At 46.7% G+C, this 72,089-nt stretch overlaps 2 protein-coding genes and 1 long non-coding RNA gene across 3 annotated transcripts in view; 1 reads left to right on the top strand and 2 right to left on the bottom strand.

The window, feature by feature from the left end:
- EGFLAM (EGF like, fibronectin type III and laminin G domains) overlaps nt 1-848 on the top strand; it is an 85,762-nt gene extending 84,914 nt beyond the window's left edge. The window contains exon 24 of the mRNA XM_075267579.1: nt 1-848. This exon is cut by the window's left edge and continues 43 nt beyond it. Coding sequence (XP_075123680.1) covers nt 1-112 — 112 coding nt within the window. The 3' untranslated portion in view covers nt 113-848.
- Nucleotides 849-1,934: 1,086 nt separating this feature from the next.
- LOC142197349 (uncharacterized) lies at nt 1,935-3,048 on the bottom strand. The gene is made up of 4 exons (XR_012715314.1): nt 2,933-3,048; nt 2,667-2,697; nt 2,559-2,588; nt 1,935-2,198 (listed from the first exon to the last, which is right to left on the bottom strand). It is a non-coding gene; the product is annotated as an uncharacterized LOC142197349 (long non-coding RNA).
- Nucleotides 3,049-12,335: 9,287 nt separating this feature from the next.
- LIFR (LIF receptor subunit alpha) lies at nt 12,336-54,979 on the bottom strand. Its single transcript, XM_075267591.1, has 20 exons — nt 54,850-54,979; nt 29,351-29,490; nt 26,935-27,052; nt 26,185-26,333; nt 25,704-25,864; nt 24,254-24,428; nt 23,837-24,103; nt 23,318-23,450; nt 22,062-22,228; nt 21,795-21,940; nt 20,752-20,917; nt 20,551-20,627; nt 19,561-19,789; nt 18,543-18,719; nt 17,967-18,068; nt 16,911-17,078; nt 16,514-16,678; nt 16,260-16,353; nt 15,065-15,143; nt 12,336-13,728 (listed from the first exon to the last, which is right to left on the bottom strand). Exons 2-20 carry the CDS (start codon nt 29,427-29,429, stop codon nt 13,111-13,113), a joined length of 3,270 nt encoding a protein of 1,089 aa, XP_075123692.1. The 5' UTR covers nt 29,430-29,490; nt 54,850-54,979; the 3' UTR covers nt 12,336-13,110.
- Nucleotides 54,980-72,089: the final 17,110 nt, after the last annotated feature.

The following is a 72,089-nucleotide window of genomic DNA, read 5'->3' as shown; positions in this document are numbered from 1 at the left end:
CGGAGGCCTTATAGGTTGCATCTCGCACTTCACCCTCTCTACGGACTATCACGTGTCACTGGTGGAAGATGCCTCGGATGGAAAAAACATCAATACTTGTGGGACAAAGTAGGGGACGGAGAGTTTCTGATGGAAGAAAAGCGAGACTTTGCACTCTGGAGACAATCGGCGATCCTTGTCATTCCAAGTATGCTTCAAGAAAGCCAGAACCAAAAAGAATCTTCTAACAGATGTTTCCTTTTAGGAGACAAAAAAAAAATGCAAAAGTTTCCGGAACTTTCCATGGCTGTGGAGTGCAGACTCGTGTGTGACCAGTGTCAGGTATGCGTGCCTTTACCGCACAGCCGTCCCAAAAATGATCAATGAGAAAGGGACTGTCTTGTTGATCTTTTTGTCCTCCCCGTGCCCAGTCATTCACAGCTATTTATTTCCGGAGGACTCGGGGGTGAGGCCTACCCCCATAACGACAGCATGGTGTACCCAAGTTTTTGCTCTTTTTTCAGATCCTTTCTAGTGTATTCCGCAGGGTCCATGAGCTTGGAGCAATTACAAAGAGCGTCTTTCATCCTGGAGGACCCAGCATGTCCTTATATTAATGAGAAGCCTGTAATTCTTCATTTCCCCTGTGGGGGTGCTGCAGGGAAATTGAACACCCTCTACCAAGTTCCTTACAGATTGCAGCTGATCGACGGAGGTCCCAGTATCCAGACAACCTATGTTCAGGAGACAAGGGTAATAAAAAATGGACAACAACCCCTTTAATGTCTTTTGAGGTCCTTTCTAGTGTATTCCCAGTCTGGAGGCTACCATATAGTACCTGCTGTACAATGGACTTCCTCTCTCTTCTACACAGGCTTGTTTTAGGCTCCTCCTACTCAAAAATTGAGCAAAAAAAGTCAAAGAAACCGGTGAAGGGTACGAAGACAAAAAGTTTGTTGTAGTCTTGTATATTATGCATCAATCGGATTGAGCCAAGATCAATTACAAAGAGAGTCTCTCATCCTGGAGGACCCAGCACATCCTTGGGTTACATGGACAGTCTGTAATGCTTCGTTTCGCCTGTGGGAGTGCTGTAGGGAAATTGAATACCTGCTACAAAGTTCCTTACAGATTACAGCTGATCTCTGGAGGTCTCAATAGCCAGACAACTTCTGATTAGGGGACCATTGTAAAAAGTGGACAACCCCTTTAATTTGTATAAACATGATCACCCCTGTCATGGCATATCATGGCGCTCCACCACATGCCGTGATCACAGATGTCACATGTGGCACTATAGATTTGTACGTGGATCGTGGCCGTTTTCATCTGTTCATTTTGGAATTTGTTTTTCGGTTACATTCTGGTGCTATAAGAAGCGGAAATCCAACATTTCAGCCGTCCAAATCTAAATCTTCAGTATTCATGGTTACACGATGGTTTCTACATTGTAGCAATTACAGACTCCATGGCCCAAGAGTGGAATTTGGACAATTTGCTCCTTCGGTTTTTTTTATACACATTTGTGCAAGTCACATTTCAGATTATATTGACACGAAAATTCCATAAAAACGCAAATAAAAATATTAAAAAACTGCAATATGTTCCTGGCCATATACCGGAGTCAGGGGCAGGCAGGACAATACCCTAAATAGAGGGGGAGCCCAAGCTGACATCAATATACCAAATATTTCATCCCAGAACCAGGAGACATTTTACAGTTCACCGCCCCAGACCACTAGTAGGTCGATCATTGATCCCTTTACTATCCCAGATCACTAGGATGTCTATCATTGATCTTTTGACTAGCTAAGTCCACCAGGATGTCTACTTTTAATCTCATTACTATCCCAGATCACCAGGATATCTACCATGGATCTCTTCACTACACGAGGCCACCAGGATGTCTACCATTGATCTCTTTACTACCCAAGACCACCTAGATGTCTACTATTGATCTATTTACTATCTCAGATCACCAGGATATCTACCATGGAACTGTTCACTACACGAGGCCACCAGGATGTCCGTCATTGACCTCTTCGCTACCCAGGACCATCTGGATGTCTACCATTGATCTCTTTACTACCCAAGACCACCTAGATGTCTACTATTGATCTATTTACTATCTCAGATCACCAGGATATCTACCATGGAACTGTTCACTACACGAGGCCACCAGGATGTCTACCATTGATCTCTTTACTACCCAAGACCACCTAGATGTCTACTATTGATCTATTTACTATCCCAGATCACCAGGATATCTACCATGGATCTCTTCACTACACGAGGCCACCAGGATGTCTACCATTGATCTCTTTACTACCCAAGACCACCTAGATGTCTACTATTGATCTATTTACTATCTCAGATCACCAGGATATCTGCCATGGAACTGTTTACTACCCAAGACCACCAGGATGTCCGCCATTGACCTCTTCGCTACCCAGGACCATCTGGATGTCAACCATTGACCTCTTTACTACTCCAGACAACCAAGATGTCTGCAATTGATCTCTTCATTACCTCACCTCACCAGGATGTCGACCATTAATCTTTGAACTACCCCAGTCCACTAGGATATCTACCATTGATCTTGTCAATAGCTAAGACCACCAGAATGTCTACCATAGATCTCGTTACTACCCCAGACCACCAGGATGTATACCATTGATCTCTAATACCCCATACCACCAGGATGTCTACACTAACTCACTCCTCTCCCACAGACCACCAGGATGAATACCATTGATCTCGAATACTCCATACTACCAGGATGTCTACCATAGATCTCGTTACTACCCCAGACCACCAGGATGTATACCACTGATCTCTAATACTCCATACCACCAAGATGTCTACCATAGATCTCGTTACTACCCCAGACCACCAGGATATATACCATTGATCTCTAATACTCCATACCACCAGGGTGTCTACACTAACTCACTCCTCTCCCACAGGCCACCATGGATGTCTTTTTACTCTATCACTTCCCAAGACCACCAAGGATGTCTCTATTATCTTATCACCTACCCTAGGCCACCAGGGATGTCTTCATTACTCTCTCCTTGATAACTTCCTTATTCTAGATAATCTAGGAATTTGCCAAACAAATCTGTAAGAAATATATAAAAGAAATAGATCTTCTGTGAGTGTCCTGAGAGATCAGCCATGTTCCTTCATCCGCCTTACAAAGCTCGCTCTGGCTGTAAGGCACCCGGCTGCAGCAGGAGCTTCCCCCCCCATGGTTCTCTACATAACAACAATCCCCATGTACAGGCCTATCAGATGCTCCTGAAATTCCAAGGAGTTTTTATTAGACTTTCTACCTCGTCTTAGCGTCTATGTGCTCTCTTATACCAAAGCCCCAATTCGTGCAACCTTTTTGTTTTCCAAAAGATTCTTCACTTCTATGTATTTTCCAAAAAATCTGACTAACAGTGCAGGATGATATGGAGAGTAAAGACGGGTGAACCTAACGAGATTCGTTTTGAGGAACATTTGTGAGGTTTGGCCCTCTGGCTTGTTTCGAGTTGAACTGATAGCTCCAGAAGTGCTATGGGGTCACCTAATGTTATGGGCCCCAGGGTCATGAGAATGCACAGGATAGGAGAGGCAAGGGTGACCTAACCCAAAGAGTTTCATCTTTGGTTGCATCCAGTTCTAAAATAATTGGTTCACCCATCCCTAAGAACAGGTTAAGCATTGGGGCCTAGGAGTTTGGACTCTCGGAAATATCACTACCAGTACAGAATCAACCACGCTGAATTTATAAGAGACTGTTGCTAGGAATAGACTGTTATATATAGGATACATGCTATAGTTTGCCAATCTGGCGCAGGTTAGTTCAACCTTAAAGGGTTTTTTTTTCACTAGAACCCAGCCTACCAACCAACTCTGCAGATAGATAGGTTAGGGTCACCTGAATCAAACACTGTTTTCCCCTTGTAAATCGGAGCTTCCGTTGCCAAGATATTGCTATATTTGACATAAGCAAATAAACCCCTGGGAGCCGCCATTGCCCCGAAGAACTCATTTGCATATGATAAAAACGGCGATAACTCAGCAACGGAGGGTCCGATTCACAAAGGGAAAACACAGTTAGATAGATTAGGGTCTCCTGAATCAACCTGCGGGGCTGGGTCGATAGGATGGGTTCTGGTCACACTCCCTTTAAGACACTTTTTATATTATTCTGCCATAGTAATCAGATTTTTTGTAATCGTTCATAGTGGTGCAGTGGACTCTCTACATCCGGATTTGCTTTTTGATCGGACCGACCTATTTTGTATTGTGCTTGGACTCCATTTTGTAGCTCTGACATAGGCATTTTGTACCTGTATATTTTTATAGAACATATATATATATATGTGTATAGTTCTGAGCTCCTCACCCAGTGTAACATAGAACTTCAGGCGTCGTACTCTTTGCACAGTTCCCATATGTTTGTAATATAAACTTGTCTCATGTCTTGCCCTTTGTCCTTCTGAAATTTTTGTAAAATTCATGTCTGTTTTGCATCTTAATAAAATATTAAAGTCTTTTAGACATGATCCCGGACCGATCATACGTACAGATATGTGTGCGACCCTACAGGAACGATTCTATACACATTACAGGGTTTACACAATATTTGCTACCTTAGGTTCCGCCCATGAAGAAGGCTACATTTAAAGGGATTCTACCATTAAACTACCTTATTTTCTAATGAACACGTCGGAATAGCCTTAAGAAAGGCTATTCGTCTCCTAATTTAAGACGTGGTCTCCGCCGCGCCGTTCCATAGAAATACCGGTTTTAACCGGTATGCAAATGAGCTCTCCACAGCAATGAGGGCGGGCCCCAGTGCTGAAAGGCCGATGAGTGCATCCCCATTGCTGCCCGAGAGCTCTTTCCTGCGCCGTAGTTGTAGTTCTATCCAGGAGCATAGAGAGGCCACCCCAAAATGGCCACCGGCCGGCTCCTGTATTGAACTGCAAGAGCGGCTACCCAAAAATGGCTGGCGGCCATTTTGGGGGTAGCCGCTCTTGCAGTTCAATACAGGAGCCGGCCGGTGGCCATTTTGGGGCAGACGCTCTTGCAGTTCAATACAGGAGCTGGCCGGCGGCCATTTTGGGGTGGCCTCTCTATGCTCCTGTATAGAACGACAAGAGCAAGAGAAGCCAGAAGAGGCGGAGTTGCTGCAGAAGAAGGAGGCAGCGCAGGAAAGAGCTCTGGGCAGCAATGGGGACGCGCTCATCGGTGTTTCAGCGCTGGGGCCCGCCCTCATTGCTGTGGAGATCTCATTTGCATACCGGTTAAAACCGGTATTTCTACGGAACGGCGCGGCGGAGACCACGTCTAAAGGTAGGAGACGAATAGCCTTTCTTAAGGCTATTCCGACGTGTTCATTAGAAAAAAAGGTAGTTTAATGGTAGAATCCCTTTAAAGGGAATGTCCATTATTTGTTTTTGGTGGATCAGAACTGCTAGATTTTTTTGTACTAAAATAAAAAAAAACAACTCACAGCTACGACCGTTATTAAAGTAATGTATCGACACGTTATGTTGGACCTAAAAGTGAGAGCCGTTCCTCAAGGGCGTACCACTTTGACTAATTGTGGGTGGTCCTGAGCAGAAGACACTCCCCCATCTTTAAAGATTATAAACTGGCTCTATAAGAGGTGTAGTCAGTAGAATTATCCCTAACTTTATTCTCTCCCTCTGTCCCGCCCTGACTTGTGCCACTTAAGGACTAGACGGGTGTTCAATGTAGTTTACCGTATTTGTACCCAGCCAACGCTTTATTTTTGTGATGTTCTTGGGTTCCGCAGCAGGTCGGATGAATGAAAACAAAGACATGAAGTTGCATCTCAGAGATTTTATTCATTTTTTTCTTAAAAAACCCCAAAAGCTCAAATTATGATTTGGCTCAATAAAAGGAAAAAAAAAAAAAAGCAGCATCAAAAATTTACTTTATACAAAGGAAATCCAAAAATACTGTTGTAGCTTATGTGACCGGAGTGATGATTAGGATAACAGGCATTGCTTGCACAGTACAGCGCTTACAGCATGACACGTACGGAGCAATTACAATGAATCTACTGGCAGTGTCGATCGGGAGGGTTTAGGAACTCAACATTCTACAGAATCCAACACTAAAAAGTTACAAAAATAAAAATATTGAGCGCTCCCCTATACAGCTATGGACAGAACCTGAGGATTCTGCGTATGAAATGCCCACAAGGAACTTTAGGATTCTATAGGAAATACTATATACAGGCAAAACCCTACACAGGGGCATAGCCATAGGGGGTGCAGGGGTAACAGTCACTCCCAGGCCCTGGTGCCCAAAGGACACACTACCACATCAGAAGATGCCAGTATTATAAATGGTACATGCTCTAGATGTAGTATTGGGTCTGGGGGCTTCTATTTACACCCCCGCCCCTACAGTAGGCGCTTCCAGTGTCAGTCTTCAGACCAGGTTACTATTACTCAATTGTATGAATGACAACCCCCCTATATCATCAGAATTGCTCCTCCTTTACTAGCACGACCGCTCCCAAGAAAAAAAGGGCCGCAAGTTTCACATCCCTGAGAATGAATCTACAGAGTACTGGCTGCCATTTACAACAGTCTGCCTATGCTGCAGGAAGTACAGGCTGCCATAAAATTGCCGACTAATAGGGAACCTAAAAGGAATGGGATTTTAATGACGGATCAGAAGCAGAACAATCACCTTGCCTGTAGGGTTCCTATTAGGACACTGTTTTATGGCAGCCTGTGCTTCCTGCAGCATAGGCAGACTACAGTCTGTCGTAAACCACATTTTTTAATAGGAACAGGACAGAAGCAGAACAAATAGGGCCGTACATTACACATCGGTGAATATCACTATACAGGGCGCACGTAGGTGTACAACAAGCTGTAGTTTGCCTATGCTGCAGGAAGGACAGGTCGGCACAAAAGAGCCTGGAAACCTACAGGACGTGACTGCTCTGTCCCCGTCTTGAATATTCCTAATAGTAAAGGCTTCAGGCATTATATAAGGGTAGCAACCACCCAATATAGACCCATATGTTCCACCCCATTCAAAGGAATGTCTGCAATACCACAAACGGCCTATGAGCAAGGGTGGCGCCGTTTCCTGCTTTTTCTTCAATCAGACAACTCCTTTAAGGCCTTGTTGAAGTCGCCCCTCACCTTGTTCATGGATAATGTATAAGGACAGAGCCTATAGGGGTTAGTGTCACATGCAAAAGTCAGAATCCGAGAAAAATTTTTACATTTTTTTTGTATGTAGTCTATTATAAATACACAATATAGAGTATGATATGACGATATTATAAATCTGGAACCCTTCAGCTCTAGTCAGACGCCTCCTCGGAGGGCCAACATAGTCCAAGCCAGTGCAATGCCCACCAGGAATAGTCTCATCTTCTATGGTCTAGACCAGCGGTCTCCATCTTGTGGCCCCTCCCAACGCGCCCGGGCGGCGGTTGAGGTTGTCGCCCTGTAGCAGCTGGAGAGACTTAAGTCGGAGACCGCAGGTCTAGAAAGTGCATTTACTTCAGACATAAGTCAGGATATAAGAATGTCGTAGACTCTAAAACATTCGGCCATATTTACATAAGGGATTAGAGCAACGGTCTTGGACCTACACAGTGGGCCGACCTGAGCGACCGCAGCTCCGTATCATATATACAAGTAAATCGAAGCACGAAAACATCGCTAAATGTTGCCAATGCACAAAATTGCCAAAAATTTTCATCTTTACGAGGGAAAATTACGTAAATGTGGCGACCGCAAACGCAAAAATTACAATAGTCATCGGCGACCAAACGGGAAATAAAAGCCCCCACCCTATAAATACCCCACTACAACCTTATACTGGAAGCACTAGATTATACTTTAGTCCAGGCACTGATTTTCGTCTTTGGTGGGGGGGAGGGGGGACAGGTCCGACCTCACCGGATAAGTCTACAGCAAGTGCAAAGTCGTAGCTAAACAAAGGTTGTGATAGTGTAATATTGTAGTGCAACGCCATAGTGTTGTATTATAGCATGACTAGGTATGGCCGGTAACCTAAGACCGCCCCCTATGGACGTTATACATGCATATATTGCATATACACTAGTGTAATAGTTATTCCTGATATGTAACATGTGACTAGTAATCCACTGTGGACTAGGCCAAAGCAAAAATCGGCAAGTATTATACAGCGACCCGGTCTGAGAGAATGTAGACAAGCGACTACTGCACAAACAGCGCCGAAACAGTCTATCAAAGAAAACTCACTGCCAATGTTGGGTCTCTTTAGCTGCCATGAACACACCAGCTCTCTCTTCCCCTCTCCCAGCAGAAATCACAGCACGGACTCAAACAACTGAAATGTATCCTCAGCTAAAGACACCTCCTAAGTGCTCATCACCCCCGACACGTGGAAGGGAAGCGGTCATATCGACTGACAAAAAACTGAGTGAAAAGGGGTTTTGTGATTATTAGAAGACTAAAGTTTAAGTCACCGTCTTTCTACAATTTCCTAACCTAACCTCATTATTTCCAAGATCTCTGCTTGCTCTGTCAGTGACTGAGAAGACTCTTGTGTCCATTCAGAGGCAGTAACCCTGTATATAGCTATTCCTGGTCTCAGCTGTTACATTGTATCCAGTCTAGACAATGCTCTGTGAGCTATGACACAAGCCTAAGCAATGCTATCAGTCTGTTAGTTTGCTACAATGTATCAGTCTGGAGTCCAGGCTGTAGAGCTCACAGAGCATTGTCTAGACTGGATATATCAGCAGCAGCTGCATAAATCTCTTTGCTAGTTTGTTACAATGTATCAGTGTGGAGTCTGGGCTGTTGAGCTCACAGAGCATTGTCTAGACTAGATACAATGTATCAGTGTGGAGTTCACAGAGCATTGTCTAGATTGGATATATCAGCAGCAGCTGCATAAATCTCTTTGCTAGTTTGTTACAATGTATCAGTGTGGAGTCTGGGCTGTTAAGCTCACAGAGCATTTTGTAGACTGGATACAATGTATCAGCTGAGAGCAGGACTCACTTTGTACAGGGTCACTGCCTCTGAATGGACACAAGAGTCTTCTCTAACAGCAAGATCTGAAAAATCTAAAATAAAATAAAAAATTAGTAGCAAAAAAAAAATAAAAAAATCACAAAATATTCAATAAAACATCAAAATAGTGAAATATAAATTCTCCATAAACTCTATATCGCTGTGTTGTGATACCTATATATAAATTATCTACAGTGCAAGGCCACAAAAAAGTGAAAATCATATCAGTAGATAAAAAACTATCACGACACGCTAAAGTCTGCCGATATAAAAATAATACTTCTATCAAAAAAAAACAAAAAAAACTATTTTATACCTCAAATTTAACAAAACAGAGGAAATAGCAGGACGGACAGGAGAAGGGAAAACATAAGGGAAGGATGTGCAGAAGCTTCCATGGAAAGTTCTGGGGTTAAAGGGATTGTATAAGAGAGTCTATTTCTCCAGAGACAGCGCCTCTCTGGTCTAGGTCTGGCATTGCAGCAATAAAGTGAAGAGAGCTAGGCTGCAATACCAGACATGTCCTGCAGGCAAGAGTGGCGCTGCTTCTCAAAAAAATGGAGTGCTATGATCCCAATAATTTACATGGGAGAGCAATAAGATTTGTTTGGAGATATCGATATCTTTAAGATTCTTTAAAGTGCACCCGCCGCTACATCCCAGCACATGGGACATCAGATGATATCTTATGGCCATGCGCACCACGATGCAAAGCATTGAACGTAAAAAAAAATAAAAAAAATTCAACAATGTTGCAAACAGTTGATCAAAAATCTCCATAGCAGACCAATGTCTTTCCATGGGAACAGACTACAACTAAACCCTGTGTAGTCTGATCCTGAAGCCTTACCGCCCCATCCACTTGTCTCCTACTCCTTGCCGACTCACTCAATGGCAAAAAGTATGGGACGGGTGAAAAGGCGTAGGACTGCCGAGTCAGACTACATCGGATCTGTTTGTAGTCTGTTAACATGGCGATACTGAGGTCTGCCTAGGAACTGTAGACACAAAACGGTAGGAGATTTTTAAGCAAGACCTTTTGCAAAGTTGTTGACCGCCTTAGAGTATCGCATTGGGCGCGCACGCGGATTTTTCCGTTACGAATTCACATATTCCGGAATTTAACAACAAAAATAAAACAAAAATAGTAATGAGGTTACGGGGCTTGGTTGTATGGACAATGCCGATCCGGCCACCCTTCAGATCACTGGGGTACATGATCTACTGCATGAGGACAGGCCCAATTTCGGGCCACCAATCCCACCTACGTCCAGCCCATATCCAAGCAAAGGAAGGCTACAAGAATAGAGAAATCCATTACAGCAATGGGCGTCCAGTCATTGGTAGATGTTCAACCACAATCCACCGATTGGTCCTCAACAGCACTAACCCCACCCCCCGCACCCACAGAGATCGACTTATGGACGGAGGTCCCCGAATCTGTAACGCCCACACATCCCGTATCATCCATTAAACACAATCTACAAAGTGCAAACCATAAAAGTCACAAAAACTTTTTGCCATTTTTTGAAGACCATATAGCCACGGGCCAGACAAGCAAATCTAATGGCACACACTATTATAATACTGCACACTATGGACATCAATGTGGACCTGGACATGAAGGAACTTTCCAATGGGACCACCTTAGTTTAAAGGGTTCATGGTGAGGAGTCAACTCCTTCATCCCGAGAGGAGTCAACTCATCCCCATCATTAGCTGGTGGCCAGGCTGAGATCAGTCGAGATCCCATGGGCAACTACAGGGTCCATATACATAGCCATTCAAGGGTCACATCCAGAGCAAAAGCCATCCCGAGGAGATCCCCAGTTGGACATGACTCTCTAAGATGTCAAAAATTTCCTAATAGGACAAAGACGGGGCCCTCTTAAAATTCCACTCAAGGTGAACAATCCTAGACAACAACCAATAAACCCGTAAAATTTTTGGTGTATAATTATCCAATAAACATGAGGCTATGCTCTCACGTAGCAAAAACCACTGCAACATTTCTTTGAAGGAATGGGACTGTCGTAGAAATTCTGCAGCAAACCAGCCACGTGAGAACATAACCATTGAAGATGGAACTCAAGAAATGTAAGACGTGGCCCCATCTTGTTCCCGAGGGTCAGGGATGCCAAAAAATCCTTCTAAATTCTACAAGCGAGAAACTAAATATATTCACGACGGCCAAGTCTACAAAAAGATTCACGATAACTGAAGAACGATGACCGAATCTATAAAAAGATTCACAACTGAAGAATGATGACCAAATCGACAAGAAGATTCACAACTGAAGAATGATGACCAAATCGACAAAAAGATTCACGACAACTGAAGAATGATGACCAAATCGACAAAAACATTCACGACAATTGAAGAATGATGACCAAATCTACAAAACGATTCACGACAACTGAAAAAGGATGACCAAATCGACAAAAAGATTCACGACAACTGAAGAATGATGACCAAATCGACAAAAACATTCACGACAATTGAAGAATGATGACCAAATCTACAAAACGATTCACGACAACTGAAAAAGGATGACCAAATCGACAAAAAGATTCACGACAACTGAAGAATGATGACCAAATCTACAAAACGATTCATGATAACTGAAGAATGATGACTGAATCTACAAAAAGATTCACGACAACTGAAGAATGATGACCAAATCTTCAAAAAAATTCACGACAACTGAAGAATGATGACCAAATCTACAAAAAGATTCAGGACAACTGAAGAATGATGACCAAGTCGACAAAAAGATTCACAACTGAAGAATGATGACCAAATCGACAAAAACATTCATGGCGACTCTACAAAGCAAAAGCATTCACAAGTCTTGATTCACATTTGCAGCCAAGCCTCGGATCACACAAGGTTTACCCGACCCTTGAAAATCCTGATGGATTCCACCCAGGACTCTCAAGTTTCTGTTGGGGGTGGGAGGGGGGTCCAAAATTTTTGACAGCAGACTGTAGTTTTTAGGCCATACTGCATAACACAAGTGTGAACACGAGACGACTGTAGTTTAATGGGAAACAAATCTACAAAAATAAACTTCTTCAAAAAAACAAAAAAATTCCATAAAACAAAGTAGTGTTCTCACAAAAAGTAAAAAAAAAAATCCCAAAAATGATACATATAATACATTCATAAACCTCCTGACAAAAAGCAGGAAGAGCAGATACGTTTTCATAGAAAAAAAGTGAAGAAAAAATTAAAAAAAAAAAAAAAGTGACTGAGAAAATTAAAAAAACATGTGAAATTTTCTTCCACATAAAAAATAAAACCCAGAATTTTTTTGAGACTGCTACATAATAAAGTCACATTATGAAGCCACGTTCTTAGAAGACCTGAATGTTGTAAGTTTTAACCCTTTTCGTTGGTCGGGGTTAGTTAGTGGTGTTGACCTTTGCACAAAATTGGGACCACCTGAAACGTGGATGGGGAGAAATTTTTTTTAAAAAAACACTTATTTCCGAAATCCCACTAGCTATCAAAAATTTTATCCTAATGGGAACATGCTGAACCGCCATCATGCTTGACCCCTTGGAGGATCTTCAGCTACACAAACAGCTCCAATTCCCGATAGACCATCTCCACCACAACTCCATCACTGCCCCATAGGTGGTGGAGACTGGACCATGGAGGACTCCGTACAGGACTCCAATTACAAGCTTGACGTGACTCTACACGTACTCAACCATCATCCCCAAGAATGATTGGCCAGCACATGCCACCAGTTATGGTGGCCATTTTTGAGAACCACACCCTGTGGTGTGGCATGGACCTCCATTACTATAGTTGGGTGGCTTTACTTCTAGAGGGATCTACGTGATCAGGTAAAATTTTTGCACAATTTTCCATGACCGGTAATTCTCTTAAAATCAGTCTTTTGCCCCTTTAAGAGAAGGAACCCAGGATTGCATTGATGCGACTAATGCCGTAAGACACGAAGACCAAGTCAATGGATGTCCGCTATGGAAACCTCCTTCATGGACGAGCAGCTGGAGGGCATGCTAGGTGGCGTAGTAAGAGGTTGCGTGGCCCATGCTCATTCCTCTTGCTTGGACTGGAAGAGTGAAGATATGGACCATCCAACGTGGGTCGGTTTGAGGGAGTCTTTATTGTCCACAGGAGGGATCAGGAAATGTCTGGAGTTCACGGAGCAAGGGCTCCCAAAAGAAGCATTTTCGCTTCCCATGGACGTAGGAGAACCTGGGGAATCGGCGGCCCAGGTATTGGGGTGTCCCTGAGGTCTATAACCTGACGATACCACCAGGTCATCTTCTGTTGACGCTTGGTGGTCCATGTTCACAGCACTAATAGGCAACTGCATCTGAGGTTTATATCCAGCGCCATCTGGAAATTCGATATCTGATTCTTCTTCTGAATTGGCCTGTGGTTGGTACATGGACTGGACATCGATGTACACCACAGAGGGCGATGCAGACCCATCCAATACGGGATTGGACGTATCGTCATGAGTAGCAGGTTGGGTATAGATTATACCGACGTGACTGTCCTCCTCGGAGCCGTCCTCCGGGATCTGACCGCTGTCTGACATTGGAGAATTCAGTTCGGTGTCCAGGATTTTCGGAAAGGGTTCGACCACTTCAACACTGCTTGGGGTGCACCGGTTCATCTCCAGGGTTTTCACGGTTTTGCCCCCCTAAAGATAAAGATAGATTAGACGGATGACAGGAGTCCGGGGACAAGATGGGCTTCCCAAGAATATCCCCCATGACGGCCCACCCGGACCAGAGGTAAACCAGGATGCCCAAGATTAGGGAAAATGGCTTCTTCCAAAAACAGCGTCACACCTGTCCTCAGGTCGTGAGTAGAGAGGAGCAAGTACTATTCAAAACTCCCGTTTGGAATAGCACGCACCCATAGGAATGAATGGACGCAGCCGGCATGCAGGGGGTTAAGCGGCCGGCGGCAAAGTCTACGTGCCGGCCGCTTCTATTCATTCCAATGGCCATTTCGAATAGTACTCGCTCATCTCTAGTCATGAGCAATAGCGCAGCTAAGCTCTATTGAAGTCAATAGGACTGAGCTGCAATACCACCTATAACCTGTAGACAGCTGTGGCGCTGTTTTTGGCCATTTTTTCCATCCTGCTTACAGCATACACTCAGCCTCAGTTTTTTTTGGGACATTGTAACGCTGCAATTTTTGGAAAATACACCAAGGCCAAATGAATATTAAAACTTTGCATTTATGCCTTTTGCATAAACCATAGATCATAGGCGAAATTCCTTCCATATTTTTCATAACGTGGGTATCCGCAAAAATCTTTCCAATTTTCCATGGAAGTCACGGTACGAATATTTCCTAGAATGACTTCATAAACAGAAACAGGCGCTACACGTGGTATCTGCAGTTGGACCCAGAATTTTTGTAGCAGATCTTGCAGGGCTCCCGCCTGGTAAATCTTACAAAAAAACAAGGCAACCAACATTCACTGACGGTCCATGTCTGCAGGCCCCATCACTGACAGTCCATGTCTGCAGGCCCCATCACTGACAGTCCATGTCTGCAGGCCCCATCACTGACAGTCCATGTCTGCAGGCCCCATCACTGACTGTCCATGTCTGCAGGCCCCATCCCTGACAGTCCATGTCTGCAGGCCCCATCACTGACAGCCCATGTCTGCAGGCCCCATCACTGACAGCCCATGTCTGCAGGCCCCATCACTGACAGTCCATGTCTGCAGGCCCCACCACTGACAGTCCATGTCTGCAGACCCCATCACTGACAGTCCATGTCTGCAGACCCCATCACTGACAGTCCATGTCTGCAGGCCCCATCACTGACTGGATCTGACCCTGGCCACTTGTTGGGGTCACCATGAGGGTGAGGGAAACTATGAACTTTTTGGATTTGGAAATTTTTTGCAAATGGGTAGCCTGCAGGTTTTACGTGGACGAATGGATGGGTTTGGCCGGTTACAAGGTATCCACTAGTCAGGACAGGTCATGGGGCGGCCATGATGATGACATTACCTCGGCGACGTTCTTCGGGAACTGCAGCGCTTTACTGTTCTCTGGATTTGGGATGTCAGGGTAGAAGGTTTCTTTGATCCTATAGGCACAGATAGAAAATGCAAATGTATGGGTTAGAAAAACAAAATATTCAAAAATAGGAAGAACAGCTCTGACTCTGACGGGGCAGTCCATATATCATATGACATGTCATGCAACATCTCCCCTGCAGTGACTAGGGGGCAGCAGGGTTCTGACAGAGAGGTCCGAGCCCTAACAGGAGATATGGACAAGGGTCGTGCAGACTAGAAGGCTCCTGATTATACCAAGTGTATAGCGCAAGGATTGCTGACGTGACATCTCTTCCTGTAACCTTTGTCTTTACTTTCCATATTTAGATCTTCAGTAACAATTGCAGGAAGAAATCACATTTTGCTTGCTGTCAGTGACTGAGAAGACTCTTGTGTCCATTCAGAGGCAGTAACCCTGTACATAGCTAGTCCTGCTCTCAGCTGATACATTGTATCCAGTCTAGACAATGCTCTGTGAGCTCAACAGCCTGGACCCCACACTGATACATAGTATTCAGTCTAGACAATGCTCTGTGAACTCAACAGCCCAGACTCCACACTGATACATTGTATCCAGTCTAGGCAATGCTCTGTGAGCTCAACAGCCTGGACTCCACACTGATACATTGTATCCAGTCTAGACAATGCTCTGTGAGCTCAACAGCCTGGACTACACACTGATACATTGTATCCAGTCTAGACAATGCTCTGTGAACTCAACAGCCCAGACTCCACACTGATACATTGTATCCAGTCTAGGCAATGCTCTGTGAGCTCAACAGCCCGGACTCCACACATACATTGTATCCGGTCTAGACAATGCTCTGTGAGCTCAGCAGCCTGGACTCCACACTGATACATTGTATCCAGTCTAGACAATGCTCTGTGAGCTCAACAGCCTGGAGCCCACACTGATACATAGTATTCAGTCTAGACAATGCTCTGTGAACTCAACAGCCCAGACTCCACACTGATACATTGTAACAAACTAGTACATAGCTGGTCTTAGGCCTGGATCACATCTGTGTTTGGTATTCCATTCGGGGGGTCTGCTTGAGGACCCCCTAACGGAATACTGAACACATAGACAAGCGGTGAGCAATGAAAGCACATGGACGCCATTTTTCCAGGCAGTGGCCACTTACCATTCTCTTTTCTGGTAACATACGGCGCTGGTCACTATGCCGAGGACAACAGCGACCACGATCGGGATCAGGATGGCGAGTATCAGACCCACAGCTTAGGAAAAATGCGAAAAAAAATTCCATAGTTATAGGAAGGAAATGTGTCTATTATTCCGCACACTAGTCACACCCACAATACATGGCACCTGAGGGCCCCCGTTTGCATCGAGGCCCGTAGTGTCACATATTGCCTATAGGGGGCAGATAATACTTACCATTGTCATTGGTCAGTACAGAGAAGGACTTGATGGGGCCCATGCCTCCTTTGGTATAAGCTTGCAGCCCCAAGGTGTAACTTGTTCCGCTCTGAAGGTCTTCAATCTTTAAGACTCGAACGGCCGGGTCAGTGATGTTCTTAATTTTTGTCTCCGTGTTCCGCACTAGAATTAAAAATGGGACATCAATTCTAAAGACTGAATTGTAGATGGGGAGTAGTGGGCGGCACAAAGAGTTACCCACTGCCCCATTCTCAGGATTGGTACCAGCCCAGCCATTATTCCCCCCACGATCAGTAAATAATGGAATATCCCAGCACAATCTCAGATGAAGCCATACCATAGCTGACCATAAATAGGGGACAACAAGGGGGAAAAAAAACACCCTCTGAATTACCGAGATCCTGGAACTTCACGGAGGACGAGTCATTCTGCTGCTTCACCACATAGACCAGGTAACCCTGCAGGAACCCACGAAGATATTCTTCTGATATGGCTTCCCATTTCACCAGTATAGACCTGGACGTGGTCTCCTGTATCGTGAAATTTGGTGCCACTAAAGGAGCTGCAAAAATAAAAACTCTTTAATTTTTGATATTTTTTTTTTTTTGTATTTAAAAAAAAAAAAAAAAAATATCAAAGTTTTTTTTCTAGCTATAGGTCAGGCCAACAATTAAGAATTTGAGTGTATATTTGATTAAAAAAAATAAAAAATGATTTAAAAATTTAATGTGTAATAAAAAATAATTGAAAAAAGATATATTTTTTTGATATAGATAAAGATGCCACTTTTTATTTTTTTTTTAAAGAATTTTGTGTAAAAAAAAATTAGTTAATTTTTAAACTGTAGTTCTGGAGGTGAGGTTATAAAAATGTGTGACTTCATTTTCTTTAGAAAAAAAAAAAAAAAAAAAAAAAAAAAAATAATAAAATAATAATAAATATAATAAAAAATATAAAAAAATAAAAATATAATAAAATAAAAAATATAATAAAAAAATACTATAAAAATTAAAGAAATTATATAATTATATATATATATATATATATATATATATACACATACACACACACATACATATATTAAAATATATAATAAATAAAAAAAAATATAGTAAAAAATAAAATTTTAAATAAATAACTAAATAAATCACTCAGAGCGGCCATTTATATTGTTTGTAAAACTTGGCAGTCCCCCAAGGTTAGCCCCGGAGGAAGTCACTCGTCCACCCTCATATATGGGCAGGAGTTGGAGAAAGAGGACAGCTTGGTTCCATCTATTTTTGGCTGCTGTGATGATGAGGCCGGTGTTAGTTTTTGGAAATTCAGAATTTTTGGCAGCGATCTGCTGCCTGAGTAATATGGAAACCTTCCTCTATACGTTGCGTAATATCCCGGCTGTACCAAAGACTGCAGAACGGGAAGCTATAAATATCCTGGCGATGTTACTCACCTAGTTCCTCCGAGTAGACGATCATCTCCTTCAGTAGCTGGTGGTTGTCATTCTTACAGCCGTACAGCGATACATTGTATCTCAGCCCAGCCTGGAAGTGTTCTGAGGAAGGACAAGTCACATGATGATATAACTATGTTATATAGGCTGCCTTTATTCCCTATCTGGTGGATACGAGAGATGAGTGTCAGATCACTGGGGGGCGGACCACTAGGACCCCAAGAATCAGGAGAATGGGGACACCCTATGAATGAAGCGCCAGTGTGGCCAGTGGTGGCCACAATTCACTTCTATGGGACAACATGGACTGTAATGACACTTCATTCATAGGGAGGCTTCAGGGGGACTTTTGGGTCCCCGGACTCCTGATCACTTGGGGGGGGGGGGTCACAAATGTTGGACCCCAAATGATCGAACACCTATTTGGTGGATAGGAGTAAGTGTGTAATGGCTAAACCCATTCAGATGAGGTTGCGGCTAAGTTGCAGTACCAGAAACAACCTATGGAGAAGAGTGGCGCTGTTTTTCTACAGATAACAAGTCTCTAATACACTGAATGAATCGCGCTCTTCTTACTTGAGCTGATGAAGCCGCTCGCAGCATTGGACGAGAACCTCTTCCACATCAGTGATGAATCTGAAGGGGGCGAGGAGGGGATCCATTTCACTAAATACCCGCAGGAGACGCTCGGGTCTGGACTCCAGGTGATGTTGATGCCGGTGCCGTCTCCGTCTATATGTTCTACACTGACATCTAATAGGGAAAAATTACTCAAACATTAGTAATGTGAACATTCTGTAACAAACACCCCTCCATGCATAATGTACATCAACTCCGTCTTGTTGCATTCTGGTGCTCGAGACAGATTGCAAATAAAACTGTCCAATTTTTATGTAATTTTTTTTTCTTAGATAAATTGAATAGAAGTTGTAGAGGTCGGATAGAATTATCAAAACATAGCTACTTTTTTTTCCAAAACAGCGCCACACCCCTCCACAGGTGGTGTGTGGTATTACAGATCAACTTATTTTATTAAAATGGAGCTGAGCTGCAATACTTGGAACCACCTGTGGAGGGGTGTGGCGCTATTCATGTTGCCCTCTTTTAGTAATATAGGCGACTATCCATGCTTTACAGTGCAGCTCGGCTTGTCCTGACAGGCTACTGAGTAGAAATTCTATCTATTGATTTGATATACTGCGTATACGATAGTGAGGCGTTAAGGGGTCACGGCCACGACCTTTGTACATTACTAGGATTTTACTAGCGTTCTATGCCGGTATATCCCTCAAATGTTAAGGGAGTACCCCACGGGTCTGCAGGGAACGCCTTTATGACTTCCATATTCTGTCCATGGGTCAGTGATTCAGCCGACAGTGATGCTTATATCTCAGGAAATCCTCCACCACTGAGTCACGACAGCGACTCCCATCTAGATGTATTATGTTCCTCATGTCTGAGTCAGCTTAACCCCTTACTGCCCGGTCCGTATCAGTTCTTTCATCTAATTGCAATACCGCTCATGGCCTATGCTTAAAGGGGGCGCTATTTAAGAAAAAAATTCTAACCCTGGGCATGATCGGAGGACACTTACCACTTCGCATTTGCACGGTAGTTATCCTAGAAGGCAGGGAAGACCCAACAGAATTGATGGCCGTCACGTAGATTTCGTATTCGCCGTCATGGCTGCCGTTCAGGTATATAGTGGTCCTGTTGAGGTCTGCAGGCAGGTGCACCTCCTGGGATGTGTTGGGGCTGTGAAGGGGTCTCCACGTCACCTTATAGGAGGTCACGACCCCATTAGCTTCTCGGACCGTTAAGGGCTGGACGAAATGATGATATTGTCAACAATGTTACAAGCTTTGTACAGCGCTATGGACTAGGTTAGTGCTATATCAGGAAGGGAGGGGGTGATGGGAGTAATACAATACAGTGATTACATATCAGCAGGACATCAATGATCACGAGTATGGGGGTCCCGATGTGCCCCATGTGAATAGAGTAGGGGTACACATGCTCTATTTACTTCTATTCGACTATGGAACGGCGACCTTTGGCAGTCTCGTAGTGACCTCCATTCCCACAGGGCATATAGCGACCCCCATTCTCGTGCCGTCAGACCCCCCCCCCCACTGATCAGACCCTTATCTATCCTATGAATGGGTACAAGTGCCCTGATCACTGCTAGATAACAAAACCCATTCATATCAAGTGAGATTTGTTACAAATGTTTCAAAAATTTCAGCCAAATCTTTTTGGGTTTGCCACCCATGAACTATTGTTATCTTCAGAACAAGTGCGGAACCCTAAAACACTGACACCCCTATTCCCTTGCCACCCTTGAGCTTCTTGCAGTCCTCTTTGGTCATCATAGGCCCCGGGGGCCACTTAACCCCAATGACAGGCAGTGCAGTAAAAAGTGTCCCACATGAGCACTGAAGTCCAATCACGGGGCTCAGCGGCCGCCTGAGGTACATGAGGTCACCATGAAGGAAGGTCAGGTGCCACAAAGGGGTCCAGGAGAGATGAGGGAAGGGGTTTACGCCTGAAGAGACCCCAAATTTTTCGAGGATCTATAGCTTACCTTCCAATAAACTTTTATTTCTCCCCCTTCTGGGCTCCAGAGAATTTCCCTCCAAACATCCAGCTTTCTTGAAGGGGCTAAAAACAAAAAGTAAATAAAGTAACCTTCCGAAGTTCTACAATATTGATGCCGACATGGGGCCCCCAAGGGTCCTATCATGGCCACCTAGTCGTGTAATAAGACCAGTACCGAGTACACTACCTGCGGTCAGGGTGCTGTGTCTCCTTGTGCTGCTCCAATTGCTCCACTTCCAAAAATGATCATGTGATGCGCATCGCACCCGAAAGTCGTAGACATGAAACGGGTGAAGGCCGTCTATATCACAGTGGTACTGGCCGTCTTTTAACCCTTGAAAGGTTATATTGCGCTGTAAAACAGACGGAAAAATAATATTAATTACTGCCAGACTTGACATTTGAAGTCTAGTACATATTAGACAGCAGAAAGGGGAGAGGAGGGAGATGCAACTGCAGCTTCTCTCTGAATGGTTATGTAAAACTGTATGCTGAGAGAGGGGAGAAGGAGCAGAAAAGGAGAGACATCTGGGACCAGTTCAGACCACCGTTCACTGTTCAGTTCACTGTTCCTTGCTGTACATGCTAGATTTTCCAAGGGAGAGGAGGGAGCTGGAGCTGCAGCTTCTCTCTGAATGATCACGTAAAGCTGTATGCTGCGAGAGGGGAGACTGAGCAGAAAGGGAAAGACATCTGATCAGTTCAGGTCACTGTTTTGTGGCAGTTTGCAATTCACTGTTACTTGCTGTACACACTAGACAGCAAGCGGGGAGAGGAGGGAGATGCAACTGCAGCTTCTCTCTGAACGGTTACGTAAAACTGTATGCTGAGAGAGGGGAGAAGGAGCAGAAAAGGAGAGACATCTGGGACTAGTTCAGAGCACCGTTCACTGTTCAGTTCACTGTTCCTTGCTGTACATGCTAGATGGAAAGCAAGGGAGAGGAGGGAGCTGGAGCTGCAGCTTCTCTCTGAATGATCACGTAAAGCTGCATGCTGTGAGAGGGGAGACTGAGCAGAAAAGGAAAGACATCTGATCAGTTCAGGTCACTGTTTTGTGGCAGTTCACGGTTACTTGCTGTACATACTAAACAGCAAGCGGGGAGAGGAGGGGGATGCAGCTGCAGCTTCTCTCTGAATGGTCACATAAAGCTGCGTGCTGTGAGAGGGAGCAGAAAAGAGGGAATATCAGATCAGTTTAGGGCACAGAGAATAAAGCGACCCGGTCCTTACCATCTCCGTCTCCCCATGGACAGGCTTGACCTCGATTTGACAGGATAGATTAATGGATGTGTACGTTCCAGGCAAAAACCACGAGAGGTAAACTTCAGTAGGACTTGTGTCCCGGATAATAAACTTCTCGATCGGCAGAGGATGAACTGGAAAAAATAAACTGAAATGTCTAATAAGGGGAGAAAAAACTTCCTAAAACCTTGTGTAGTCTGATCCTGAAGTCAAATTCTCAGATGGGTGGCGCATACGACGACGGCTCACACTTACTTCTTTCGGTGACATCAATGGCCAGAGAAATATTGGAGGTTCCTAAAGGATTTCTAGCGAGGAGCAAAAATTCATGAAGTTCCTGTTCCTTCTTGATGTCGTAGCTGCAGTTGTATTCATCCAGATCTTCGTTGTATCCCGAACATGAAGTGTTAATCCCAGAGAACCTGAAATTGTCAATAGATGTCAATGGGAGCACTGGACGTCCCCATATATAGATCTATAGACCGCAGTCCCATAAGATGCATTATGGGGGCACTGGACGTCCCCATACATAGACCTATAGACCGCAGTCCCATAAGATGTATTATGGGAGCACTGGACGTCCCCATATATAGACCTATAGACTGCAGTCCCATAAGATGTATTATGGGAGCACTGGACGTCCCCATACATAGACCTATAGACTGCAGTCCCATAAGATGTATTATGGAGGCACTGGACGTCCCCATATATAGACCTATAGACTGCAGTCCCATAAGATGTATTATGGGAGCACTGGACGTCCCCATACATAGACCTATAGACTGCAGTCCCATAAGATGTATTATGGAGGCACTGGACGTCCCCATATATAGACCTATAGACTGCAGTCCAGTAAGATGTATTATGGGAGCACTGGACGTCCCCATACATAGACCTATAGACTGCAGTCCCATAAGATGTATTATGGGAGCACTGGACGTCCCCATACATAGACCTATAGACCGCAGTCCCATAAGATGCATTATGGGGGCACTGGACGTCCCCATACATAGACCTATAGACCGCAGTCCCATAAGATGTATTATGGGAGCACTGGACGTCCCCATATATAGATCTATAGACCGCAGTCCCATAAGATGTATTATGGGAGCACTGGACGTCCCCATATATAGATCTATAGACCACAGTCCCATAAGATGTATTATGGAGGCACTGGACGTCCCCATATATAGACCTATAGACCGCAGTCCAGTAAGATGTATTATGGGAGCACTGGACGTCCCCATACATAGACCTATAGACTGCAGTCCCATAAGATGTATTATGGGGGTACTGGACGTCCCCATACATAGACCTATAGACCGCAGTCCAGTAAGATGTATTATGGGAGCACTGGACGTCCCCATACATAGACCTATAGACTGCAGTCCCATAAGATGTATTATGGGGGCACTGGATGTCCCCATACATAGACCTATAGACCGCAGTCCAGTAAGATGCATTATGGGAGCACTGGACGTCCCCATACATAGACCCGTGGATTGACTTACCTTTCGTACAGGGTGTATTTTGTCCCTCGCTGCGGCCCATACAGTCCAGTATCTCTTCCAGCCTTCCAGGTACAATTGATCACCTTAAGGTGACGCGCTTCACAGCTGAAGTCCCGCGGTTTGTCTGGAGGATCTACAGGAAATTATTAACACTGTTACTGCACCTGATAAATCCACCGGATCATCAGACTAGAACTGGACACCAGAGATTGTCAGATATGGCTGCCTATACTTGTTCACCATATTTTTATCTATTATTAGGCTTAGTAGCCAGAGACAAAATTGCAGGATGTGGCACTTCTATATTAAAAATAAAAAAAATATCTAGACAGTGTCATATATATATATATATATATATTTTTTTTTTTTTAAATTTATTTATTTATTTATTATTTTTTTTCCTGGCGACATTCCCTTTAAGGACCTGATTTGGATTCCTAAATCTGCAATCAATTTTTTTCATCAGGACAGAAAAGACAAAAGGATCCTTCAAGCACCTGATAAGTTTCGGCCACTTACATCCCACAAACACGACGGTCCCGATGAACTCTGAACTCTCGGGTGACGTGTGGCACAGGATGTTGTCTCCGCTGGGTTCGGACTTCTGCAGGTTGGTTAAGCGGATGCCGCGGCTGCCGTTTCCCATCTCTACCAGCGGAAATTCATCGGCTATATAACTAATGGACTGGACTTGGAGTCCTCTCTGTACTTTGCAGCAGAAGTTCACATCGGAACCGACGGCTACAACGATATCTTCGGGAAATACGACATTTTCACTGCCGCTACCTGTAATAGAGAGGACCTGTCACTTGTCCGGTCACATGTGCAGGTTCTGAACAAGTCATTCACGGTTACATTTGGTGCACCGTAATATTAGGAGATGTTCCGATGCCACGTGGTTCTAGATAATCCAATGCAGAGCCTTTAGATTATTACCGTTGACGGTTTTGATGGCGCTCCAGTCGCTCATCCTCTTTTCACCATCGTAGTATTCCTCGTGGACGAAGCACCGGACCCGCACCGAGTGTGATGAGCAGTTTAAAGGGAAATCGGACGTCCAATTCCAGTGAAACATCCCGAGCTCAGAATACCAGTGCTCCACCACCGTCTCCTACATAGTGAGAAGAAGAAGGGTCGGCCATGGGTGGAAAATCGGGCAAATGTGGAGGAGGACGGCTGAAAGGGTTTGGGCTATTGAGGGAACACTGGACCTTTACAAGTTCAATACATGGATAAGACTATGACGAATGACTAATGAGAACATCTCTGGGGGTCTCAGCTAGTGAAGGGGTCAATGGGGCTAACTATGGTGGTCTAGGGTTGGGGGCATGCATAGATTTGATTCCTTGGTGGTCTAGGATAGAACAGGGACTGACATTATTTCCTGGAAGTCTAACATACAAAAGGGGTTCATGTCAACTTCCTGGTGGTCTAGGGTAATAAAGGGGGCTAAGACGTGGCTATATTAGGTAATATTTTGCTACCTAGTGGCCACACTGTACACATCACATAAGACTCCACTTGGAGGACTAGTATGTAGGTTATATTAGTGGATGATACTTTGCCCCTTGGTGGGTAAGTCAACACTTCGTGGTCTAGAGTATTTTAGGTGGGCAATAGCTTACTCCCTGGTGGTCCAGAGTATATAAGGGGTTAACACTTGGTGGTCTAGTGAATATTGGGGGGGTAGACGCAATTTTGTTCTTGGGTGGTCTGGAGAATAGAGGGCATCAATTCCTGGTGGTCTAGTGTATACTGGGGGAATAACCTGGTGGTCTAGTGTATACTGGGGGAATAACCTGGTGGTCTAGTGTATACTGGGGGAATAACCTGGTGGTCTAGTGGATATTAGGTGGGTAATTTGGGGTAGGAGGGGGAAGGGGTGTCATATGCTGTTCCCTGGTGGTCTAGAGTATATAGGAAGTAATATACTTGGTCTAATGTATATTACCTGTGGTCTAGTGTTTATTGGGGGAGGGGGCAAAGTAGTGTTCCCTGGTGGTCTAGAGTATATAGGAAGTAATATACTTGGTCTAATGTATACTACCTATATACTTGGTCTAATGTATATTACCTGTGGTCTAGTGTTTATTGGGGGAGGGGGCAAAGTAGTGTTCCTTGGTGGTCTGGTATCTGTTAAATGGGTAATTACCATGTTCCCCAAAGGTGTAAGGTTAACACCTTGTGGTCTGGTGGTTAATTCACCTCTGAAAGCAGGAGACTTTGTGACTAGGAGGCGCAGTAGGGTGTATCCGTCTCCTTAAGGGCAGGGTCTTAAAGGAGACGGATTAGGGGGGTGTTCTACAACCCCTACATCTTAACGTCTGCATAGCAGTGGTGGTATACAGATACAATACGGTAAGTGTTTGCACACACAAGGACGTACATTATGGAGCAGCAGGTTTCCTCCCTGCAGCACGTTCATCTCACAGGTCAGCTTCATCCCATTCACAAGGGTCGTTGAGTTCATGGTCCAGGCCACGGCCAATGTGTCAGTCTGATAATCGGCAACCAAGGAGTGAACCTCCGGGGAATAAGGAATAAAAGCTGCAAGAAACAAACAAGAACACTTAGAATACGAGACTCCTGAAATAAGCGCGCCGGAGCGCAACCCCTCCGAGAACACGAGCGGCCATTATGTCCATCTGACTAATGAAATCACACACAGGAAAATCCTTCTAATCTGCAGAACAGGCTCCGGATACAATGTGTCAGCGCACGATCTGGACAGGAAATAGGTTTAACCCATGTTCTGCTGGATGAGAAATATCTAGGTTCCAAAGACCATTCGTGGTCAGTCTAACCCCCCCTCCCCCTTCCCCATCTGGAGATCTCCAGGGCTAACTGTAAGGATACGGGAGACTTACGAATATCCATGGACGTCTTCTGAAAACGTATCGTTGGATTCCCCGGAACGTCTTTGGCCTCTATGCTTATATCAGATGCGGAGAAGATTGGAAACTCCACTTTTAGCCAATTTTCGGTCGTATTGAAACATGGCGTCGAGATGCCAGACCTGTGTTCGAGACAAACCTGTAGTGATCAGTCCGTATCATATCGATAGTAACGTAACGATCTGTAACGTATTTTATCGATAATAGCGTTTTGCGTCCATTCAGAGGCAGTAACCCTGTGCATAGCTAGTCTGGCTGTCAGCTGTTACATTGTATCCAGTCTAGACAATGCTCTGTGAGCACAACAGCCTGGACTCTGGACTGATACAATGTATCCAGTCTAGACAATGCTCTGTGAGCACAACAGCCTGGACTCTGGACTGATACATTGTATCCAGTCTAGACAATGCTCTGTGAGCTCAAAACATGAGCACACAAATCTCTCTGCTAGTTTGCTACAATGTATCAATCTGGTGTCCAGGCTGTTGAGCTCACAGAGTATTGTCTAGACTGGAATACAATGTATCAGTCCTGGAGTCCAGGCTGTTGAGCTCACAGAGTATTGTCTAGACTGGAATACAATGTATCAGTCCTGGAGTCCAGGCTGTTGGGCTCACAGAGCATTGTCTAGACTGGATACAATGTATCAGTCCTGGAGTCCAGGCTGTTGAGCCCAAAGAGCATTGTTTATGTGAAAGACACAATAAGAACTTTTTGACTTACCTAGAACAAACCTCATAGTGGATTTTTTGACCAGCAGGGTATGGGGTGTCCCATCGACATAACATATTCTCAAGGTCATGAGTCAAGCAGTTAAGGTTCTTGAAAAAATCTGAAGAAACTGAAAAACAGAGCCATATAATGGGGTCATTAAAGTGATCGGAGCAGAGCTGCAATACCACACACAACCTGTGACTAAGTGTGGCGCTGTTTGTCCGCTGTCTCTGCAGTTTGTAACTCATACATATGAGACGGAGGTAACCCCTAAGAAATAATGTTCTCATTGTTGCCAGTGGACAGAACCCTATACGATGGCTATGTCCTCATATGTAGGGAGCTCCATATGATCCATGTGACCCCGGGCGGGTGCTACCCTGCTGGTCATCACTTCCCATATCCATATAGGATGTGATCACTTGGGGTCTGCCCACAGACTCGTGAGTGCATATGGATGGCACATGCAGGCCAAATTTTTTTTGGCCTGGAACACAATATGGCCGAAAACCCCGCCCCCTCCCCAGCTCCATTATAAGGTTCCTTCAAGGACTTGATGTTTTTACACTTCTGCCAAAATCACGGGGATTGATCACACGTTGGGAGTTTTTGTAGTTTTTACAATCCGCACTTGTCCTTATGTCAACACTTTTATGGCTGTTTACTGGAGTCACGCTTAAAGCTGCCACGAAGGGCGGACATGAGGCGTAGATCATCCCCAGCGGTGGTCCGGGCCAAAAACTGAACCGTCTGTTCGCTGAATAACGCAAGAAGCCAGTAAGCTACAGGCCGCGTTCTTAGTCACTGTATAGCTGCGAGATCCAGGTCCCCAACTATATCAGCGAACATATGGTGGTCTATGTTCGGGTGACCCCTGTGTATGGTCCGATTACGTTAAAGGTGTTGGACAGTATTCAGACATTTCCCTACATCTTGTCCATCCTCTGAGATCACATCCATAGGGACATCTTTATGCTCGGCCAAGGACAAGTAAGTGCACACAAGAAATTCCTTAAAGGGAGTGTGTCACCAGGAGTGTGTCTGCCCTACAGACAGATAGGTTACAGTCACCCGAATCATACGTGGTTTTCCCCCAGTGAATTGGTGCTGGCATTGCGGAGATATTCCATTTTTAGCTCTTTAGAGCAATGGCAGCTCCCTCTTTGCTCCACAGTGGTAAGAAGCCACGCCCTCATTACTCCACAGTGGTAAGAAGCCACGCCCTCATTACGCCACAGTGGTAAGAAGCCACGCCCTCATTACTCCACAGTGGTAAGAAGCCACGCCCTCATTACGCCACAGTGGTAAGAAGCCACGCCCTCATTACTCCACAGTGGTAAGAAGCCACGCCCTCATTACTCCACAGTGGTAAGAAGCCACGCCCTCATTACGCCACAGTGGTAAGAAGCCACGCCCTCATTACGCCACAGTGGTAAGTAGCCACGCCCTCATTACTCCACAGTGGTAAGAAGCCACGCCCCCTTTACTCCAGAGTGGTAAGAAGCCATGCCCCCATTACTCCACAGTGGTAAGAAGCCATGCCTCCATTACCTCACAGTGGTATGAAGCCACCCCCTTTTTACTCCAGTGATAAGAAGCCATGCCCCCATTACTCCACAGTGGTAAGAAGCCACGCCCCCATTACCTCAAAGTGGTATGAAGCCACCCCCTTTTTACTCCAGTGGTAAGAAGTCACGCCCCCATTACTCCACAGTGATAAGAAGCCATGCCCTCATTACTCCACAGTGGTAAGAAGCCACGCCCTCATTACTCCACAGTGATAAGAAGCCATGCCCTCATTACTCCACAGTGGTAAGAAGCCACGCCCCTATTACTCCACAGTGGCAAGAAGCCACGTTCTCATTACTCCACAGTGGAAAGAAGCCATGCCCCTATTACTCCACAGTGGCAAGAAGCCACGTTCTCATTACTCCACAGTGGAAAGAAGCCACACCCTACTTACTAGACAGTGGTAAGAGTACAAGCCCTCATTACTCCACAGTGGTAAGAAGCCGCGCCCTCTTTACTGCACAGTGGTATGAAGCCACGCCCTCATTACTGCACAGTGGTAAGAAGCCACGCCCTCATTACTGCACAGTGGTAGGAAGCCACGCCCTCATTACTGCACAGTGGTAAGAAGCCATGTCCCTGATTACTATGAAGAACCCTTTTATTATTAAAAAAAACCAAAAGTGCATATCTTGGCAATGGAAGAACCAAATCGTACGGGGAAAACACCGTATGATTGGGGTGACCCTAACCTATCTACGTTTTTTGTTTATTTTTCAACTTCCCCAATCTGTGAAAAAAACTGTATATCCTAAAGAACCCCTTTAAGCTACACCCCCTTCCTCCCGGCTACACCCTTCCCAGCCTGACGACATTTCTTACCATTAGAGCTTGCTTTTTAGTAGCGGTCACTCACCTTCAGCCTGGCTGCGGACAAGGAGCAGCAGACACTGCAAAGCAGCCAAGACACTGACCACGCGGAGGAGATTCCTCATTCTCCTGCCGTCTCTCTGCGTCTTCTTACCTCGTTACCATCTCTCTGGGGGCCACAAAATCCTGCAACAAAAACACACATAGGATTTCTAGCAGGGATTGTCGAGGCAGCCAAGATTTTGCTCCAATATCCCCCACAGTACAGCCGTGTGAACACAAGGTGGCCCCGTCGCCTGTGCATCTCATTGACAGATCTCATGCAATTCAGCTATAAGGTGCAAGCAAGACCCAGGCCGGGGGCCAGATGTCCCATTAATGCGGATACCCTACACTAGTCCGGGTCAGCTGCTAGTGGCTAGCTTTACATGAGTGCAACTCGAGAACCGAGGGCGTCAGGGGATAATGGATTCAGCAGCTGATTAGTCGCCCATCACCGAAACCTCCCCCGCACCCCTACCATACATTATTCATGGATGAGCAGGGACCAGGACGTCAGACGACAGGGGGAAAGGAAAAGTTACCTAGTTTATGAATTACAAAAAAAGTTGTATATAACGCCCACTATGCAGAATACGGGAATCGGCATCAGTTCCCAGCACAGACCTGGACTGGCGCAAGACTAGGAAAAACCATAAAGTACAGAGAACCTATTCGGATATTTTTGGTTGATTATTTTGTGAAATTTTTTTTTTTTATTGCCCTGGCGTTGGTTTTTATACCAAACCACCCACGGATCCAGCACTAAAGGGATTTTACCGTCCAAGTGTCTCCAAGAAGACTACTTACAATTCTAGGTCTGTCCCGGGAAGCCGTGACTTCCTGAAGGTCTTGGGAATGTTTCCCATTTTTTTCCCTTTGCACTCAGGAAAGTCTTCTCTTCCGCGCACGGCCCGTTTAGTTACCGACACGCAACCTGACTCACATCCGACACGGAAGGAGAACAAACTAATATAGGAGATCATCAACATGAGTCGTCATGGAGATGGAACAAAAATGGGTGGTCTGGGATTCTTACTGGGAGCTCATCCAAAAATTCATGAGTTACCAGTCTACTCCTTCCCGACTCCCCTCCCGCTGCCAGTTCTATGCAATGACGTGCGATCCAATGGCTCCCGTAATATGCACAGACCTTACAGCGGCCCAGTCATCAGATAAGACCACTGGGGCCACACATTTGGTATTCTTATATCCTATGGAGAACCCAAAAGGGGCCAAGGTGGGGTAATTGAAAAATATAAGAATACTCAACAACTCTTGATCTGCCACTTGGGCGTCTCCCCTCCCCCCCATCTTATATCCAATGCCAGGGCACTGGCAGAGTGAAGGATATTGGGAACGGGGGGGGGGGGGGGGGGCCACAACGGCCAATACACAGTGTAAGGAGCCGCCTACGTCTAGTTCTGGCCAGTTTACCGTGGGGGTCGAAAAAATCCGAAAAACCCGTTGAAATCCAAAAACTCCTTTAGGTATCTTTAAGGCGTCCCCAGGGGTGAACTGAACTTTTCTGCCGCCCGAGGCGGACGACAGAAAGCCGCCCCCTGGGAGGAGGGGACGGGGCGGAGAGAAGGGGGCGGGGCATAGCGAAGGGGGCGTGGTGGAGCACTCTGCCTGAGCGTGAGGGGAGGCTGCTGGAGCAGCGCTGCGTCCATGGGGCCTCCCCAATCCACCGCTCGGTGACGCTAAGCCAGTCCAGGACAGCTTGTCCTGGACTGGCTTAGGTAAGCAAAAATGCCACCCTCCCCTGGGCCCCGGCATAGCGCCGCCTGAAGCGGTCGCTTCAGATCGCCTCATGGGAGGTGCAGAATCTGGGATGACTATAATGAAAAATTCTTCTGGTCCTTAATGACAGATTATGTGGTCCTTAAGGGGTTCAAAGAGATGGTCATGTATTTTACATATAAAAGAGATACCCAGTACCATTGGGGGGGGGGGATTATTTTTGGGGTTTGGGGGGGGTTTAACTGATACATAAGACCCATGTGCAGCAGTAGAGTCTATCCGCCATGCTTTACCCTGCAGCACAGGAGGTGATGACAAATATAAAACATCACTATCCTAATTATATTGGCTAGGATGAGGTCACATGACTCACCATATAGCGGTAATCTATAACTGTACACGACACGGACTCGCGCAGGCGATGATCCTTATATAATGTTTATTACCGGGGTCGCCGGCCGGAGATTTTCCAGACTTCGAGAAGATAAATCTCACATTAATGATCAAATCAAAGCTTAAGAAGAAATATGTAAACCACACGGGGCACCATGTCGACTTCGATTTTCTACTAAAACACTTCAGAAGTGCTCAATCTCTAATGGTGCCGGTAATGGCTTCATCTTAAGATACTGGAAATGTTATATAAATTCTTAATATGGGATTTTTAAAGGGGTCGTCCATGACTGGAAAAAACACGCCTGTTATCCTGTCCGTGGGATGAGGTTGGCTTTGTAGCTCCATGGAAATAACAGGATTGAGCTGCAATACCACATTAAACCTGTAGACAGGTGTGGCGCTCTTTCTGGAAGAAAGCAGCCATGTTGTGGGAACTATATATTGCTTCATTTCCCCTGTGGTATTACTGCTGGAACGCAGTTATTGGTAAGTTAACCCATAGATTACAGGTGATCACTGGGGTTCCGGCAAAGGGATATTTTGTTAAGGTTATTGTTAGAGGGTATCTGTCAACCGAACCCAGTGTATCAATCCAACCTTATAGATAGATCGGTCAGAGTCTCCTGAATCAAACGGCGTTTTCGCCTTGTGAATGGCTGCCTCCGTTGCCGAGATATCGCCATTTTTGTGAATATGTAAATGAGATCAGAGCAATGGCGGCGCCCTTGTGGCTTCAAAGAGCTCCTTTTCTTATACAATATCTCGGCAACGGAGGGAGTGATTCACAAGGGGAAAACACCGTTTGATTCAGGAGACTCTGGCCTATCTATCTGCAGGGTTGATTGATATACTGGGTTCTGATGACAGACTCCCTTTAAGGGACCATTCCAACAAATAGGGGATGTTTTACACTATAAAAACCCCTTTAAACCTGCACTATTGTACATATAACTGCAACCGACTACCATAAGGGGGCCACGAATGTTACAAGCTTCTTTTTTAAGAGATTAACCTTTCTGCTTCCAAAAACATCCCTAATTCCCTATGTCTGACAGACTCCTATGTCCATAATAGTCATTCCCAGGCATGTATATACCGTTTCTGTGGCAAAAGAAAAAGATCCACTCTAAAATGAGTGACAATTATTACACTAAGAGCAAAAAAATTAACTAAAATTTTTTTTAAAATTGCTGTAGATCAGCAGAGGACATTTCAGGTAAATGTTGTGCAGGGTCGTATAGTCACGTGTAGATAGTATGTGACACGTGCGTGCAATACTTCCCACCACACTGCCTAATACTATGAGTAAATTTGGATGCAGACAATGGTGGAACCCAGCCAAATATTTTGCAGCACAAAGAGAAAAAAAAAATTCCAACAAAAAGAAGGAGAACGTGGTTTCCGAAACTGCAAATCTGAAGGTTTTGAATTATAGGACCCGTCATAATCCCAGACCTATTGTTTCCACCATAAGGGGGTTCACAAATATAACGGCCCCAATGATCAGTATTCAACCCCATCAATACGGAGCGGTCATTGGGTAGTGAAGAAACTGAGCAGAAACCACATGGACCCCATTATTAAAATCCAATTTCCGATCATTTTCTAGCCGATCCCGATCGTGAAATTTGCTCGATCGCCGATCGGGATCCGATCTTTCACGATCGCTCAACCCCAGTCAATGCTTCTCTATGGGAAAAGTCACTTTTAGGGTTGAGCCGATCTTGAAATTTCAAAATCCGATCATTTTCCAGATCATGAAATTTGCTCGATCGCCAATCGGGATCCGATCTCCGAACCAGATTGCTCAACCCTAAGTTCTACTTTTTCCTGCCGGCCCTTGCTCACCTAGTGATGATCTTTGATAGCATTTGCAATGAAGTCGCCAACACAGATGTGAACAAAGCCTAAGTAGTCATGTCGCTGAAAACCGAATCCTTTGTCGCTGCCCCCGACCGCTCGTCTGTGCCAAGGCAGTCTGCCACCTGTGCCGGCACCGGGAATACCGTCATCTGATACAAAGGCGTCATTATTATACACACAAACACTATCTGTATATAAAACACAGCCCGGAGGCGGCTGACACCTCAAAGAAACTGACACAGGGTGTGAACAGGGGCAAACAAAGAACTCCGGCACCAGCGAGCAGATGGAGAAGCCGTAACGTACAGGAGGTCGGACCTACTGGGAAAAAAACCGCAATATACGACTAGGCCACAATACTGCACGTAGTTAAAATCGCATAAAAAGTTGTCTTTAAAGGGATTTTCCATCAATTTTCTCAGAGCTCCGGGTAGGAGCGGAATCTGTCTCGCTTAAGCCATGAATGGAGAAGAAAACCACCAAGGAACTTACAACGTATACACCATAAACAAAGCAGCGAGAGCGAGCAATCCATCGTGTGATCTCTGGGATCGCTCAGACGTTCTCGCTAAGCGTTCAGTTACAGATAAGAACACTCGGCCATTTATTTCGCTCAGGTTAACTTGGCATCGGAGAGCGAATTGTTGACGTAATGAAAACCGATAAAAGTATTGTACGTGCGTTCTTCCAAAATAAACACCTTCACTGTGCAGAACTGGTTGGGTCGCTTTCCCCGCATGATGGATTCTGCGCCGGATTAACATACGTGTTACTTAATGGCTTGGAATAAACAATAAGCGTGTTTTATATATACAGCTCTGGGCAGGATGGCAACGGCGGCTCCACAACGGAGACTACAACTCCCATCGTGCCAAAAGTCCAGGAGCTAAAGCCTCCGATGATAGAAAGCTGCGAGACCGGACGTCACCAGAGAGCTGAACAGAAAAGGATCAAAAACAATTCCCAACTTTTTGGTTCTTGGTTCTGATATTATGGCACGCTCACATCGGCGACTTGTTTCCGTATTTCTGGTCTGTTCCGAACAACTGAAGAAGGAGCCATGTGTGGCGTAACTACCGCAGAGGCAGCTGCCACAGGGCCCGGGACATTAGGGGCCCGGTGACATCCGCTACCGCTTTTTTAAAAAAAAATTTCTTAATAGGCCGTTACTGTTAATAGTGACGGGCCCTATTTACTTACCGATCCTGGCAGGGCCGGGCACTATGGGGCATACTACTGTGTGCAGGGGCCACTATGGGGTATAATACTGTGTGCAGGGGCCACTATGGGGTATAATACTGTGTGCAGGGGCCACTATGGGGCATAATACTGTGTGCAGGGGCCACTATGGGGTATAATAATGTGTGCAGGGGCCACTATGGGGTATAATAATGTGTGCAGGGGCCACTATGGGGGATAATACTGTGTGCAGGGGCCACTATGGGGGATAATACTGTGTGCAGGGGCTACTATGGGGATAATACTGTGTGCAGGGGCCACTATGGGACATAATAATGTGTGCAGGGGCCACTATGGGGTATAATACTGTGTGCAGGGGCCACTATGGGGGATAATACTGTGTGCAGGGGCCACTATGGGACATAATACTGTGTGCAGGAGCCACTATGGGGGATAATACTGTGTGCAGGGGCCACTATGGGACATAATACTGTGTGCAGGAGCCACTATGGGGGATAATACTGTGTGCAGGGGCCACTATGGGACATAATACTGTGTGCAGGGGCCACTATGGGGGATAATACTGTGTGCAGGGGCCACTATGGGACATAATACTGTGTGCAGGAGCCACTATGGGGGATAATACTGTGTGCAGGGGCCACTATGGGACATAATACTGTGTGCAGGAGCCACTATGGGGGATAATACTATGTGCAGGGGCCACTATGGGGGATAATACTGTGTGCAGGGGCCACTATGGGACATAATACTGTGTGCAGGGGCCACTATGGGACATAATACTGTGTACAGGGGCCACTATGGGGGATAATACTGTGTGCAGGGGCCACTATGGGGACATAATACTGTGTGCAGGGGCCACTATGGGGCATAATACTGTGTGCAGGGGCCACTATGGGGCATAATACTGTGTGCAGGAGCCACTATGGGACATAATACTGTGTGCAGGGGCCACTATGGGACATAATACTGTGTGCAGGGGCCACTATGGGACATAATACTGCGTGCAGGGGCCACTATGGGGCATAATACTGTGTGCAGGAGCCACTATGGGACATAATACTGTGTGCAGGGGCCACTATGGGGCATAATACTGTGTGTAGGGGCCACTATGGGGGATAATACTGTGTGCAGGGACCACTATGGGACATAATACTGTGTGCAGGGGCCACTATGGGGCATAATACTGTGTGCAGGAGCCACTATGGGACATAATACTGCGTGCAGGGGCCACTATGGGGGATAATACTGTGTGCAGGGGCCACTATGGGGCATAATAGAGGGCGCAAGAATGCGTAGGAGGGGGGGCGGTCGAGGTCCTCGGAGTCAGTCGGGGGGGGGCGTGTCAAAAGTTTACCACGGAGCCCTGCCATTCCTAGTTACGCCACTGGAGCCATGTCATGATGGACAACGGATCTTCAGGTACCCCGCTAACTATAACGGGGTCCCATCAGGTGTCTATTATTTTTGTTCCGAAATTCCAGACTAAAAACTTGGGTTTACAGGACTCCTTGACGCAGATGTGGACAGTGTCTTACAACTAAACTGAAAAATATATAAAGAAATCGTCTCTGTGTGTTCCAAGAGATCAGCCATGTCCCATCATTCTCTTCACTGTCCTGTGTCTGGCTGTAAGACAACTGGCTGCAGCAGGAGCCTCCCCCCACTTACTGTTCATCTTATGATGACTGCAGAATTTACAGTCTGTCAAGCTTCGGCACTGCACTTCCTTATAAAAGGAGCATTAGATACGCAGGTATAACTCACCACGCAATTCTTTTACACCTTAGTTGTATAGTGTCAAGACAGAGCTTCACTTTAGATGACTTTCAGAGAAAAATGTTTCTTTCTCCATTTATCAAGCCCCTTCCTTTCCAATAGAAACAGTCCAGAATCCGTCTTGTCCTCTCAAGACAGACTGTACTCATTGATATATCAAATTACAGCTCTCCATCGAAGGAGGTCGAGCTGAGGGAGGGGAAAAGAAAGACATAGGCAGACAAGAGTAGGAGATAGATAGGATAGATAGATAGATAGATAGATAGATAGATAGATAGATAGATAGATAGATAGATAGGAGATAGATAGATAGATAGATAGATAGGAGATAGATAGATAGATAGATAGATAGATAGATAGATAGATAGGAGATAGGTAGATAGATAGATAGATAGGAGATAGATAGATAGATAGATAGATAGATAGGATCCTGAGTGAGGGTGAGAATTAGGGTGGAGGATGTCCACTTTTGTGTAAGTTCATCACAGCAGCTAGTCTTCAGCCACCAGCTCAGAGAGAACTGCAGATCCTACAGATTTGAATGAAATTTGGCACATAGATAGATTGTAACCTTGATTAACACGACTGTTATGAATTTATGGTCACATACTATATTACACTGTGTGCAGCAGCCTTATCTCAGGTCCCAGTGCTGTTATCTCTCTGTGTAAACACACACTAACCCTCAGTGGATTGTGTACACACATTTGCATATTATCAGATCTGATCCAGGCACACTGACATGGGCAAACACCTTTACTCCAAATTGGCATTTGTCAACTTAAAAAATGCCTGGAAAAGAAAATCTAAATTTGTCAAAAACAAGGAGAGCTATGAAGGAGCCAGAAGTCACAGAGTTCTCCTCAAGCGGAGCTGAGGGAGATCATCGACGCCAACAACACATGCATTATCTAGTGTTGCAGCGAGCTGCTGAGATGCTGGAACAATTACAGGCACGGTGCGAAGAACAACTTCAGTGCCAGGCCAACTTGACAGCTGCCCAAACGCCAAAGCAGGCGGATCATCAACACCAACAACACGCTCATTATATGGCGTCCCAGCGAGCTGCTGAGATGCTGGACAATCCCGGGCACAGCACGAGGAACGCGTTCAGCGACAGGCCAGCTTGACAGCTGTCCAAACGCCGGAGGAGGCGGATCATCAACACCAACAACACACTCATTATATGGCGTCCCAGCAAGCTGATGAGATGCTGGAACAATCACAGGCACGGTGTGAGGAACAAGTTCAGCAGCAGGACAGCTTAAGAGCAGCCAAAATGCCGGAGCAGGCAAACCATCGACGGCAGCAATTTGCTGAATATAGGTGGATCATCAACGCTGACAACACGCAGACGAAGTCATGGGCAGAGTCAGAAATAACCAAAAATGCAGAATATGTCATTGGTATGTGAGTGACAGACCACCCCTCAGTGCCGGAAGATGCTATTGGCCCAGCACCGTCACAGGAGAGGTGCTGCAGTACCCCAGGACCACCACTATGCAGAGGATGGGGCTGCAGCATCCTTCCTATCACTTTAATAGGAGCGGCCCACCCCGTAGGGTCTTCCGGCACCCGCAGGCTGCTGTACCCATCCTAATGTTGTATTTAGAGCGCCCTCCTATCTCTCTTACTGACATGTAATATAAAACACGGTGTGGAGAGCAGGGATCTCTCAGCACGGAGTAAACAGGAACAGGATTCACTTGGGCCTCAGCCAAAACCTTACATAAACACGGCGAGTACAAGAGGTTCCTGAGGCGCCCGGATGGTACCGAGCGGCTCCGCTGTCATAGGCCGCAGGTAGAGGTTTACAATGTGATCCTTGAGGGGAAACGTCGGCCATGTTGGATTTTAACTCCTTGGATGAGGTCCAGTCACCTGCTTAACCCTTTCTCTATGGTAGCCTGAAGGTTTACAGGTCGGCCGGGGCAGACGGCCAGCATTGTATACAGTGTACAGATCCATTCATTCATGGCTGTTAGGACTTACAGGGACGTTTCTGCCCAAACTGGGATCTGATCCGTCCCCCCCCCCCCTTTGGAGGTTATCCTAGTTTTTGGAAAAGGAGAATATATAAATGTAGGCGTCGAATATGCTGCAGCCACCATGTCTGGCAGACATATGCAAAGCAGCAGTGCCAAGGTTTCCTCTAGGCACCAGGGAAGCCGGGCGCCAAGAGCGCTGCCTATTAACCCTTACATCACCCAGTCCATGCACCGAACGTAACCCATAGGCACCCAAAGACCCCGGTCTACGAAGAGTCTCTACTACGTCGCTTGAGAGGGGGTGTCCAATTCGCTATGCGTAAGGGTAACATTAAAACTTGGAACAACCCCTTTAACAATTGGAGGGGGTTCAAAATAACCCGCAGACTTAGGCCTCTTGTAGACAGCCACGGCCATGATCAGAGTGTTATCCGTGTATTTCCCGGATCGCACAAGGACGCATGAGTGTGAATGGCCGACAGCTCGGGACACAGAATATACAACAGGTCCTAGTCCTGCCCTATTTTGTGGCCCTCGATCCGTGCAAGGCCCATGCACAGGCAACACAGGTGGCATACACGTGTCCCCCGTGCCTTTAATTCACAGACGTCATGGTCATGCGCAACCGGTCTTAAAGGGGTTTAACAGATGACCCATCTTTAGTATAGGTCATCAAATGCAGATCAATGGAGTGCAACACCTTTGGACCCCCACAGATCAGCTGTAACATCACGTTTATCAGTCCCATGGCCTGTTCAAAGCTCAGTCCCATTCAAGTAAATGGGTCAGAGCTGCAATACTGACCACAGCCACTAAACAATGTACTGCTTAGGTAAGTGCGACATTCACCTGAATGCTGCAGCGTCTATAAAGAGCTGATCGTTGGGGATCCCTGGGTATTCTAAGGATAGGTTATCAACTAATAAGCCTGAAAAAGCCCGAGTCGGTAGGTGGTCAGGGCGCTGCAGGCAAAACCAGTGGAGGAGGCGCAGGCTTTAGCTCCCGCTGCAACAATAACTGCCTAAAATTGGGGGGGTCCTCACTGGTGCAACTCATAATAATTCTCATGGGTTCACCTGTTGCAATGCAAAGGATGGACGTTGTGGTGAAAACCCGCAGCACGCCCGGTTTGTAAAAACCGCCACAGAGGTTACCGCTCATCCGTTTCTTGCTACTGTACATGGCAGAGGATTTGTTGGCAGCTAATCCTCTGCAAGTCCGTCCCATGTGGACTAATTCTGGGCATGGGGGTGGCACAATATCCTGGCCAAGGTCCCATATAATAACAAACACACATCAGTCAGGGGTTTGGATACGGCCCTGCCCAGAAAACAAACTTAAGGAGGAAGCCGTAGAGTCTTTGGCGTCCTTCCTTCCCCTGTTCTCAATGGCCCTTGTCCTCGCAGTGACAGGCAAAATAGTAAGAAAAATAACCAAGTCTCCTCGCTTTCCCATCGCAGCCGCTCCGGCAAGGAAAAGGTCGCAAGAAGCGGAAACATGGCCGCACTTCCATGCCCAGTGTTTTTCCATACGAGCTTCCCGCGCTCGCTCCCAAGAAAATTCTCTCCCTCTCTTCTACCATTAACCACATGTTTTCCGCCCACAGTCGTGTCCTCTGCCAAGACACAATGTCCCATGCCGGCTTACTCAAGACATGACTAAAGGCTGGAGGTGGCTCGGCCCGATGTAAGAACATGCCATGTCCGGGCATAATAACAGGGCACCGCAACGACAAGGTCCGAACAAATCCAGCCTGGAGAGTGATGACAGGTCGACGTGACAGGTGCCAAGCCAGGGACAGAACATTAGAGGGGGCAAATACCCCCCCATTACAACGCAGCATTGGCCAAGGCAAGTAGGTTCTTAAAATCTTTAAAGTCAAGGAGGTGAGGAACTTGTAGCAGAGACGCCGGCGCTCCAGAAACAGCAGAATCGGTTTAGTCAAAATCTGAAGCGGATAGGAAAATGGTACAATTGTATCCAGTCTGGACAATGCTCTAGGAGCTCAACACATCACAAGTATCTGAGCTACATTGTTTACAATGTATCAATGTGGAGTCCAGGCTGCTGAGCTCATAGAGCATGGTCTAGACTGGATACAGAAGCAGCCGCTGCACAAATCTCTCTGCTAGTTTGGTATAATATATCAGTCTGGAGTCTGGGCTGCTGAGCTCACAGAGCATTGTCTAAACTGGATATATCAGCAGCAGTTGCACAAATCTATACTTTGTCTGTACTGGATACAATGTATCAGTCTGGAGCTCACAGAGCATTGTCTAGACTGGATACAATGTATCAGTCTGTAGTCCAGGGTGCTGAGCTCACAGAGCATTGTCTAGACTGGATATATCAGCAGCAGTTGCACAAATATAGTTTGTTACAATGTATCAGTCTGGAGTCCAGGCTGTTCAGCTCACAGAGCATTGTCTATATTGTATACAATGTATCAGTCTGTAGTCCAGGCTGTTCAGCTCACAGAGCATTGTCTATATTGTATACAATGTATCAGTCTGTAGTCCAGGCTACTGAGCTCACAGAGCATTGTCTAGACTGGATACAATGTATCAGCTGAGAGCAGGACTAGCTATATACAGGGTTATTGCCTCTGAATGGACACAACAGTCTTCTCAGTCACTGACAGCAAGCAGAGATCTTAGAAATAAGGAGAATAGAAACAGGGGAAGATTAATGAAGACTGGAATATTACGTGGCGGTCTTGCAATGGAGGTGGATTCACCCAATTTATTTTGAGGGACATCAAGAATATCTTCCTCCTAGAACTAGAAATCGCTCAAAAAGCAGGATCAAAAAACATAAACAAAAAAAGTCCTCATAAGAATTAAAAAAAACAATATGGCTTCTGGAAGGCCGGGAGGTAAATTAAAATAAAAAATGGCTGCTGTAATTTTGAGAAGAGACATGGTCCTATAGGAATGAGAGGAAGCCCTCGGTCACGACCCCTTCTGCTATAATTTGCGCAGGCGATCACTTCCTGCTGGATTCTAGGAATTTTTCTAGTAAAAAAATACAATGTAAAAAAACGTGCAGATTGAAGTTTTACAGCGAAAATCTAAAGAACTGGTAAAAAGAAAGTGTCGGTGCCGTTGCGGCCTGACTCGCCGCATGTTTATAGAAGCCAGCGACGCCTTGCAGGTTCCTGCAGATTAATATCTCACGTAGTATACTACCCTCTTTGTTTCGATGCCCTCGGGCCTCTCACCTATGTGACAAGGCAAACAGTTGCTGGCTGGCATGAGCGGGAAGAACGTTCAGGAAGGACAGACGTGATTCAGTAGTGAGGAGAACATCGTGTCACTGGAAATAGCAGTCCCATGTAAGAGGGTACGGCCGCTTCCGTTACTAATCCAAATTATTAGGGGGGGGGGGGAGGAGGGGGGAGTGAGAAAAACTGCAGCTGCCCATTATAGGGGCCAATTCTAGGCGGAGGACGGAAATAAGCGTAGAAGTCGTGGAGAGAACACGGTCAATGTTGCAACAAGATGGGATTCTGACAACCCAAAGAGTCTCCCCTGAGGGGGTAAGGTCGCCCCTGCTGTCAATTTGGGCATTTGTATAGGGAGGAGTCAATGCAGGTAATGGTGTAGATTTCTCAATTCATAGTGGTCACAGCATGGGGGTCCCCAACCCGTGCTCTCCCCATAGGGGAGGGTCCTATATCTAAAAGGGTATTTATGGTATATCCAATGGCTGCGAAGGGAAACCCCTTAAGATTGGGGACACAGAGGCAACGGGCGAGATGCCGCAACTCACTCCAATCTCGCCCACGTGCGGCAAATAAAACCCGTGGGCTATAAACCTGCAGAGGGCCGGTGGGTTTTATCCGCGGCTTTGCAGGGTTCTGGTGACGCATCAGATTGCAAAACTTATCCGAAGGGGTGCGTGGCCCCAGGCTTAAAACTAGAGATGAGCGCAGCACTCCTGAAATTAATGGCGGCTTCATTCAGAGCGGGAGATCAAAGGCCACCATTCTCCTGATCAGTGTAGGCGTGAGCGGATGGACCCCCACTGATCTGCAAGTTCTATCCTTTCCTATAGGAGAAACTTGATTTTGTGGAAAAGCCTCTTTAAGGGTCGTCCAAAGAATACGGATAACTTATCCACAGGATCAGACTGGTCAAGGTCCCACACCAGGACCCATACCGATCAGCTGATACGGCTCTACTCCCATCCACTTCGGTTCCTATGTCTGTATACGCTGTATCCAGTTTCAAGCTCTGTATACTGTATACTCTGTATACCGTAGCAGCTCTGCTCCCAGTCACTTTATAGGGTAGCCAATAAAGACCAATAAATTGGAAATCCATGGCAGTATCATCGGACAACGTGATTTTTTTCTTTGCTTTTACAGTAACATTCACATCACGGTGTCACGAGAATATTATTCCTGCGCAGTTCACATATAATCGCCCCCTACAATCATGGGAACCTTTATCTGGGCGCGAAGCCAAGACCAAGGTCAACACACAAGGTGGAGGGCACCAGGAATACTAACACAATACCAGGCAACAATTTCTGATCATGCTGATCCTAAGTAGGTTTTAGTCCAACGTTGACTGTCAATCAGGGGTCTCGAAAAGCTGGATACATAGCGGGCCCTCAAGGCTACGGGGGCCCAGAGGCTAAAGGTCGTTAGGTGCATTGCATGTAACTGAGCTGTATTGGAATAGTTGGAAAAATGACCCCGCCCCCTCTCTGACATCACATCCTGCTCTGCAACGATTGGTTGAAACTGTACCACACAGACTTCCTCCTCTACCCACCCCCTTATAGAATAACATAAGGCCTCATGCACAGGCCAAGGCTCTCCCAATGGGGGTCTCGCGTTCCATTCCGAGGGTCCATGAACGCAGAGAGTTCCGATATGAAGTTGGTCAATGTTGTGGACTTGTCATAGAAGCGTCATCCTACTATTTCGGGAAATGGAAATGTCAGCTGGAAAACGGGGGTGGTCCACGAGGCCCGGGGCACACAAGAGGATGATCCTCCCTATACAATGGTGCAGTGTCAGACATCAGGATGTAGTTAAGAGTTTGTCTGGACGGCGTCACAGTAAGGACGCTCAGAGGACGCCATGTCTCGGAGCCGATACTGTTTTTGTTGTCCTACTGTCCACGGTTGGCCCTGCATGAAATCTTAATAACGCGGCACATTCTCTATACGGAGCAACGTCCCCAAAATAAAAGATCCCGGAAATACAACTTATTGTGTGGTGAGAACCATCTGTTAACTTTAACCTATTGCAAAATTGTGAAAAGTGATTGATTAAAGGGATTTTGACCCAAAAACTAAAGATGCCATACAAGAGCGTCTCAATTTTAGAAAAATGTCCGCCATAACGTCAGAAAATGACCATTCTTTCTAATGGCCAAGCACAGACTAGACTATAGGCGGCGTCCAGCAACATTTATCGAAGATGAATGGTTGGGGACCCCCGCATACGAGTTGGTTAAAGAAGCTTCGTGTTCGGGCCTTATGACTACTTAGCAAGAATAGCGCCGTGAACTGTGTAGTGGCCATGCTTGGTATTGTAGCAATAGCTGATCTGTGAGGGTCCTGGGTATAAGACCCCCCTATTGCAAAGGGATGCCCTATTCTAAGAAAAGGTCATCACAGTCCCTATAAAACACTCAATGGACGACTAGGCCAAGCCCAGAAGATTCCACGTCACGATGATAAAGATACGAATGTCAACAAGATCCCCCCCCCCCCCCCCCCGTCCCACCACAGTCATCTGGTATCTATTAGACAAGTCAATGATACGCGGCGGTGCAGAAGTCGCTCCATCTGATCGCAATTACTCAGCTTATTACTAGTAAAAGTGCTATAAATACAGAAGACCTACATAAATAGAAGGAAGGTGTCTAACTTTACGAGGACCTTACTATGCGTTTCGCTGTACGGTTTCTATCCACTTCGTAAGGAGAGACTCTGCAAGGAACAAAATCTTCCACGGTCAGTCTCTTGACGGCTCACAATGCGCCATACATTAGGTATCTGGGTAAGAAGTGGGGTCTTCCTGGGTCTCCTACCATACAGTCCCTTCTCATTCAGACGCTGACGCTGGATAGTACGGGGTGACACTGTTATACCCTCGGACTGCAGAGCAGCTTGAACTTGTTTGGATGTTAGTCGAGGTTCTTTATCCACCATCCGCACAATCTTGCGTTGAAATCTCTCGTCAATGTTTCTTTTGCATCCACATCTAGGGAGGTTAGCCACAGTGCCATGGGCTTTACACTTCTTGATGACACTGCGCACGGTAGACACAGGAACATTCAGGTCTTTGGAGATGGACTTGTAGCCTTGAGATTGCTCAGGCTTCCTCACAATTTTGCTTCTCAAGTCCTCAGACAGTTCTTTAGTCTTCTTTCTTTTCTCCATGCTCAATGTGGTCACACAAGGACACAGGACAGAGGTGGAGTCAACTTTAATCCATTTCAACTGGCTGCAAGTGTGATTTAGTTATTGCCACCACCTGTTAGGTGCCTCAGGTAAGTAACAGGTGCTGTTAATTACACAAATTAGAGAAGCATCACATGATTTTTCAAACAGTGCCAAAACTTTTGTCCACCCCCTTTTTTATGTTTGGTGTGGAATTATATCCAATTTGGCTTTTTGACAGTTCTTTTTGTGGCTTTCCATGGAAGACAAATTAAATGAAGATAATAATACCAAAGAATTTGTGATTGCAATCATTTTCTCGAAGAAAAGGAGTATTATCTGTCAGAATTGCAGGGGTGCCAATACTTTTGGACAAAACTGTATTGTAAAGGACAGGTTGTCACTATTCTACTCCCAGAAAACCCCCTTTAAACATTAAGCTTATGTAATACTTCATGGCTCCTCCGGGGGCAGTACTGAGAAACTGAACAATGAAGCTAGCCATACAACATTAGATCGGGTACTGTGAAGATCCACCAGGGAATCTAGAAGGGAAATGGCCGAACAACTACATCTAGCGGAATACTATGGTGGAGCAGGAAGCTTCTGGCCTCCAGCATCCTGCTTTACCATCTATTGATATCATATGAAGACATGTTGCACCAGGGGGACGAGGATGGGTAAGTGGGTGCTGCGGAGGAGCATGACTAGGTGTCTGGGGGCCACAGGGGAGCAGGATGATAATGACAGGTGAATTTTGATATGTTCTGGATGGATAGGATGGTGTAGCTTTCACACGGCGCAATTGTGATGCAGTTGCATCAGAACAAGCATGAAATCGTAATCTGGATTTTGGTGGAATTTTCTAAATCTACGAGTGCAACAGACTTATGTTCCATCTGGAAATTAAAATTTGGTTCAAATTTTAGAGGATTCTTGCCTGAATCTGAATCGACCCAGTGACGTGGCGGGGGAATGGCGGCGTTCTCCTGGTGTGTCTCTCTATTTACATTACGTATTAGCAGATTTTTGTGGTTGCTTGTCTTCATACAAGATTCTCCGCCACAGCTTATGTTTGCATTCCACTAATGTAAAAAGTTACAGTGTTTACAGAAGATAAAAGAAACAATGTCACAAGAATACGGCGACCGGCGACGCTCGAGAGTCAAAATATTTAAAGGGAAGGGGTCACTTATTATATTATTAAACCAAAATAGTGAAATCAATCATTTTATTTAGATTTTTTTAAATTCTATTTCCTGTCCATGATGATGGGGGCGGCCATCTTGCCTGAGCTTCTCCTCCGCTCTGTTCACAGCATTTCGTGATCTGCTTTACAGCACAGTCATGTCCATAGGCAGCAATAATCTGAGGACTATGGGAGAGTTTTCTACACATGCTCAGTGCGGGGAGGGGGAGGGGACAAGCCGTGACATCATCTAAAAACGGGGGTACTAGGGGTATAAGGCGGTGTTCTTCCTGCCCCCTTGTTGTGCCGGAAAAAGGTTGTCAGATCCGAGTTGTCAGTAGATCCATGAGACTAGGTCCAGCGCCCCCTGTCCTTGTCCTGTATGGAGCTGTGTATACCAAGTGAAAGAGCGGCACCCCCCGAGGGGCAAGAGATCAATGCAAATTCCCACCGAATATAAGAGTCCGAGTGTTCAGGCCCAATTTGACACTACAACATGGCGGCCACAGGACACCTTACAGCGTGGCTCCTGCAGGACCGGACAGATCGCCCATTGATAAGAAGGGCCGGCGCGGACTTCCTGCGATGACAATGGACGTCCTTGTTACGCTGCTTTTTTTTTCCTGAAGTGCCGGCTATAAACGTACCGGACCGTTCACACTACGAGCGGCTGCTGCTTATTAACCCTTTCAGGGCACAGCCTGGGTTCTCATTAAGGCAGCGCCGGGTCCTTGTTTTTTTTTTTTTTGCGCTCTGAGTCTATTTTTTTTGTATTTTTTTTCTGTACATATAAAAAAAATTTGTTTTTTTTTTAGTCTTTGCATCCCTAAGACCTCATCACCCTGGTACGGATGTGAGTGAACGGCACCTAGTACTTTATTTTTTAACATTTTCAGATAATTTATTGATATATTAATTTATTGAAATTTGGAGCAAATAATAAACTCACAAATCTTCCATCCCCCCCCCCCCCCCGGCGATATCAGCTGATGGCAGGGGTTAACCGATAGCACCCAGGGGCCACATTCCTAAAAGTGATGCCAATAATTGCTGCATCTGTTAAAGGGGTTTTCAGGATTTTGCCGCAGATAACTTGTCCTTAGCATAGTTCATTAATAGCGGAGGGGGGGGAAACTCACTACTTCGCTAAGTGAAGGGTCCAGAACAAGCTACACGGTGGCAGAGGCAGGCACGGCCGGTGGGCCCTTTGCAGACGACCGTGATGTGGGACAGTGAGCGATCCGTGTATTTCCCAGATCACAACCATGATTTGCACGGTCCCAGTCTGGGCTGCATCAGATAGGACAGGTCCTATTCCTGTCCCATTTTGTGGCCCATGCTCCCCTGTCTCCTATTCTTTAATTGATAGGAGCCACAGACACACGGCCCGTGCATGGGCAGCACACAGGGACGTCTCCGTGTCCCCCGTGCTTTTAATTCACGACAAGGCGCCTGCACCGGCCTTATACGGTGCAGGGAAGCAGACGCGGTGCACAATGCTCTGCGTGCATTCAGTATTCTGTGGACATGGGAGGTCACTGCAATGGGCTGAAGTGGGTGGTGACGGGGGGGGTAGGACCCCATTAATCTGCTATGGATGACCTATTCAAAGGAAAGCCCCCGCATACTCCTTTACACGTAGAATGCCATTTTTGCAAAACAAAGGTGTTCTTTTGCAGGTAAAAATAACCTGCTGTGTTATTCTAGGTTCACACTCGGGCTAGGCCAAGTGAGGACCCGAAAAACGGAAACCCAATCCGTTCACAAAGCGGTTACCCACGAACCCCATACACTGTAATAGGTTCCGCCCCCTCAAAAAAACGCAGAAAGCTAAGTCCTGCTTGCAAGATTTTTCTCTCCACATTTTGCAAGCGGATTCAGGGATGTGATGCAATAAATAAAATCTCATTCATTTTACTGCAAACGTAAATTGTGCCTTGTTTTTTTTGCTTGCTGCATTTCTGCGATGAGCTAGGCATCAGGTGTGAAGATCCTATATAGGAGGAGGGGGGATAAAAAGACCATGCGTGCAACCCCTCGCTGTATAGAGACTAGGACGCCACCGGGGACATTTACAAGGGGTTAATAAGTGCAGGAAAACGTGCAGATTATCCCCGGTCCCCTGTCACCGAGGTGCGGAGCTCAAGGGACCCAACAGGATGAAACAGAATGGAAAACCATGGAAAAGACAGTATCGGAGTCTAGACTGGACGCAACGTCCCAAAGGGACAAAGGGATACAGATATATACACACAAGGTAACACGCAGCAATATATGGACACAGAATGGAGGTGGGGGTGTGGGAGACGGATATATGGGATACAGGGAATAATATATACACAGGGTTGAGGGTATATGGAGATATATATATGATTTAGGGGATGCAGAGATCGATATACAGGGTGCAGGGGATACAGATATATGGGGAAGGTATATACCAGACCAGATCCTCGCCCGGGGATGAATGACATGGATCAGGTACAGGCCGCTGCTCACGTCTGGATGTCATCAGGCCTATATTTAGTTGTGGGTCACCTCTCGCCCTGTCCATGTGTTGGGATCTCACCCTGTCACTGACATTATCTAACGTTCTTCATAGATACAAAGCTATTCTTAGACACGTCTCTGTCACCTCGAATAAACTGCAGGGGAGGGGGAAAAAAAAGCAACATGGCTGACCTTGTCGCTACCGTCAGGGTTGCGACTCCCTCGGTATTTGAGAACAAAATGCAAAAAAAAAAAAAAAAACGAAAATAAAAACATATCCGTTATACTCAGGTCTTTGGTTTGCATCACTTTACAAAGGGGGTAACAAAATGAGCCCCCTCCTTTGCGCTAGATCACAGTCACGACTGATTGCAGCATCTAAAGGGTTAAACCGCCAATAGTCCAACGGCCCAGTGCCCCTAGTGTGAAGGTCACGGTCATCACAGGGATACAATGAACAGGACACCGAATATGTGCCATAGGGAACGTTTCTGGAACAGCAGTGCTAATCCCCCCCCGCCCGCCTGCAAAGCCGATGTGTGAACCTGCCGACCCCGAGACCGGCTGGAGGATGGATTATAACTGCAGATATTCTGTATATCTATATTTATATTGCAGTTATAACAAGGCATAATATGTATCATCTCTATATATACCTCCTAAAAGAAGGAGGCCGAGCTGCAATACCGAAACCAGCCACTGTACAATGTGCGGCGCTGTGCTTGATGCTTTGTTGGGTCAGATGTAAGGACACATGACTGGTCTGACTACACAGATTTAGTTGTAGTCTGTTAGCGTGCAGACCCATCGCTCTGCCTAGGAGCTGTAGACATTTTTTAGGAATACTTTTGCAATGTTATTTTTTATTTCTGATACATTTGAGAAGTTACAAGGAACTGGTCCAGGGGCAGCTATAGGAAAACTCACAATCTCTACAAGGAAACAGTCACCACTTCAATACACTTGAGACGGTGTCACGCGGCCGGTCAATGGAGGAAGAGCCCTCGAAGGAGAGATAACAGGTCTGAGGGGGCCGGGAGTATTTTAGGAATCCATAAACCATGAAAGCACTCCTGCCAAGGTCAAGGGTTATACCAGGTACGAAAAGACAAATAATAGTGCAATACCCATCACAGCCACACGACTATAGTGGCGCCATTTGTTTCTACCCCAATGAATACAATCCACAGAAAGCAATGAAACTTACGTCTGCGCTTACATTGAGGAGTCTAATAAGGAACGACCTACCACACCGCGCCAGCTACTGGAGACTTAGCAGAGGGGTCGTCCTCACCCCCCCACCTTTACTCCAGCTACTCAGTGGTTAATTAATGACGGGATTCATTAGCAGGAGAGGCCTGGTCAATAAGTAATGAAGGTTACAGATTTATACAGGTGAACGTAAATCACCCGTGGCTGGACGTTTAGCGCTTTAACCAGGGCAGGTCTATTGCTGAACAGAAATTCTGCTGCAGATGTTATCATGTACAGTCTATACGCTGAAAACACCCCTCTGCTGCAGTGTGGACAATGCTCTGTGAGCTCAACACAGCAGCAGCAGCTGCACAGGTCTCTCTACTAGTTTGCTACAATGTATCAGTCTGGAGTCTGTGCTGTTGAGCTCACAGAGCATTGTCTAGACTGGATACATCAGCAGCTGCATAGATCTCTCTACTAGTTTGCTACAATGTATCAGTCTGGAGTCTGTGCTGTTGAGCTCACAGAGCATTGTCTAGACTGGATACATCAGCAGCTGCATAGATCTCTCTACTAGTTTGCTACAATGTATCAGGCTGTTGAGCTCACAGAGCATTGTCTAGACTGGATACATCAGCAGCAGCTGCACAGGTCTCTCTACTAGTTTGCTACAATGTATCAGTGTGGAGTCCAGGCTGTTGAGCTCACAGAGCATTGTCTAGATTGGATACAATGTATCAGCCGAGAGCAGGACTAGCTATGTACAGCTTCAGACGACGCCCTGCAGTTCTGCAAGCTAATACACCCTACAACACGCCGTCTCCGTGACCGTCGGTGTTTCAATCACGTCCCATTTCTCTCTACTCTAATAGTCCTGGTATAAAAGGTCAAAACTCAGAAAATACCATTATAAGAGGATCTAATCCGGACACAAGGCAAACATCCACAGGAAACATGGCGGCACAGAGCAAAATGCAAGTCCTTGATACGTCCTCTCCTGGCGAGTAGTACGGGGACAGCAAGAACGGCTAGATTTATTTGTAATATTTTATTTTGATGTATAAATGGTATAAAAAGACGAAATTCTGAAATTTCTAGAGATGAAAAAGCGTCTTTAAAGGTGGATTTAAGGGTCAAAAAACCCCAAAACAAAACAGACAATTATACAAGTATGAGCACAACCACCAGTATGTACCAGTCACAACATAAACGGGGGAAGAAGCCTTATAGTAACAACGAAAAAAATAAAAATAAAATAACCCCAACCTTATGGAAGGCAGAAAAGGTAAAGAAAATCCAAAACCTTACTCTGATTCTAGGATCATACTAGCACTGGGCGTCCGTTGTTCTGGTCCATCAGAGCTCAAGAGATCCTAATGACTATAAATGCGGTCCGTCAGAATTTTAATTTTTTTTTTTTAAACTGCCGGACTTTTTCATCCACCAATTTTAGACAGATCTGTGCTGGACGGGGATACTTGGAAGAGGAGAAGCCAATGGGAGAGAGATGAGAGAGCGAGCTAGGAGAGAGAGAGAGAGCGAGAGCTAGGAGAGAGAGAGAGAGAGCGAGAGCTAGGAGAGAGAGAGAGAGAGAGAGAGCTAGGAGAGAGAGAGAGAGAGCGAGAGCTAGGAGAGAGCTAGGAGAGAGCTAGGAGAGAGCTAGGAGAGAGCTAGGAGAGAGCTAGGAGAGAGCTAGGAGAGAGCTAGGAGAGAGCTAGGAGAGAGCTAGGAGAGAGCTAGGAGAGAGCTAGGAGAGAGCTAGGAGAGAGCTAGGAGAGAGCTAGGAGAGAGCTAGGAGAGAGCTAGGAGAGAGCTAGGAGAGAGCTAGGAGAGAGCTAGGAGAGAGCTAGGAGAGAGCTAGGAGAGAGCTAGGAGAGAGCTAGGAGAGAGCTAGGAGAGAGCTAGGAGAGAGCTAGGAGAGAGCTAGGAGAGAGCTAGGAGATAGATCTAACCTGTCCACTGTCGGCTCCTGGTTCCCTGTCCGTTGCGTGCCAGGGCTCACCAGACTGATCAGTGACCTCAACGATTGCTAATAAGGAACTGATGACATATGCGAGTGACATCACCAGTCCGTGGCCAGTGGTCATGTGAGCCTCATGGCATCCAGAGTGGAGCCCGACATATGGTGGAAAAGGGTCTGGGAGCGGACAATAGGGCACCAGTGGCCGTCCCAATCCTCGACAACCCCTTTAAGCCGCCACCCCCCCCCCCCATTCATGTCCAAATCTACAACCCTCACCAGTATCTGTACAACATATCTAGTCACTGTATACGGTCAATCTTAGTGTAACAGGTCAACACTTGGAATATTCTGTTACACGAGGACATTACCCAGATTCCAGGCAGACGTACACAGGAAATAGGGCGATAAACAGCAAATATAAACAGTATACAAGTCCTGCCGGTGAAGATCTACAGGTATCCAGAAAATTCTACAAATAAAACCTTAAAAAAGAAAAAAAAAATACTAAAACTATACATTTATATAGCTCTGAACTGTAACACTATGACAAATGATCCAATGTTATCCTGCAATACAGGAACCCTGACACACTGATGTCTGCTATATAATGCGGAATATCCCAAGACTAAGGACTAAGAGAAGAAATCTGTGACAAGACGTCCTCAAGTGTCTTCTCATCGACGGATCTCCAACCCCATGACATGTTTTATATACTAGAACTGTCTAATAATCTAGAAAATCCAGGAGCCATTGGAGTGAGGAATTGTAGCCACTATCTTGTATTCTTGGAAAGCAGAGACTTGCAGAAGGATATTGTAATGTTCTCAAGACACAAGAGTCCAGGTCTACGAGAGTCTTTACTCCACTTCAGTAGTGGAAGGTGGAATTATACAGGGAGCTTCAGAGACACAGCCAGGCCAGCTCTTAGTGGAAACAATGCTCTGTGAGCTCAGCAGCCTGGATCTCAGACTGATACATTGTAACAAACTCAGAGATTTATGCAGCAGCTGCTACTGCCATGTTGAGCTCACAGAGCATTGTCTAGACTGGATTCATCATCAGAAGCTGTACAAATCTCTCTGCTAGTTTGCTACAATGTATCAGTCCAGGCTGTTGAGCTCACAGAGCATTATCTAGACTGGATACATTGTATCAGTGTGAAGTCGAGGCTGTTGAGCTCACAGAGCATTGTCTAGACTGGATACATCAGCAGCAGTTGCATAAATCGCTCTGCTAGCTTGCTACAATGTATCAGTCCAGGCTGTTGAGCTCACAGAGCATTGTCTAGACTGGATACAATGTATCAGTGTGGAGTCCAGGCTGTTGAGCTCACAGAGCATTGTCTAGACTGGATACAATGTATCAGCTGAGAGCAGGACTCACTATATACAGGGTTACTGCCTCAGTCACTGACATGGGCCCACACGGCACACAAATATCAACCACAGACCCGGCACATGTAGCCTTATATTTACACACAAAAAACAAACCCAAAAAAGTAGAAATTCAGAGACTGATATTGGACGGAGGAGAACATCTGATACCCATGAGGACCTGAGTCAGTGTCTGTGCTGGTGACTGTTCACACACGAACCACCTTGTACATTCTATATATGTCGATCCTACAATATTCGGCATCTTCAAAGGGAATTGAAACCCTCTCCCCTGATAATGTGGAATAGGTTCCAGTCCTATAACTGCAGAATTAGGAATATCACTGTATAACTATAGGTGATGTATACGAGCTGTGATCTGCTGGGGACGGAACCGTTACGGAAAGATTTTCTTCCATTTTACAGAATTTCAGGTCTCTTCGGTTTCCGCCCATTTTTCCAGAATTGTTGCCGCTGACACGTGAAGGAAAACTTTACTGAAACTTCTGTCCTCTAAGTATAAACATTCTAAGATCTTATACATTGTATCCACATGACAAACAGCAACAATGTATCACAAAGCACATGCAGTCAATTCACTACTGGGGTTAGACATATGTAGCAGAGCTGGATTTGCGGCGTGCACAATATATACCCATTATAGGGGGCAACAGTGGCACAGGATGGCGATTCTATTCATCACATGGCCATGTTATATCGCCTGGATAACGGATGCAAATTCCGCCCCAACCGCGGGTCTTATGTATAACCAAATAATAGAAGGACAAGTTCAGCTCTGCTACATCTTTTGTATCCGTACTCCAAGTCTCATCTATAGTTACAGTATATGGACAGGACACTATACTATACAAAGTCAATTCATCTCTGGGAAAGCTGGGTGAATAGCATCACAGCTCTGACAAGAGGTCACTCTTCTTTCCCAAACTCCTGAATGTCAAATCTGTCCTGTTAGATTGAGATACAACACTGATATATCTGAGAGCTGCACTAGCCATCACCCAGCTTTCCCAAAAACAGATATAAATGAAGAAACCACAGAGGAGAATTTTTACAACCTGAAGATGACAAATTGGCCGCGACCGCAAAACACAAACAGATCTGAAGGAGCGCTGAGGAATCCCCGAGATGGTTTCACCAGATTTTATGGAATATTTTGTACAAATGTCAAGAAAAATCAAATGTAATCCGAGCCGATCCCGTACACTGCGAATAGCGATTGTTATCACACCCCAGGGGGGGAAGGGGTTAACATCATAAGCACTGATGATATACTGAATTACATAGGGGAGGGGGTCTGATCCCGAGGACCCCCGGGAAGATTACAATGATGGATCATAACAGGCCCGACCACCATCAGCGCTATGTCCAAACTGCAACAGTCCATAACCCTGAGCAGCGCCATCTCCTGACCCCAACAGTCCCCCCCCCCCCCCAAAATCTCCTGACCCAACAGTCCCCCCCCCCCAAATCTCCTGACCCCCAACATCTACTAAAAACAACAGTCCCCACCAGAATCACCTGACCCCAACAGTCCTCCCCAGAATCTACTAAACACAACAGCCCCCCCAAAAAAAATCTCCTGACCCCCAACATCTACTAAACACAACAGTCCCCCCAGAATTGCCTGACCCCAACAGTCCTCCCCAGCATCTACTAAACACAACAGCCCCCCCCAAATCTCCTGACCCCAACAGTCCCCCCCTTCCAGAATCTCCTGACCCCAGCAGCCCCCCCCCATCTCCCCCTAGGTAGTACATCCAGCCCCCCCCCCCCCCCCTACATGTTGTAAACACCCAGCAGTCCCATGTAAGCCATCACCCGCAGCCCACATGCTCCATACACAATGACTGGCGCAGCCCCCCGGCCCCCTCAGCCCCGGGCCCTCTCCGTCCCGCACTCCTGACTCACATCGCCGGTGCTCGCTGCTGCTGTCCGCGGCCGCTGTGCTGAGCAGTCTGCGGGATGAGTCACCGCTCCGTCCGCCGGCCACTCACTGACACCAGCGCATCCAAGAGCCAGCTGCGGGAGACAGGGCGCCGTGACGTCACTCAGGACTGTGTGCGCTGCCCAGCCCGCCCCCTAGCGCCCGAGGAGAGACACGCCCGCCTCACCGCAGCACTGTGTATGGAGACGGCGAGGAATGTGTACAAATCACAGCCCGCCCACTCCCTAGGTGTACGCCCCCTGTGGGAGGGGCTTGCTCCCTATATTTACAGGAGTGGGATACGCCCCCTTACCGTATATGGGCGTGGCCTTCCTCCTTATGCGCGCAGTCTACTAGCCGGGGGCGGGGCCTGGCTGTGTATATAAGCAGACTATCATGGCTCCGGAGCCCGCCCCGTGCTGACCTGGGAGGGGCGCCCTTCTCTGTCTGTGTATACATCCAGCTGCTGTCTATACAGGCCGTGTATACATCCAGCGCCTCTCCTTATAGGGTCACCTTTCTGTAATAATTTTCACTTTTAAGGGCCATTTCTGGCTCTATGGTAGCCAAATGGGGTCCGACATGGCCGTAAGGGTGTCGTAGGGAAGATGGCTGACAACCGATGTGCTTCCATTGATATCCGGCGTATGGGGTTGTCATGTAGTTTACTGGGAAAGCTGACAACTGCTATAGCTTCCATTATATCTAGTTGACGGGGTCACGGATACATACCTCCCATCTTTTGAAGAACTGAAAGAGGGACAAAATGTGCGTAGCGCTCTGCGGCAAATTTAGCCCCGCCCACTTTTGTGTTGTCTCCCCCATTCTCATTAATTTTTCATGTGCCCGCACACAGTATAATCCTCCTCCAGTCACCTGTAAATTATATGTCCCCCCTCCATCTCTGCCCCCAGATTCATGTCTCCCCATCTCTGCCCCCAGATTCATGTCCCCTCCATCTCTGCCCCCAGATTCATGTCCCTCCATCTCTATCCCCAGATTCATGTCCCCCATCTCTGCCCCCAGATTCATGTCCCCCCATCTCTGCCCCTAGATTCATGTCCCCCCATCTCTGCCCCCAGATTCATGTCCCCCCATCTCTGCCCCTAGATTCATGTCCCCCCATCTCTGCCCCCAGATTCATGTCCCCACATCTCTGCCCCCAGATTCATGTCCCTCCATCTCTGCCCCCAGATTCATGTCCCTCCATCTCTGCCCCCAGATTCATGTCTCCCCATCTCTGCCCCCAGATTCATGTCCCCCCATCTCTGCCCCCAGATTCATGTCTCCCCATCTCTGCCCCCAGATTCATGTCCCCCCATCTCTGCCCCCAGATTCATGTCTCCCCATCTCTGCCCCCAGATTCATGTCTCCCCATCTCTGCCCCCAGATTCATGTCCCCACATCTCTGCCCCCAGATTCATGTCCCCACATCTCTGCCCCCAGATTCATGTCCCCACATCTCTGCCCCCAGATTCATGTCCCCACATCTCTGCCCCCAGATTCATGTCCCCACATCTCTGCCCCCAGATTCATGTCCCCTCCATCTCTGTCCCCAGATTCATGTCCCCACATCTCTGCCCCCAGATTCATGTCCCTCCATCTCTGCCCCCAGATTCATGTCCCTCCATCTCTGCCCCCAGATTCATGTCTCCCCATCTCTGCCCCCAGATTCATGTCTCCCCATCTCTGCCCCCAGATTCATGTCCCCCCATCTCTGCCCCCAGATTCATGTCTCCCCATCTCTGCCCCCAGATTCATGTCTCCCCATCTCTGCCCCCAGATTCATGTCCCCACATCTCTGCCCCCAGATTCATGTCCCCACATCTCTGCCCCCAGATTCATGTCCCCACATCTCTGCCCCCAGATTCATGTCCCCACATCTCTGCCCCCAGATTCATGTCCCCACATCTCTGCCCCCAGATTCATGTCCCCTCCATCTCTGTCCCCAGATTCATGTCCCCACATCTCTGCCCCCAGATTCATGTCCCCTCCATCTCTGCCCCCAGATTCATGTCCTCTCCATCTCTGCCCCCAGATTCATGTCCCCTCCATCTCTGCCCCCAGATTCATGTCCCCACATCTCTGCCCCCAGACTCATGTCCTCTCCATCTCTGCCCCCAGATTCATGTCCCCCATCTCTGCCCCCAGATTCATGTCCCCTCCATCTCTGCCCCTAGATTAATGTTCCCACATCTCTGCCCCCAGATTCATGTCCCCTCCATCTCTGCCCCTAGATTAATGTTCCCACATCTCTGCCCCCAGATTCATGTCCCCTCCATCTCTGCCCCTAGATTAATGTTCCCACATCTCTGCCCCCAGATTCATGTCCTCTCCATCTCTGCCCCCAGTGTCATGCCGTCCTCTCCTTCATCTGCCCCCAGTTTCACGTTCCACCTCCACATTACACTTACCTTCTCCTTCGTTCCCCCGCTGCACTCTGCGCCCCTCTCTCTCACTGGCACACAGTTGTAGACGTGATGTGACGTCATCACATCGCGTCTACAAGCCAGTAGGCGGTGTTCAGCGGCGAAGAAAGGAGCTGACCCCTGGACGTAGATCTGAGTTGAAATCGGGACATACCTCCCTCCAACCGGGACCGCGGGACATGTCGCGGAAATCGGGACGGTTGGGAGGTATGCGGATAATTTGATCATAATTCGAGTGACCACCCCATGTCTGAGCAATAGTGAAGGCTATAGTTGTCACTGAGTTGTCAGCCAAATCTTGTAATGCTGTCGCCTAGCAACCCAGGGACAGGTGACGCACCCAGATCTCCATGTTTATGGGGTACGCGACCAATCCACAAGTCTTGAGGCAAAACAAGATGGTGGTCGGCCCCTAGGATGGGGCATAGGTGTCCATTATAATGAAGCCTCCCATGATTCCCCGTGTTCCTTACCCCTCCCAAGATGCCCCATTAGTCATGAGCTGGGCCCTCCTTTCTCTGAGGGCCACATAGTAGACCCTTAATCTGTGTCTCTAGACCATTTGCCCTTGGACACGGCGGGAACATCACCCCGCCCAGGGCTATAAATATAAGTCGTGCCGTATACTGTGACAATGAGCTGTACAATTTCCACAGAGGATGACATCACAGATGTACAAAACCTAAGAGGAACAAGACGTCCTTACAAGTTACGCCATCTTCGGGTGGAAGGTCCAACGTCCAAGGAGAAGACGATTCTACGTATTGTTTACAGTCCTGTCAGTGCCCGCTACTCGTAGTGCACTGTGCGGGGTATATGACAGAGCGTTAATACAGGCAGTGGGGAGGGGTATTAAACCCTGTTTGGGCAAATAGTAGAGTGGGTGCCCCTTTAACTCCTTAGTGACTGGCCTCTTCCAGGCTTCATAATTTTTTGCATTTTTTTCGTCGTCACATAGCAGGGTCTAATAGGAATGTACATAGGCAGCTCTGGGGGCCTTCATTAGACTCTTGCCTCTGCGATCTTGTTCCAAACAGGAGCCCTCCTCACTCCCAAACCCCTTGGATGCTGCAGTTGCTATTGACTGTGGCATCTAAGGGGTTAAATGCCTGGGCTTTTGCCAATTCTGGATGCTAGCGGCAGTTTCATTGTTTTGCTGCAAGTGACATAGAAAGTCTATACAGTGGTCACTAATAGGCTCCCCCCCACCACCACCACCATTCCTGAGCAATCAGTGCAGTTAGTTCAGGCACGCAATGTGCTAATAAGGCTAGGTCCACACTAGCACTTGGGGGTTTCTGTCCCTCATTCCACTTGAAAAATGCCTGCAGGAGTTTTCTCTCCGTATTTTTCAGGTGGAAACCAATAAACCCCATTGTAGTCCATGGGGTCTGAGGGTAACTACTTTTTCCCCAAGAACGGAAAGCTGAACATTAGTGTGAACCTAGCATAATGCTCTCTACTGTAAGATGGGCAGTACTGAGCTGGAGTGGATGGCCTGGAGCCGCCCACTTGACAGTAGATAGCCTAATTAGCATACTGGGTGCCAAAACAGCTCTGACTGCTCAGGAACGGTGGGGGCTAGAGAAAAAATTACAACTGCGCCGGAATCAGTGCACCGATGTCTATTTTAGGACACAGAGAGCTGGAGCGGTTTGATGGAAAACAGAAGCTGCCATATTTACACTTGAGACCGCCTGTGTTAGCCCGAAACGCGTTGTGTATGTGCCACGCGGTCAATCCTCTGGACTATTGACCCTTGTTTCTTCTTCCTGGAGAAATCCTCCCTATATATTTGCGCAGAGAGTGCTAAAAAAAATCTTTATAAACTTTTCAATGACCTTTTTCAACTTTTTGAATCTGCAGCCTGAAATCAGATGTCTGAAGCCTGAACTCTGTTCCTTTTTGCTTTATTGTTCAACTCTGTTCAAATTTTCAGCAAAATCCATTAATTCAACCACACGCTTCTTGTTTTTGTGTCCAACCCTGGCCGTGTTACATAAACACATTGCTCTTGGACACATCAGAAACTGGCATCTGCCAGCGACTTCGTCTGTGGGTTGGCATGGGCGCTGAGCCGCTTTTATTTAGCCAAGTTGTGTTGGTTAGGATCCGGCGTGCGGCCCCACAGACTCCCTTGCGCGCCCCCGCCTTCCTTGCTTCTCGCCTGGCTGCATGGCCTCGCTACCTATCTCCTGCTCCTGGGTTCCCCCTCTCACACACGCACCTGTCCCCTTCCTCTGCCACGCCAATGCCCCTACTCCCCCTGGCCCCCCATCCCGCGCTCCCTTCTTCCCAGGGCCCCCCTTTGCACCTGGCCCCTTCCTCCCCCGCACCCATGCCCATGTTTACCCTGGCGCCCCCGCCCCCATCCCGCGACTCCCCAGCCCTCTCTCCAGGGGGGCCCCCTTCCCCAACACCTCTTCCTTTCCTGCGGCCCCCCTCCTGTGGCACCCACTGCCACCCCCCGGCCGGCACCCCCCGCACAACCGCCCCCCCACCACCACAAACTCCCCTGCCTTGTGGCTCCCCAACTCACGCATTGGTTGCTGAGCTGAAGCAGCCGGCGTACGTGCCCAACCTCTGGACACAGCACAGGCAGAACAGTGCAGTCTCTTGTCATGCGCACACCACCGGCACAGGCGATGACACTCTTGCGGCCCCACAGCATGGCTGCTTTGTCGGGACGCTCTGGATGTGTCTGGATGTGTTTTTTGGATTACAAGCTGGGCGATAGCTCCGCCCACACAGTCACAGCAGCCAACCTGGGAGCAGTTCAAGGACCTGGGATGATGTCATCTCTGGTCCTTAAGCATATCCCGAAGTGAACATCGGCGTTAGCGGCGGGGAAGTCCGGTGGTCGACGAGGATGGTACGTAGCCTATGTTTCAATCCAGGAGCCAAGGTTTGCAATTTCAGGCAAATTCACTCAGCCGTTTTTGAGGAACAAACAAACACACAAACTTTCACATTTATATTAGTAGGATAAATATAAAAAATTTCCAAATGGCGACAAAAACAATCTTGTCATTGACCTTTTTCAACTTTTTGAATGTCCAATCAAGCCAAAATTTCCAAAGATTTCACAGTGAACTTTCTTGAGTTTCTTTATTTTTAGTCTCCGTAATGACCAGCTGACTCTTAGAACACCATAAGAATTGTTGTTATTGGCTCCAGGCTCAGATTTTGTGTGACCCTTCGGTCCTCACCCAGCTGGACAGTCACGCCTGTGCTTATGGAACCTCTCCTCCAGAATTCCCACTGGTAGTTCCTATAGAAAATGTACTATGACATGGCTATACATAATTAATGGTGTCCTCCCGCTTGCCCGCTGGTGTTTACATGAAGCCGTTCCTTGACATCATTTCAAGGTCTCTGCCGGGCCTTCCATGACCCTTGTTCACATGAAGATAACACGCTGTTTTGCTGATGCTGGGATTGTTTAAACTGGCGATTTCCTGTGTTATTGTTCTCCGCATTCACTTTCAATGTCTCCATGATAAGCCCAAACTGTATAATTAATACGGCGGACGTCGGGTACTGAAACACGGTGGCCGTTCAGGAGCTGAGTGGCCTCCATTCCCTACATGTTAGCTTTTCCCACAATGATTGGCCAGTAGCAAAGCATTGTGGGAACTGACGTGAGACCTCAATCCCGCCGAAAAACATCCCGATCGCTCAACCCTAGTTAAAATGTGATTAAAACTATATAAATATGGTATCCCCCAAATCATACCGAAACATAGAATACAGATGACATGTCATTTTGTCTGCAGGGTGAACGCCGTAAAAACTAAGCCCGTAAGAAAGGCGCACAAATGCAGTTTTTCTCCAATTCCACCCCATTCTGAATTTTTTTTTACAGATACCCAGTACACTGTACAGAATACTAAATGGTGCCATTATGTAGAACTATTAGTCCTGCAAACAATAAAGGGATTCTTCCATTAAAATCAACTTTTTTCTCGTTGACAGGTAGGAATAGCCTTAAGAATGTCTATTCTTCTCCTACCTTTAGATGTCTTCTCCACGCCGCCGTTCGGTATAAATCCCGTTTTTGTTGATATGCAAATGAGTTCTCTCACAGCACTGGAGGCAGTCCTCAGCGCCCAAACAGCACTGGGGGCGTTCCCAATGCTGTGAGAGAAGTCTCCAGCGTCACCTGCATTTTCTTCAGGAACAACCTCATCACACATCTTCTTCAGGCGCTGGCAGTGAAACTTCTAGGCCTCAGGCAGAGCTGACTGGGCATGCCCACAGGCCACAAGAAAATGGCCGCAAGGGGCACATGGTGGCTCAGTGGTTAGCACTGCAGCCTTGCAGAGCTGCAGTCCTGGTGTTCAAATCCCGCCAAGGGCAAAAAAACCATCTGCTAGGAGTTTGTATGTTCTCCCCGTGTTTGCATGGATTTCCATCCCATATTCCAAAGACATACTGATAGGGGGAAAAAAAAAATGTACATTGTGAGCTCTATGTGGGACTCACAATCTACATTACAAAAAAAAAAAAAAAAGAAAATGGCCGCTTACTTATTGTGTATGCGGTCATTCTTCTTGTGACCGCAGGCATGCGCATTTGGTTCTGCCCAAGGCCGAGGCCTAGAAGTTTCACCACCACTTGACAGATGGACCCCATCCTCGGGCCAAATCGTCCATCTTCTGTAGCAAAATTTATGGGGCCATTCAGAGCTGGACCCTCTCTCCAAGGTCCCCATGGTAGTTCCTCATGACATGTAGGGTTTGATTACAGACAAAATAATAAGTCCCACAGACAGGTGATCTGGACCATCATCAGAACTTCGTGGACCACATTAACGCTTGCCCCCATTTTCATTTGTCTCCCAAGACTCTCTGGTCCGTTGATGGGCAGCCACTTCACCTAGACTTTTTGGAACAGAACATGGGGACTTTATATGTTTATGGCCTTTCCTTGTATTAGTAGATGCACTCTTTGAGATAAAGAATTTTGGCACACCAATTTGTCAATGAAGCCACCATCGGTCACAGATCAGGATTGTTATGCTCCCGGTCTACTTCAGGGTTGAGGGTAGGTAAAGGGAAATTCTCTGCCGTATACAGTGGGAATAACAAAAACTTAGACAATTTTATACTCTGTGATTGGATGAACTTTGAGTAGGGTTGAGCCAATCTTGAGATTTTAGGATCGATTTAAAAATCCGATTTCCGATTATTTTCCAGCCGATCCCAATTGCGATTGTGAAATTTGCCCAATCGCCGATTGGAATCTGATCTTTTCCGATCCCGATCGCTCAGCCCTAGTCAATGCTTCTCTATGGGAAAAGTCACTTTTGGGGTTGAGATTTCAAAATCCGATTTCCGATCATTTTCCAGCCAATCCCGATCATGAAATTTGCTGAATCGCCGATTGGAATCCGATGTTTTCCGATCTCGATCGCTCAACCCTAACTTTGAGAGTTCTCATAAATAGACCATTATTGGTGGGTTTATCTAACGCATGTTCTTGTTGTCCAGTATTGGCATGGCTCGATTTTGGACATCTTCAAGTTCAGAAGTTTATTTGGTAAAAATGATTAGTCCTGTTCCATCTATACTAGTAGGACATAAGGACATCATAAAGAGGGGTCTACCCATGGACCCACCTTGCCATATATACAGTGTTGGCCAAAAGTATTGGCCCTCCTGCAATTCTGTCAGATAATTCTCAGTTTCTTCCAGACAATGATTACAAGCACAAACTCTTTGGTAGTATCTTCATTTATTTTGCTTGCAATGAAAAAACACAAAAGAGAATGAAAAAAAAGTCACATCATTGATCATTTTACACAAAACTACAAAATTGGGCCGGACAGAAGTATTGGCGCCCTCAGCCTAATACTTGGTAGCACAACCTTTAGACACAATAACTGCGCACAACCGCTTCCGCTAACCAGCAATGAGTTTCTTACAAGGCTCTGCTGGAATCTTAGACCCTTCTTCTTTGGCTCCTGCTCGCGGTCCCCCCTGAGATGTGAAGGGGGCCTTCTCCAAACTGCCACCAAGAGATCTCTCCTCCCCCACAGGTGTTCTATGGGATTCAGGGCTGGACTCATTGCTGCCACTTTACAAGTCTCCAGGGCTTTCTCTCACCACCATTTTCTAGTGCTGACCTGAAGTGTGTTTTGGGTCCTTGTCCTGCTGGAAGACCCCTGACCTCTGAGGGAGACCCAGCTTTCTCACACTGGGCCCTACATGATGCTGCACAATGTGTTGGTCGTCTTCAGACTTCATAATGCCATGCACACGGTCAAGCAGTCCAGTGCCAGAGGCAGCAAAGCAACCCCAAAACATCAGGGACCCTCCGCCATGTCTGACTGTAGGGGGCGTCTTCTTTTCTTTGAAGGCCTCTTTTTTTTCCTGTAAACTCTATGTTGAGGCCTTTTCCTACTTTTGTCTCATCTGACCAGAGAACATTCTTCCAGAACGGTTTTGGCTTTCTCAGGTAAGTTTTGGCAAACTCCAGCCTGGCTTTTTTCTGTCTCTGGGTAAGAAGTGGGGTCTTCCTGGGTCTCCTACCATACAGTCCCTTCTCATTCAGACGCTGACGCTGGATAGTACGGGGTGACACTGTTGTATCCTCGGACTGCAGGGCAGCTTGGACTTGTTTGGATGTTAGTCGAGGTTCTTTATCCACCATCCGCACAATCTTGCGTTGAAATCTCTCGTCAATTTTTCTTTTCCATCCACATCTAGAGAGGTTAGCCACAGTGCCATGGGCTTTACACTTCTTGATGACACTGCGCACGGTAGACACAGGAACATTCAGGTCTTTGGAGATGGACTTGTAGCCTTGAGATTGCTCATGCTTCCTCACAAAATTTGCTTCTCAAGTCCTCAGACAGTTCTTTGGTCTTCTTTCTTTTCTCCATGCTCAATGTGGTACACACAAGGACACAGGACAGAGGTTGAGTCAACTTTAATCCATTTCAACTGGCTGCAAGTGTGATTTAGTTATTGCCACCACCTGTTAGGTGCCTCAGGTAAGTAACAGGTGCTGTTAATTACACAAATTAGAGAAACATCACATGATTTTTCAAACAGTGCCAATACTTTTGTCCACCCCCTTTTTTATGTTTGCTGTGGAATTATATCCAATTTGGCTTTTTGACAATTCTTTTTGTGGTTTTCCATTGAAGACAAATTAAATGAAGATAATAATACCAAAGAATTTGTGATTGCAATCATTTTCTAGCTTCAGCTGATAAAGGAGTAATCCTGATGGTACAAACGCCCCTTTAACCTGCTAGTTTCTACAAGTTCTAGAATCAGCAGTGGAGCAAACTGAGATCTTGGCCAAAGGGGCAAAAGGAAGGTGAGATGATATACTGTAGATGCCTCTGGTCCCAAAAATTTTGTTGTGTCCTGATAGAGATCTATAGAGCGTTCCATATTAACAAATATTGGCTTTCCGTAGAAAGATCTTTCTATGCCCATTGTTGACTACATAGAACAAAAATAACAAAAAAACCCAAAAACAATTGAATATTTTTATTTGGATGAGTAACTGGTGGTTCATCGTAAAGGGAAATATTAAAGTCAGGAACACAGGAAACTTTATTTTCCTAAACCTTACTTTTGGGTCGCCCCAGTACATTGGAGAAGAAGCCTCGCTGTGTTCTTCTCTGTTATGTTTTTCCGACTGTTTTCTCGTTCTATTAGATTTTTGCTCTTACAGTAATCCCATATATTGTGCAAGTATCTAGAATTGAGGCTTTACAGGAAACATCACAAGTTATCATTAGGGAAGATCAGAGGATATGTTCTTAGGAACTTCTTGGAAGTATCTGTAGATACCCTTCGTACCATACCTTCAAGTCAGAATGGTCTGTACAAATCATAGGAGACATGAACAGACAATAGTACACATTACAATGTGATAAAGAATTAAGACAAGAGGAGTGAGGGCCCTGATCACAAGAGCTTACAATCTATGAGGAGATAGGAGAGGACACAAGAGGAGTGAGGGCCCTGATCACAAGAGCTTACAATCTATGAGGAGATAGGAGGACACAAGAGGAGTGAGGACCCTGATCACAAGAGCTTACAATCTATGAGGAGATAGGAGGACACAAGAGGAGTGAGGGCCCTGATCACAAGAGCTTACAATCTATGAGGGGATAGGAGGACACAAGAGGAGTGAGGGCCCTGATCACAAGAGCTTACAATCTATGAGGGGATAGGAGAGGACACAAGAGGAGTGAGGGCCCTGATCACAAGAGCTTACAGTCTATGAGGAGATAGGAGGAGGACACAAGAGGAGTGAGGGCCCTGATCACAAGAGCTTACAATCTATGAGGGGATAGGAGGAGGACACAAGAGGAGTGAGGGCCCTGATCACAAGAGCTTACAATCTATGAGGGGATAGGAGGACACAAGAGGAGTGAGGGCCCTGATCACAAGAGCTTACAATCTATGAGGGGATAGGAGAGGACACAAGAGGAGTGAGGGCCCTGATCACAAGAGCTTACAATCTATGAGGAGATAGGAGGACACCAGAGGAGTGAGGGCCCTGATCACAAGAGCTTACAATCTATGAGGGGATAGGAGGAGGACACAAGAGGAGTGAGGGCCCTGATCACAAGAGCTTACAATCTATGAAGGGATAGGAGGACACAAGAGGAGTGAGGGCCCTGATCACAAGAGCTTACAATCTATGAGGAGAGAGGAGGACACAAGAGGAGTGAGGGCCCTGATCACAAGAGCTTACAATCTATGAGGAGATAGGAGGACACAAGAGGAGTGAGGGCCCTGATCACAAGAGCTTACACTCTATGAGGAGATGGGAGAGGACACAAGAGGAGTGAGGGCCCTGATCACAAGAGCTCACAATCTATGAGGAGATAGGAGGACACAAGAGGAGTGAGGACCCTGATCACAAGAGCTTACAATCTATGAGGAGATAGGAGGAGACACAAGAGGAGTGAGGGCCCTGATCACAAGAGCTTACAATCTATGAGGTGATAGGAGGACACAAGAGGAGTGAGGGCCCTGATCACAAGAGCTTACAGTCTGTGAGGAGATAGGAGGACACAAGAGGAGTGAGGGCCCTGATCACAAGAGCTTACAATCTATGAGGGGATAGGAGAGGACACAAGAGGAGTGAGGACCCTGATCACAAGAGCTTACAATCTATGAGGAGATAGGAGGAGGACACAAGAGGAGTGAGGGCCCTGATCACAAGAGCTTACAATCTATGAAGGGATAGGAGGACACAAGAGGAGTGAGGGCCCTGATCACAAGAGCTTACAATCTATGAGGAGATAGGAGAGGACACAAGAGGAGTGAGGACCCTGATCACAAGAGCTTACAATCTATGAGGAGGACACAAGAGGAGTGAGGGCCCTGATCACAAGAGCTTACAATCTATGAGGAGATAGGAGGACACCAGAGGAGTGAGGGCCCTGATCACAAGAGCTTACAATCTATGAGGAGATAGGAGGACACAAGAGGAGTGAGGGCCCTGATCACAAGAGCTTACAATCTATGACGGGATAGGAGAGGATACAAGAGGAGTGAGGGCCCTGATCACAAGAGCTTACAATCTATGAGGAGATAGGAGAGGACACAAGAGGAGTGAGGACCCTGATCACAAGAGCTTACAATCTATGAGGAGATAGGAGGACACAAGAGGAGTGAGGGCCCTGATCACAAGAGCTTACAATCTATAAGGAGATAGGAGAGGATACAAGAGGAGTGAAGGCCCTGATCACAAGAGCTTACAATCTATGAGGGGATAGGAGGACACAAGAGGAGTGAGGGCCCTGATCACAAGAGCTTACAATCTATGAGGGGATAGGAGGACACAAGAGGAGTGAGGACCCTGATCACAAGAGCTTACAATCTATGAGGAAATAGGAGGACACAAGAGGAGTGAGGTCCCTGATCACAAGAGCTTACAATCTATGAGGAGATAGGAGAGGATACAAGAGGAGTGAGGACCCTGATCACAAGAGCTTACAATCTATGAGGAGATAGGAGAGGATACAAGAGGAGTGAAGGCCCTGATCACAAGAGCTTACAATCTATGAGGAGATAGGAGAGGATACAAGAGGAGTGAGGACCCCACTCACAAGAGCTTACAATCTATGAGGGGATAGGAGGACACAAGAGGAGTGAGGACCCTGATCACAAGAGCTTACAATCTATGAGGAGATGGGAGGACACAAGAGGAGTGAGGGCCCAGATCACAAGAGCTTACAATCTATGAGGAGGACACAGGAGGAGTGAGGGCCCTGATCACAAGAGCTTACAATCTATGAGGGGATAGGAGGACACAAGAGGAGTGAGGACCCTGATCACAAGAGCTTACAGTCTATGAGGGGATAGGAGGACACAAGAGGAGTGAGGGCCCTGATCACAAGAGCTTACAATCTATGAGGGGATAGGAGGAGGACACAAGAGGAGTGAGGGCCCTGATCACAAGAGCTTACAATCTATGAGGGGATAGGAGGAGGACACAAGAGGAGTGAGGGCCCTGATCACAAGAGCTTACAATCTATGAGGAGATAGGAGAGGACACCAGAGGAGTGAGGGCCCTGATCACAAGAGCTTACAATCTATGAGGAGATAGGAGAGGACACAAGAGGAGTGAGGACCCTGATCACAAGAGCTTACAGTCTATGAGGGGATAGGAGGACACCAGAGGAGTGAGGGCCCTGATCACAAGAGCTTACAATCTATGAGGAGATAGGAGAGGACACAAGAGGAGTGAGGACCCTGATCACAAGAGCTTACAGTCTATGAGGGGATAGGAGGACACCAGAGGAGTGAGGGCCCTGATCACAAGAGCTTACAATCTATGAGGAGATAGGAGAGGACACAAGAGGAGTGAGGGCCCTGATCACAAGAGCTTACAATCTATGAGGAGATAGGAGGACACAAGAGGAGTGAGGGCCCTGATCACAAGAGCTTACAATCTATGAGGAGATAGGAGAGGACACAAGAGGAGTGAGGGCCCTGATCACAAGAGCTTACAATCTATGAGGAGATAGGAGGAGACACAAGAGGAGTGAGGGCCCTGATCACAAGAGCTTACAATCTATGAGGAGATAGGAGGACACAAGAGGAGTGAGGGCCCTGATCACAAGAGCTTACAATCTATGAGGAGATAGGAGAGGACACAAGAGGAGTGAGGGCCCTGATCACAAGAGCTTACAATCTATGAGGAGATAGGAGGACACAAAAGGAGTGAGGGCCCTGATCACAAGAGCTTACAATCTATGAGGAGATAGGAGGAGACACAAGAGGAGTGAGGGCCCTGATCACAAGAGCTTACTGTCTATTAGGAGATAGAGGAGGACACAAGAGGAGTGAGGGCCCTGATCACAAGAGCTTACAATCTATGAGGGGATAGGAGGACACAAGAGGAGTGAGGACCCTGATCACAAGAGCTTACAATCTATGAGGAGGACACAAGAGGAGTGAGGACCCTGATCACAAGAGCTTACTGTCTATTAGGAGATAGAGGAGGACACAAGAGGAGTGAGGGCCCTGATCACAAGAGCTTACAATCTATGAGGAGATAGGAGGAGACACAAGAGGAGTGAGGGCCCTGATCACAAGAGCTTACTGTCTATTAGGAGATAGAGGAGGACACAAGAGGAGTGAGCATGTAGGTAGAGGGTACCGAGCGCACAGGTAGATAGCTGTGTTTCGCTGGGCAGCGGTTCTGCTATGTAGAAGAGTGGAGTGGAGTAACATGTAGCTGCTGGGACTTTTAGCATCCACAGGTTCCAGACCACTGAAGAGGCACTGCGCTTACTCCCAAAGTATTCAGTAAAATGTTGCTTTTTTGTATTCGATAAATACACACACACGACGCTGTCAAAGCGTTTCGGGCTTTTACCCCTTTTTCAAGTGGAATACAAACAAAGTTCCTTTCCAGATGGGCTTCTGGACCTCCCAATGATATTCCTCTGCTGCGTGTCTGGTAGGCCTGAAGGTCCAGGACAATGCGATCAGGTCACTTGATAAGTCTGACTATACAGATGTGACTTTAGGGCATGTTTGAAGCTGCTGTAGTTGGAGATTAATTAGATTGTCTGTGGTAAAGCGTTCCAGAGTACCGATGCAGCTCGAGAAAAGTCTTGGAGATTGGGATGTTCTTATAACAAAGGTCATCCAAACAATCTAAGGTCATTGAGAGAACAGAGAGGATGGTTAAGGTGATAGACAGTGACAAGGGAGGAGATTATGGGGGTGCAGTGGTATGGAGAGATTTCTGTAGGAATAGTTTGTGGAGACCCAACCAGTCATAGACAGGGACACAAAATATGGTGCCAACAGGTTTATTTAGAAAAAAAACCCCATCAAAATAAATAAACCTTTATGTCAGGTACAAAAATAAGCAAAATAAAATAGAGCCTTAACTTCAGGCAAAAGGCGAAAAAAAAACTCCTGCTCGTCCGAGCTCTAACTAATACAGAATAAGGCTAACTGTACGTGTCGCTTACATCCGGCCACACGATCAAACATAGCACAACAAATCCCAGTTTGGTCTTACCAAAACTCTACTCTCCAGGACAGACCCGAGCACCTCCTTTCACTCCCAGGATCTGCCCTGAAGTGCAGGCTCTGCAGTCTTTTATGACCCAGCAATGAGCCAAGGACTCACACCTGGGGCTGAACCCTATTCCAGACCCGCCATGGACCATACATATGTCAGAAATCTGGGGGAGATATACTGTGATTCCAGCACTCTGACTGTCACCTTCTTATTACACAAATGTTGCACCAGTCAATCATCTCCTTAGGACACTCCAACTTCCATACCAGTGGGGGGGCACTGCAACTCATACTGGCTTATTACCACCTTACAGAGCATGCACAACCACAACCTGGTGTGTCCGGACTCTTATACCAAGGAATGTTTTTCTATACAGCAATTATATTTCTCAAAACAGAAGTGGATGGGAAATGAGAGCCGTTTCCTGCTTCCTTCCTATCCCACCATCCCGTTCTTCTGCATCGTCTTCACGGGCCTGTAAGTAACCTGATGGGTGTAGTAGCCCAATGTTTATCTTAGTCACGCTACTACATAGATACTACAAGGATTAAGGCCAAGTGTCCGGAGCATGGCTGCCAAAAAATAAAAGTGCCCTAAATTTACCGACGCGTAAAATGTATCTTTAGAAGGGGCAATGAATTGTGCACCAAATTTTCAACTTTTATCCTCTCTTGCCAAATATGAGAATTGCCTAGAAGACAAGCCTAGAAGACAAGTTCTATGGAGTACAGAGCCGACTGCGCATGCGCGCGTAAACAGCCTCCATAAAGTGGCCACCAGTCTGTGCACTCGGCTCTGCCTGCAACCCGACGGCAGAGCCGACTGCGCAGGCGTCGAAGTGTGACCCCATCCGGAAGAAGACGAGTGAAGAGTCCGTTGCTGAAGAAGATAGAGGCGTCGCTGGAGAGAGTTCTCTCGCAGCATTGGGGACGCCCCCAGTGCTGTTTGAGCGCTGAGGCCCGCCCCCAATGCTGCGAGAGAACTCATTTGCATACCATAAAAAACCGGAATTTTAACAGAATGGCGGGGCGCAGATGACTTCTAAAGGTAGGAGATGAATAGACTTTCTTAAGGCTATTCTGACGTGTTAACGAGAAAAAAGAGTTTGGGTGGTAGCATCCCTTTAAATTCCTTGTTGTTCCATGCTCTGTCACTCCTGCCTCCGATACTGGAATACCCCTATAAATGAGAGTTAAGAAGAAAAATTTATTAGACAAGACTTGGTAAAAGTTGCAAATATTGCCACAAATTGTGGTGCAAAAATTTGGCACTTTTCTCTGTTTTAGGATGCCTTCTCCACCTTCCTAGAAGGGGTTATGGCAGGGCTGCGTGGTGTGGGCGAGACCACCAACCCCACCATAGTAGACTTAACGGCAGACTTATGGCCTGGTGAGACTTATCAGTTTGTGATCTTTCGGGGTCCAACACCTGGACCCGCCCAGATCAGCCGCCAGTTGTCAAAAGCTGAGATAATGGTAGAAACTAGAGACGGGAGAACCTCTTTGGCACGAGCCGGGTTCAACCTGAATATCCCAAATTGTTCGGTTTGTAACAAGACCGACCGGATGATGCCTTGTGCCTGGGGTCACCTCTGAGGCTTGAGATTGGGCCACTGCAGAGACATAGGGAGGCCAAGCAGTAACCCCAGGTGTATGATGTCACCGAGGAGACCGAGAGAGTCAGGACGGACGCAGCAAGGAGGCCAAAAAGAGGTTAGGGAAGGTGAGTATAAATGTTTTTTTATTTCTTACACCTCCCCTGGACCTCCACCTATTATACTCTGGGGTCCGAAGAGACAAACAAAAACCAATCCATACCTCCCAACTGTCCCGATTTGCGCGGGACATTCATGATTTCGGTGATGTGTCCCACGGTCCCAATTGGAGGGAGGTATGTCCCGATTTCAACTCAGATCTGCGTCTGGAGTTGAAATCGTCATGAATCTGGGGGCAGAGATGGGGGAACATTACTCTGGGGGAAGAGATGGGGGGACATGAATCTGGGGGCATAGATGGAGGGGATATGAATCTGGGGGCAGAGATGGGGGGACATGAATCTGGGGGCAGAGATGGGGGAACATGAATCTGGGGGCAGAAATGGGGGAACATTACTCTGGGGGAAGAGATGGGGGGACATGAATCTGGGGGCATAGATGGAGGGGATATGAATCTGGGGGCAGAGATGGGGGGACATGAATCTGGGGGCAGAGATGGGGGGACATGAATCTGGGGCCAGAGATGGGGGAACATGAATCTGGAGGAAGAGATGAGGGG

This window comes from Leptodactylus fuscus, chromosome 1 (assembly GCF_031893055.1).
Source record: "Leptodactylus fuscus isolate aLepFus1 chromosome 1, aLepFus1.hap2, whole genome shotgun sequence".
Lineage (NCBI taxonomy): Eukaryota > Metazoa > Chordata > Amphibia > Anura > Leptodactylidae > Leptodactylus > Leptodactylus fuscus.
This window is presented reverse-complemented; position numbering and strand designations above follow the sequence as displayed.

Bases quoted from the DNA above. Each gene is read 5' to 3' on its own strand.
- LIFR (XM_075267591.1), bottom strand. From the start codon at position 29,429: ATGAGGAATCTCCTCCGCGTGGTCAGTGTCTTGGCTGCTTTGCAGTGT. The intron at 24,429-25,703 runs GTACGTCCTTGT...CTCACTATGTAG, and splicing joins GAAACCTGCTGCTCCATAAT to GAGACGGTGGTGGAGCACTG. The intron at 22,229-23,317 runs GTAAGTCAATCC...TGACAATTTCAG, and splicing joins AAATACACCCTGTACGAAAG to GTTCTCTGGGATTAACACTT.